The following is a 71797-nucleotide window of genomic DNA, read 5'->3' as shown; positions in this document are numbered from 1 at the left end:
CAATCGTCCATGACCAACCCCATGTCTGGGCAGATGGCAGGAAGGGTCAGCAAAAAAACAAAAACAAAAGCGAAACAAGAAACAAAAGAGGGAAACTTGACCCAGGGCCCTGCTGGGGACTTGGGACAGACAGAGGTCTCAGTTAGGACCTGCCCTGGGCAGACCTTCCCTAGGAAGTTGCATCAGAAAGCTCAAAAGAGAGAGAGGAGCTTGGTTGGAGGGGCTGTTTAATGAGGAATGCCAAAGGAATGGGATCATAGAACCTGGGGACAGAAAATCTCTGGAAGGATGAGAGTTACCTTCAAACACATGTGCTGCCATGTGGAATATGAAGTAGATGCCCTCAATGTGGCCTGAAGGAAGGATTTTCCAAGTCAAAGCTGTCCCAAGATGGAATGCGCTGTCTTGAGAGATAGTGAGCTTCCCATCCTTAGGGGTATACAACCAGGAGGTGAGAGAGGCATATTAGTGAAGTGCTCAGGCTTTGGCATCAGACAGATCTGGATTTGAATTGCAACTTGGGTGGTTCAGGGTAAAGGACTTCCCCTGTCTGAGCCTCAGTTTCCTCATCTGTAAAGTGGGGTCACAGTACCATCTAACCCACTGGATTATCAGGAGGCCTAAACGAAGTCAACCCCATCATTTATCTCGGATGATTAGCAGTGTGTCCCTGCCTCTCCTTGCTCTCCCCCAGTCCCTTCCTCCAGAGATGATCTCTGTCGAGTCACAATCTCCCCCCTGGCCTTCTTTGCACAGTGAGCTGTGACATTGAGGTGGCGTTCTGGGTTTCCTGCTTGCGCTGCCCACACGTGTGTGAGGATGGCTGACTCACCCTTCCATGGGCTGCTGGATGCACAGATTCAGTCTTTCAGAGGAGCAGAGACCCCTTTCCTGGAGTGATCTGGGCGCGCCTCCTCTATCCACTGCACAGGGCTGGCTAGTTGCCCTCTTAATGATCTTCCTTGGTCTCAAAAAAATGAAGTTTAATTTTAGGCAGAGAAAAAGAAAAAGCTCATAACGTGTGTGTTGTAAATGTTGCTCCAGGGCTCCCGGCAGAGTGCCCAGTCAGTTTGATCATTTCTTGGGCTTACTCAGAGGCTCCCTCTGTGAGTGATTGGCCACTTAGCCCTTGTTAATGGATCTAACTACCACAGACTTTAAGTGTTCTCTTGGAATTGATCTTTCCGTGAAAAGTATGCTTTGGAGATGTGAAATAACCATCACAGAGCCTTAAATGAGTTACACTTTATCAAACAAAGAAAAACAATGCACTTGAAACACGTGCTGCAAGGGAAAGGGAGGGCCGTCTCACATAAGAGGGGAGGGCGAGCGGCCACGTGTGGTGTGCCTCTGCACTCCTGTCTTGCAGCAAGTGCCTGCACTTGCGTTCTCCGGGGGCTGTTAGTTCCGGATCATTTTCTCTGCTGTGTGATGTGGCATTTCCTGCTGTTATTCTTACCCCAGCTCTGCTGTTCTCTGGGTCATTCTCCCACTGCTGGAGGTGAGGGGGTGATCGCTTTGCCTGGTGAAGGAAGGTGGAGAGGGGTCCCACACTCTCCTTTAATTACTCCCCCTCCTCTGCTTCCCCATCCTGGGCCCTATGTAGAGAAACGAGCTCCAGAGACCCTGGGCAAAAGGGGGTGCAGGGGCCCCAGTCTTCACCAGCGATTAGAGAAGGGAGACGAGGCCCCTACTCACCCATTCCCCACAGAAGGGGCCTGAGGAGGGGGCTCAGTTCATCTAAATGCCCAGTTGTCAAATGTTTACCGAGAGCCAGCCTGTGCCTGGCTCTGAGCTGGGACTGCAGATTCAGGAAGGGCTGGTGACCAGGGGACAGAGGAGGGGCACCCATGGGATCTGCTACAGTCTCTAAGAACAAAGTTGTGCATGGGTCACTCGGGTCTCAGAACCAGCAAACTCGACCCTCCCATGACCAACACAACACAGCCCCGCCCGAGACAAGGGCATCCCCACGCTACTGCCAGGTCATGTGGGTCCGTCATGGCCATGGCCCCCCTCAGCCCAACTCAACCCTGCAGGTGGAGAGTGGGCTCAGGTGCGGCTTCTGTGCCGTGACCTGGCCATCAGCTCTGCTCTGTGGTCGATGTGGGCTTACTGAACCCTATCCACATGGAGAATCAAGTGGGCAGATGAGAGTTGGAACCCAGTGGAGGGGTAGGGGCAGGGGCAAGGCTGGTGTGGTATGAAGGTCAGGAACACAGCTGAAGACAGAGGGGACAGCCATAGAAAACTAATGCCACATATTCTGGAGCATCAGAGCTGGATGACCTCGACATACGCCCCAGTGGGCGGCTTGACAGGCAGGGCCACAGCGGGGAGACCCGAGACCTGCTAGCATCTGAGCATCAAGGCGGTGCTGGGGTGGAAGGGGAGGGCCCAGCAGTGAGTGCAGGTGGCAGCTGTGACACAGAGTCACATGGGCCAGCTTTGTAGTGAGGAGGAGAGAGACCTCCCCCACGGAAGGGGCTGGGGTCTCAGGGTGGCCCACAGGGACTCTGGAAAGGGCTGCGGTGCCAGGCAGGAAAATTGGGTGGGCAGCAGCTGTATGTTGAAGGGTGAGGAGTGGGTCCAGAGAAGGGTGTTTGGTTTCAGGTGTAGCCAGGGCTCAGGGATCCCCTCTGGCGGCTGCATTCCCAGCCTGGGCTGCACAGTGAATTCCAGAGCCTGCCAGTGGCAGGAAGTGAGCTGCTCATAGACTTCCTGCAGTGACCTAGGTCTGGATCAGAGAGAGACGGAGATGGAGATGGAGCCCTGTTTATGGCTCATCTTCCTGAAGCTGGTGCGTTGGAGCCACGATCTCACTGAATCGTCCCAAACTTCCTCAGGGAGAAGAGGTGGAACTGTGCCGGGCAAGGCAGAGGCCCGGGGAGGAGGCCCAACAAGTCAGCGTGGGGGAGGATGACCTGGGGAGGGGAGGCTGAGCCTCCAGGGCTCCTGGGACCCGGACACACCTGCCCTGGGCTCTCGTTCAAGGCCAGCTCTAATGCAGGGGGGATGGGTGGGCCCTGAGAGCTACTGCTGCTGCTGCACAGCCCACACATTGAGCAGCAGGGGCTGAGAGAGGTCATCTTTTATTTCACAGCATTCATTTCACAAGCATTTCTTGAGGGCTCACTATGTTGGGGGTGCTGGGATACAGTGGGGTGCAAGACAGGCTTGGCTCTGCCCCATGGAGCTCATATTCTAGCTGAGTGCACAGACAGGAGCAAGCCAGTGGTCATACTGGTATGAGTATGTGTGTGTGCATGTGTGTGTGTATATATATACATCATATATATACATCATATATATATATACATCATATATATGATTTTAGGTTTTTGTTTTTCTTTCTTTTCTTTTTTTGCAGTTTATGGAGGGGAAACTGAGTTCTAGAAAGGGGAAGGAGGTATTTTTTCCCACTTTCCGGATGAGAAAGCTGGGACTCAGAGAGGTTAAGTAACTCGCCTGAATGACACAGACGGTGAGTGGCAGAGAAGAGCGCAGACCTGTGGGTGAGCACAGTGCTTCCCGGGCTCCGCTGCCACAAGGGCGGTTGTTACACCCCACTGTCCACCCCAGGTGATGCTACAGAGAGAGGCTTTATGTGAAGCGATTTCTCCTCACAACTGAACTCTTCTTTCCAGTGTGTGTGGGAAGGGGGACTAGGGAGGAGAAGGGGCAGGTCTAGTTAGGTGTGGATCTGAGGCTGGTCTTAGGGGTGCATCTTGCAGGGCCAAGGTCAGAGGACAGTTCCCATCCAGGGCAGGCCATGGCACTGGGCCTGGAGGGTTGCTCCACAGTGGGACCCAAGGGACAGCTGAGACCCAGGCCCAGGAAGGCTGAGTCCCTCAGTTAAGGCAGAGGGATGTATGTGGGGAGCAGTGCCTGGTTAGGGGCAGGGGTCCTGAGAGATGCCTGAACACCCCATTGTGTCCCTTGGTGTCCTCTGGAACTGGCAGTGCCCAGGCCAGGCTGGGTGTGGCTGGGTCTCCTAGCTAAAGGAGGCCATGGTGCCACCTCTCTCCTGCACTCTGGAGCTGCTATTGGCTGTCTGCTGATCCCCCGTCCCTGATCCACTCCATTCTTGGCTGTTAGCTCCAGCGCTCTGGATTTAGCCCTCTTCTCTGTGGAATGCTGGTGTCACCCTCCTCTGCCTGCACTATGCTGGTCCCAGCACCTGCGGGACAGGGAGATGCACCGTGTTAGGGCGGCTGTTCAGCCCTGACGGAGGCTAAGGCATGTTACTGCAGGGGTTGCAGCAGGCTCTCCCTTTGCATCCAGGGAGGCAGGACGCCTTCAATTATCAGCAGCAGGTCTTTCGTGTTTATCTCCTGGATTGAGTCTCTTCTTGAAGATAATAACTAAAGCAGGCACATTAAGGAAGTAACAGCCCTGGGGGCCTCTGAGCGGCACCAGGATGGGAGTACTGCGTAGACTAAGGATGAAGGGCTTGGCCACGCAGGAGATGCTGAGGAATGGAGGCCTCTGTGAGTCCAAAAGCTTCCTTCACTACAGGGAGAAGGGGGCCCCAGTCTGTGCTTTCCTCTGATAGGTGTTGAGGGGAAGGTGGTGGAGGGCAGGGGAGGGCGCCCTGGAGGAGTAGTCAGGCCCACAGAACTTCCAGTCCCGGCTCCACCACTTCCCTGCTGTGTGACTGTGGACAAGCCGCCTCCCCTCTCTGGGCCCTTTCCTCATCTGTAGCTGGGGACAGTGCTTCCATCAGCCCCTTCCTCCCAGGGTGGTTGTGGAGATGAGCCCTCCAAGTGGCACAAGTGGACACCAGGAGCATGTGGCAGTGAGTGCAGTGATTGGGGCAGGGGCTGGAGTCAGTCACCGACCTGGGATTTAGACCCCAGCTGTGAGCTCAGGAAAGTTCCTCAACTTCTCAATGTCTCAGCTCCCTCAGCTGAAAAATGGGTTACTACCAGTTCTTTCCTTAGTGAGTGGTCATGACAATGAGTGACGTGGTACAGCACTCCCACTACACACACACACACACACACAGACACACACAGCCCCGGCCAACAGGGGGTGGGCTCCCTGGTTTTCCCATGGGTGCAAACCCAGGGTTCATCCGTGCTCCTGCTCTCCGTAGACACTGGCCTGACCCCGGCTGCCGGTCCACAGAGCCCAGTCCCCCTCTGCTTTGCTCTCTTTGCTTTGCCTACTAAAATCGTTTACTCCCCTTTCTCGACAGTGGCCCATGGAAGGGAGGATGCTTGTGCCTGGAGTCTGGACTACATTTTCTGAAAGAAAGATTGTTATTCATGGTTGTGAGCAGTACAAGCCATTAGAGCTTTTTGACTGACTAACCCCAGTCTACAGCAGAGTTTTATGAAAAGATATATTCTGAATTGTAAAGATCTTTAGGAACACAATACTCCTAAATTATTGGAGAAGCAATGAATATCCATCATGTGCCTCCCGGGTGTTGAGCAGGCTAAGGTCTTTGCATATGTTAACGCACTTTCCACAGTGACCCAGTGAGATTGGTGGTGTTTAGTGTTATTTATTGTTTTTCTCCCCTGGCGTATATTTATTTCATTATTTAAATTAACATTTTTATTCTGAGATAACTGTAGAGTCCTATGAAGTTGTACGAGTGACACAGAGGTCATTCCCTGCTCTTCCCCACTAAGTACAACCATCAGCTCTGGAAGTAACACAGGAGACTTCCAGAGGAAACGAGGAATGTGAGTGGTTAAGGACCCCAGGACTGGAGGAACAATATAGTAGCGGGCATCTCGACCCCCTCACCCACTCAGGAGGCCCAGGCCCAGAGTTTCTCTCCTGCCCCCACCAGAAGGTGGCCCAAGTAGGCTTCTTCCTCCCCACTGGATTTAATGAAAGCTCCACCCATGACACCAGCAAGGAGGCACCCAGCACAGGAAGTGCTCCTCATCCCTGTGGGAGAATTTAAAAGTTTAATTTAAAAAAGAGAAAAGAAGGAAAACAGATTTTGTGTACCCTTGACCCAGTTTCCACCTATGGTAACATCTTTTAAAACTATAGGACAAATTACAGCCAGGATTCTGACCCTGGTACAACCCACTCATCTTACTTGGATTTCCAGTTTGTACTTGTATAGAGTGTGTGTGTGTGTGTGTGTGTGTGTGTGTGTGTGTGTGTGTGTGTGTATTTAGTGCTATACAATGTAACACCTGGGTTGGTTTGGTTATCCACCACTACAGTCAAGATTCAGAATAGTTCCATTATCAGTATACCCTCCTGTTGTGCCTTTAAAATCACCCCTCCCCACCCCCACTGCCCGCTTCTCCCCTATTCTAAGCCTTGGCAGCCTGTTCTCCATTTCAAACCCTGAGCAGACAAGGTATGGGAAAGGCAGTCCAGACCAGGGGAAGGTCACATGCAAGGTCTGGGACACAAAACGGCCCAGTTACTGGATGGTGAAGAGAAGGGACTGGATTCCCAGCCTCAAGGAGCTTTACAGAAAAGCTACCAACTTGGGAGCAAGGAAGAGAAATCAGTATGGGTACTGTACAGACGCGTGTCATTAGGGACTTCATCTCACTTTCACCATGTCCCTTGAGCCCTCGTCTTTGGCAATCCAGAGGCGAGGTTACTTGTATTCCTCTCACTACAGCAGCTGCACGGGCTTCTGTTTGTGGATCACTCCTTTCCCTACTCTGTCTATGTGGCTGCAACCATAGCTCAGCAGTGGGCCGTGGGACTAACGCTTAAACTAACCCGTGCAATATATCTTTCTAGCGCAGTCATCAGCTCAGAGAGGGCGATGATCCAGGGAACCACCGAGATCCAACGGACATTTATCAGGCCTCCTGTGGAAGACACTCTTGCTCTTCACCACCTGGAAGTTCATGGTCCACAGCTGTTGCCATCATCTTAGGTGCAGCCTAAGAATGAAGACAATGTGTGAAGGAGAAATGGAGAAAAGCCAGGTCTTGACAACATCACCAAGAGACCCCTTCAAGCCATTTCTGGAATCAACTCTTTCTGAAAGTTTCCTTTACATGAATCAATGGAGTCCCTTTGGCTTAAACCAGTTTGGGTTGAGTTTTCTGACACATGTAACAGAGAAGAAACTTAACTGGTTCACAGACCCACAAAAATCTGCAAAGCAGAAAAAGGGCTTTGCAGAAGGATGCAGGGGCCTCCTCAGATCCCAAGTGTAGAAAGTACAGCCAGGTGTCCTGGCGTCTAGAAGTCACCCAACAGTGACCCTCCCCATTTCTCTCTGGGTCTTCCTCTGTCTCCCCATGCTGGATCTGTGGCTAATCCATTTCTATTTCCCTTTGGTCTTCTTCCCCCTCACTGTAGACTGGCCTCTCTGCTCACTTCTGACCCACCATGGCCTTACCAAGATGGTGGCCTCTAACCCAGAGCCACGTGCTCTTCCATCTGGCTCTCCCACAGCTTTGTGACTGTCTCTATGTTCCAAATGGAGATTCTCTGGAGAGAAAATTGGATAATGTGGCCAGTGTGGGTCAGGTGTCCTTAATACTGTATCAGCTAAGGGTTGGTAGGTGGGTGAGGAGCAACTTAGCAGGGTTGTAGGCTAAGCAGGGAGGAATGGAGAAAATAAACAGGAGAAAACAATCAACATTTCTAAAAAGATGAGAATTGCAGTTTGTATTCTCTAGATAAGGAAAGCGAAGCTCAAAGAGGTTCAAGATCCTACAGCGAACAAGCTGCGGCATCATGACTTATATCTGAGGGTCAGCGGGACTCCAACCTCCGCCCCCTTGCCTTTTTTTCTCTTCTTCCCATCCACTCCTTTCACCTGCCACTTCCTGCGGGGCCAATCCAGGCAGGAAACGGGGAGAAACTCACCTCCCTGGAGGAGAGACCATGGGAGCAGCTTTCTGGGCCTACAGTGGTGAAGACCCACCTTTGGCCCCCCAGTAGAGGCCCGGACCTTGCACGTGACCTTCCTCTGGTCTGCAGATTCTCACAGGGCCATGCACCTGAAGCAGAGCTTTCCTTTCAGAGAAGGCCTGAGGAAGTCAGCACTCAAGAATCCACGCTTCATTATTCACACGGGTAAGAGTTTAATTAAAATTTCATGACAGTCATTGTGTTTTACCTAAGTGGCTAACTGATGGCCTTGCATTTCTGCCTGGGTTCAGCAGTCATACCACTGCAATCTTCATCTGAAACCTTTCCACCTCCATAAATCATTTTGGATAACAAGCCATTTTGTAATTGCCACAAAGTTCAAAGTGGAGCAGGCTTCTCTGCAGACCCAATGCCCCAGTGACGGTTGCTTGAACAAGTCCCTCTTGGGAGCAGGGCTGGGATTTCACCCAGTGGTCTGCCAGTCAGATAGTCACGACCTCCTGTTCCAGGAGACAATCTCAGATATTTGCCTGGTGGGATCAATGGGATGTTTTCAGGTAAACATTGGCCAGGAAGGATTTGAAAGGGAGATTCTAGGCGGTTGTCCCTGGAGGTTACTGGAAACCACATCTCCGCAGACAGGGGCAGTGGGAAGGAGGAAGGTATGGGTGTTCCCTTCTCCTCTGACCCTTCAGGTTCCTTAGGGGCAGGTGGGTGACCTTGGGGCAGTGGCTTCACCTCTCAATGCCTCAGTTTCCCCACCTGGAAGGCAGAGCAGATGAACCCTCCTGACAGGGTGGTTGTGAGGCCATGGGGGTGGGCCTGTGGGCAGCTCTCAGCATGGTTCCTGGCAGCAGGTGCTCAAATCGTCAGTGCCGGTGGCTCGAGTTGTGTGCACAGATGACTGGGGTGAGGTGTGACGTGGTGCCCTGGCTTCCAGCCCTCACCTGTCCCACTACTGACCATCTGAGAAGGCCTCGGGCACTCCGGAGCAGCAGGAGAGTGGGTCGACATTGAGATGGCCCAGAGGTGAGACTCAGAGATGCGGGCACTTCCTGCCCAAACAGGACTTTCCTGCCCAAACAGACAAGATAGTTGTGAGGCAGCCCCTGCCACTGCTGATAGGAAGGAACGCTCAGCATTTAGAGAGGCAGGGGCAAGTGAGCGATGATCAGAGGGTCAGGCCAGGTGTTACAGCAACAAAGCAGACAGAGCACTGTGTGGCTTCAGGCAGGCTGAGCTCCACTCACTATGGGGGCTGAGGGCAGGCCAGGAGGGTGGATCCTGATTAGGGATGAAGGGAGCATCCCTAAGATGGTAGACAAAGGACAGAGCCCGAGCTCAGAGCCCAGGTCAGGTCCTGGGAATGAGAGTGCAGCAGCTTCTGCAATTCCCTTCTGTATTTGCATTCACCATTGTAGGACTCACTGATGGAAGAACTGAGCAGACTTGCTGGTAACTGGAGATGTTCAGTGTGGTGTGGACTTTGGGAGACAGGAAGGATGCTATGGGAGGGGCTGCTTAGGACTGCCTCTATTGAGCATCATAAAGAAGGGAAGGAGAACCCATGGGGGTTCTTGGGGAGGACATAGATCTATCTTTGGAGAATGAGACAGCAGAGTTAAAGGAACTACTGGACTCAATTGGGAGATCTGGGTTCTGAGCCCAGCTCTGTCTCTAAACAACTGTGTGACCTGGGGCAAATCACTTGCCCTCTCTGTACTTAGTCTGCACATCTACAGAACAAAGTCACTTCTGAAACCCCTCCCCTGATTAGGCCTTGACTCCACAGGGTTCTGTGTGATGCCTGCTGTACCAACCCCCCACCCCACCCAATTCTCCTAAAATCTGCCTAGTGGCTTCCCAGCACAAACTGCCTTCTTCCAGAAGGCAAGTCAGCACCAGGAACCCACAGTGCTGACTTGGCAGTCCTCCAGGTCACTGTGTGATGCTGGGTCTGGTGGTGACAGGGCTGCTCGGTTCATTAGAGTCTAGGGCTAATGTGTCCTCACCCTTGGAGGTGCCATTACTGGGTAGTTTTGGCAGCCTTCTCTGTGGGAAAGGAGAAAATGGGGGAGAATGGGCAGGGAGAGATGAACTTCACACCTAGAGAGAAGAGGCAGACAGCAAAGTTTTGTGCTGGTCTCAGCTTGGAGACATAGGTGCTGGAGGGGAGACAGCCATAAGTCTCTTTTATGTAATAGGAAACTCGGCTCAGTCCAGCTTGAACTCAGAAGGGAGTTAATGGCTTTATGCCACTGAAAAGCTCAGGGATGGATGGCAGGGCCTTGTCACAGGGACTCAAATGATGAATCCCACCAGCACCTTCTCCATATTTTAAAAAATCTTTCCCTCATGTGAGGCCATATTCAGATCTCCCTTCTTGGTGGCCAGATGATTTCCATCCAGACTAGAGTCCAGCAGGTAAGAAAGATCTTTTCTTCCCAATAGTTGATCAAAGGTCCTAGCTGATTCCCCTTGGTTACACACTCAACCCCAAACCAATCTGGATGGCCAGAGAGAGGGATTATGGTGGTTGGCTTGATCCAATCAGGGATCATCCTGGAATCTGGGGGTAGGATTAACCCTGCTTAGGTTCAGGGATGGGCTGACAGTAGCAGGGGGGAAATTCTGGGCACAGCTTTCCTAGTAAAAGAGTGCAAAGGTACTTGGTGGTAAAAGCCCAGAGATATCCTCTTCTGGGCTCGGGGTGAAGGTCATGAGATGCAAATATTTTAAATAAAACCAAGAAGGAGAGGAGAAGAAAATCCTAATGTCCATGAAGCATGACTGATTTCATTTCATCTTACCAATAATCCAAAAAGATTGCAACTACTATTGACCTAAATCTAGAATCCTATATTTTAGTGCTGGAAGGACCTTCAAAAGCACCTGATCTGACACCCTCATGTTTATAAATAACACAAGAAAAATGCAGAGAGGTTAAATGACCATCTCAAGGCCACAACAGGTGAAATACCCAGGTCTTCCCAGAGAAAGCTCATCTCAGTAAGCATCCACCTGCTCAGAGCTGCTGTAGAATTACAGTGAACTCTCTGCAAGAAGAATCTCTCCCTTGCTCAAACCAGGCAGGGTAGCCTGTGCACCAGAGTCCACTTTGCCCTAGGCTCAGGGGAAAGGAGGTCCCTTACCATCTCTCTGGCTCCTCCTACCCCCTCCCCTGCATGAGCAGCTTCTATCTTAGTAGTTGCATCCAGCTGGACCCAGCCGGAGACCTCTCTCTGAAGATCTTGTGGCTCTTCACACCTCACATTCCTGATTGCACAGATGATCGCAGCCTCTGCCATTCCTACTTCACCTCCCTGTGGGTCTGTGAAATTAGAAAAGTTAATCCCAAGAGTATGAGAAATGATGAAGCTCTTCACAGTCATCTAGTCAAAACCTTGTATTTTACAGGAGGGAAGACTGTGGCCCAGAAGGAAAGTACATTGCAAGACAGGCAGAGTATCCCAGGTGGAAGGTCTCCTGGCTCCCACTCTACTACTCTCCCACCACACCACTGGCCTTGCAGGCTGCACCAGTCCTGAGCTGGACCAGTCCAGGCTGGACCAGTCCCTCGTGGCCCTTGGTGGAGACCATCAACTACTCTGATGCCTACTTACACACTGACCACATCTTCCCCTTGAACAGTGTTGCCCTTTGCAAGGTGTATCCACTCTCCTGTTTACACATGAGACAACTGAGGGGGTCACATCAGATATCAGGGCCAGTCCCCTGCATCCCAGGACAGAAGCTTTCAAAGAATTTGTGCTGCTTTATCCTCTTTTGATCCCTGATAGGCTGGCATCACTGGGACTGCTGCCTTAGTTATGGATGAGGGAATTGGGCTAAGAGAGGCCCAGCCACCTCGGCTCCAACACAGAGCTGGCCAGTAGTGAAGAGGGAGTGGGTCAGGTTTCCTGGAGTCCAGTCTGGTGCACTGTCTAACTCCCCAAAACCTCCCTCTCCCACTGCTACTTGTATACTCAGGAATGCTGTGCCCAGAATGATGGAAACCTGGCCAACAGAGGCCTACACAAATTAGGGATTTATTTTTCCTACTTCAAGGGACATCTGGCAGTGGCCATCAGTGAAGGCCCAGCAGCTCCAAGATGCCATCAGGGCCAGCCTCCTCTATTTCCCCTTCATGTCTTCCATATGTGTGGATGCCCTGAGGTCACAGCATGGTGGCTGCTCCTTCTCTGGGCCCCAAGTCCCCTGTCAGGAGGGGCAGCGACTGTTCTAGTGGAGTCCTGCAGGCTTTCCCAGAATGCCCTGCAGCAACCTCTGCCCCTCTCTCATTGGCTGGGAGCTGTGTCACATGACTGTCTAAGACTGGGACCGGGAATGGAGTGTTTTCCCATCTCATTGGCTGGAGCTGTGTCATATGACTACTGCAGAGGGAAATTGAATGTTTTTAAGTAAGGGAAATTGTGAGAGATAAAACAGGCGTTCTGTTAGTTAGTAAGAAAGCAGAAGAAAATAAATGTCAGTGGACAGACAACTTGCAGTCTCTGCACCAACACTTGCTGTCTTTTCATATTCGTTACCTCATTGGATCTACATGCGAGCTCATTGGCTGTGGTGAACAGGCAGTGAAATGCTGAGTGCCTGCCGGGGTCCCCAAAGGCAGGTGCTGGCTGAGCCAGGCTAGCCCCACAGCACCCAACAGCTTCCCCAAATCGGTGCCCCTGCTCCCTTTGTCTGCCTCTGTCTTCTCTCTGTCCCACTTCTCTGCCTCTCTAGTTCCCCAGAGCAGCGTGGGTCAGCTAGGACTTTTGATCCGAGAGAGGAGGGGTCAATGGTTCATCAGTTATGTTTCTGACAAAATGTTCAGCTTGAACTACTTTTAACAACAAGTCTGGTATCAAAAGTCCAATCCCAAACCAACCTCCCCTTACCCCTAGCATCACATCCCTGTCTCACATCCTTCTGGTGGGTTGTTCATTAGGGAAACCTTAGTGGAGGACATTTGGGTAGCATCTATCAAAATTCAAAATGCTGGGACCCTTTGTTTCATTAATTTATCTTTTAGTAGTTGATTTTTCTGAAATACTCATGAATATAAAGTTATATAAGGACCACCACTACAATGTTACTTGCAGTTGCAAGATTGGACACATCTAAATATCCATTGGTAGATGGCAAATTATGATTATCTAAAATATGGCACATCCATACTACTTTATACTAAGCAGTCATTAAAGTGGTTGGGTTTGGCCTCTATGACCTGACTTGGGAGAATGTCCCTGGTATGCATTTAAATAAAGCAGGTTGCTGGAGAATGTGAACAGTATGATAAAGATTACAATAATTTTGGTTTATACCTAGATAAATATCTGGAAAGATATGCACCTGTATTGGTTGATTCTCAGGAAAATTCCTAATGGGTTAAGATGCTCTGACCACATGAATTCTCCATCCTCTTGTCCAAGGCCATTTGTTTCTGAAATCCCTTCCCCTTTCACCTTATTATTAATGTTCCCTTCTCCCCTGGATCATTTCCATTAGTGTACGAACATACCGCTGATTCTCTAATCCTCCAAACAAAAACAAGTCAATACTGAATCTCTCCTGCTACTGTTGCTTTCTCTTGCAGTAAAACAAAGTTGTCATCATACTTGCTATGTCCAATTTCTCTCCTTCCAATGTTTTTTACTCCACTCTACCCAGATTTCACCCCTCACACTCTGCTACAAATGCTCTTGGCAAGGTCACTAACAACCTCAGCATTGGGTTAATAGTCAACTTTCAACTGCACTTGACCTATTGGTATTTGGCATAGTTGCTCATTCCTCCCCTCTGAAACTCTCTCTCCCCTCAGCACCTGGAACTCCACCATCTCTTGGTTTTTCTTCTATCTCCTTGTTGCTCCTCCTCCGTTTTCTTTGCTGGTTCATTCTTGCCTCCTAGCCCTGTAAACTTTGTGCTATCCCAGGGGTCCACCCTTGGTCTTCTTATCTTCACTCACTCCCTTGGGGATGTCACCAGATCCTGGGTCTTTACATCCTGTTCATATGCTCATGGCTCCCAAATTTACATCTCAGCCTTATCTCTCCCTGATTTCAAGCCTTTTACATCCAACTGCTCCTGCTCCCTCCCTTCCACCCTTCTTTCCCCCTTCCTTTTTTGCTTTCTTCTGTCTGTTTTATTGCTTCCTTCCTCTCTCTTCCCCTCTTCCTCCATTCCTCACTCCCTTTCTTTCTACAAAAGTAACATATTAATTACCCTTATAATTTTCTGTCTGACACACACACACGCACACACACACACGTCTGAGTGTGAAACAGCCTTATAAGTAAGAACTATTTACAATATGAAACAATTCCACACTTTACAAAAAGATTTGCCAAAGCCTTCCTTGAAATGTTGCACTCTCTAGGGGCCTACAAAAATGATTTTGATTTATAAACACATTTCTTTTATGCTCCTGTGAAAGTTGATTATATGGATTGGGCCATTCTTGTCATACCCAACTAAATCAGAGTCAAGAGGCCAGGGAAAGAAGCACTCAGGGCACATAGCGCTAGCTCCAAGAATTGAATTTTTCCCCAAGCCTAGCTAGTGAAACAGATCGCTGTAACCCTAAGATTGGTTTTATGCACTAACTGCTGAAATGACCTGCTGGCACTCTAAGACTACTTTTACCTACAGCCATTCATCAGTCTTTTACCTACAGCCACTCATCAGTCAGAGCTTGCCAGCTACCAAAAGCTTTTCTAGTGTCAATAAGCTTTTTTTCAAAACAGTAAGTAACATTTCTCTTTCTAATAAAACTCCCAAACTTCTCTTTGATTTTTAGACATACTGAAGACCACCTTGGTCTGTGTGTATGCCCTAAATTGCAATCTGTGATTTTCAAATAAAACGTTTAGGCCGGGTGTGGTGGCTCGTACTTGTAATCCCAGCACTTTGGGAGGCTGAGGCAGGCGGATCACTTGAGGTCACGAATTTGAGACCAGCCTGGCCAACATGGTGAAGCCCTGTTTTAGTAGACTAAATATATAAAAAATAGCCAGGCTTGGTGGTGCATGCCTGTAATCCCAGCTACTCAGGAGGCTGAGGTGGGAGAATCGCTTGAGCCCGGGAGGCAGAGGTTGTGGAGAGCCAAGATAGTGCCACTGCACTCCGGCCTGGGTGACAGCAAGACTCCATAGCAAAGAAACAAAAAAACAAAACAAACAAAAAACCCCCAAAGTTTAATATAGAGATTTGTCTATATTTTATTTTGACTTTGACATACTGGCTGTCAGGAGTGGGTTTCAAAGCAGACTCACCTTGGAGACATCAATGGCCCCTGGAACTATGGCGTGAGGTATCCATACTTGGGCCCCTTGAGCTCCTTGTCTTCCATGGGTCACCTGTTTACCGCTTGGTTAGTCTTTGTCAGATCAGACTTCCATTTTCTTTTTTCTTTTTTTTTTTTTTTTGAGATGGAGTCTCGCTCTGTCGCCCGGGCTGGAGTGCAGTGGTGCGATCTCGGCTCACTGCAAGCTCCGCCTCCCGGGTTTACGCCATTCTCCTGCCTCAGCCTCCCGAGTAGCTGGGACTACAGGCGCCCGCCACTTCGCCTGGCTAATTTTTTTGTATTTTTTTAGTAGAGACGGGGTTTCACCGTGTTAGCCAGGATGGTATCGATCTCCTGACCTCGTGATCCACCCGTCTCGGCCTCCCAAAGTGCTGGGATTACAGGCTTGAGCCACCGCGCCCGGCCCCAGACTTCCATTTTCTTTGGCTGAATTTGTTTTTATTTTGGAATTGGTTAGGAATGGTCTTCCTCCTCCTGGTTGTGAGGCCTGGTTAAAGGGATTTTTTCCTCCCATGGAAGATGGCTTACCATCCTTCTTGGTAGTTACTTACCTTATTTTCCAATTCATTTGGATACTTAGATTTAGTTTGTCTTTTGTGTATTCACCATTAAACGGAATCCCTTAGATACATTTATTTACAAATGGACTCTTAAAGTTCAAAGGCATGCCACGAGTGTTTCCTACTTCTGGGACTCTCGATGGTGGGTGACATGTTCAGACATCATGAAGATGATTCAAACAGTCTGTTTCTCTGAAAACTGAGCTAAAAGGTTGCAGCTATAAAATCATACAGTCTAGACAGGATGCATATCTCAACTGGTATGTCAAGACTACAAAACACATTCAGGACTCAAAGATTGCCTTACTGAAAAATACTGTCTCAATTCTAGCTGAGACTTTCTCTTTCCAAAGCCTTTCCCTCTCCATTCTACATCTCTTGCTCTTTCTCTTTCTCTAAGCTAAACTCTCTTTTTTCCAAAACTCCTCAACTATTCTGACATACTGATTATTTAAATAAAGATACATGAAAACCAGTAGACACAAAAGAAAATCACTTTGACCTCTGTGCTGTTTCTTAAAAGCAAAATGATGAAATTCCCATGTAAAGGAAATCTCTGTAGTAAAAGGAAGGCAACACTCTTATCAAGGATAAGGAATTGAGACCAAGAGAACACTCTGCAGATCTTGTTATAATTACTCTCATCTTTTGGGCCTCCTTGCATAATTCAGTCACGTTTTCACAGTTAACTATTCTTTGTCCAATCCAGTATATTGCTAAATGACTCAAATTGCTTAAATTAAAATTTGGTTCATAGCCATTATAAGGTTGCTTATTAGGAAAAAATGATCTTCGTTTGGGCTTAATTCATTTTGTCAGAAATATAATTTAGATCCAACTGTCTTTTATAAACTGGTGAGTTTTGTGTGTTTTTCTGTCTCATGACTAAAATGAAAGCTATAAAATTTTTGTGTGTATGTATAAATATATGTTTAGGCATGCTTAGGTATATGTACATGTATTATATGTGTGTCTACATGGTAAAATCTGGCATAGTTGGCCAGAAATCTTTTGAAGAATTCTATTCAGATTGGCTTAACTAAATGAGTGTTCATATAAAATATATAGTAACTAACTCAAATGCCTTTTAGCGTCCTTCTGAGGGGGAGATGATTGGTGGAGACTTCTCTTCCATCATCTTTCTCCACCCATAAAAGTACCCATATATTTAACTTTAAGGTTCGTACTTAGGTGAATATCAGATATTCATAGGCTATGAAAATGGTTAATAGAAAAATAACTTGAAATAATGAGTAGCTTTGTCTGATATCTCAGTTCTAATAAGTAGTCTGAATAAATTATTAAAAATAAATTAAGTCAATGTAAATGAGATAAATGTTTATAAACAGACTTTTTATATAATTTGAAATCTTAAAGTTATGTTAAATAATAGGTACTTATTAAGTGGGTCATTTCTAAAAATGAGATAAAAAATGGAAACAAATTGCTGAACATAAATGTGTTCTTGGTTTCTTAAATTTCATAAAAAGACTAAATATAGTTGGGTGCATTAATACCTATAAAATGATAAGAAAAACATAAAATGTGTTTTTTATTAAAAAGAAAAATATTTTGTCTAATTTGGGGGTTACTTAAAGGTTATTTCAAAATATGTATTTAACAAATAGAATTAAGATATAAAGTAAATCGTAAGTAGGAAAGAGAGATATAAAGAAAGTTATAGATTTAAAGATGTATTTTTGGTTTAAAAGGTTAAAAAGAGAAATAACTTTGTATAAAAACATTTTTTGATACACTTTTGTTCTAAAATAAAATGACTGATTTTTTAGAAAAAGTGCAAGACAAAGAAGAAAGCCTAAGCATGTCGTCAAAGGCCTGAGTGAGTCATGATAAAGTTTCTAAAGGATAAATTTATAAAATGAATTATGTGTGTGATCACAATGGCTATAATTAAAAGGGAATTATTTATAAATCTTCCTAAAAATTGAGCTTTGATATTTAAAATAAACTAATGTAAAACTAAAAATGTGGTCCCCTATATTTACACAACAAGATGTTCTTAAAAGATTGGCCTGTTTTTAGCAAAATGTCAAGAGGTTTTGATTTTTTTTTTCTTTTTTTTTTTGAGGTGGAGTTCATTCTTGTTGCCCAGGCTGGAGTGCAATGGCGTGATCTCGGCTCACTGCAACCTCCACCTCCCAAGTTCAAGTGATCTCCTGCCTCAGCCTCCCAAGTAGCTGGGATTACAGGTGCCCACCACCATGCCCAGCTAATTTTGTATTTTTAGTGGAGATCAGGTTTCACTATGTTGGTCAGACTGGTCTCAAACTCTTGACCTCAGGTGATCTACCCACCTTGGCCTCCCAAAGTGCTGGGATTACAGGCAGGGCCCCCCGTACCTGGCTTGAGGTTTTGATTTTTAATTAATTGTAGCTTTTTTTTTGTTTTACAGTCTTCATTTAATTTTCCTAGTTTCATGTTAAAAATGGTATCTTTTTCATTCAGAATGCAAATTTTGTTTCTTGAAGGAGAGTTTTCCTCTTGAAGCTTTTTAGTTTCTTATTTCAGAAGTTAAACTTTTGCTGTATCTCGCTGCATGTAATTTTCAGGTCATACATTATTGCCTTCTGTACTTTCTTCTCTTGAGAAGGCCTAGGATAATAACTTTCTCCTTCAACTTTTTCATCAGCTCCTATAATTTTTTCTGTGGTTCTAACACTGGTCTCATGGCCTGATGCTGAAATGTTTCTCTTAAAGGCCCAGAAAAACAATGTTTTTCTTCAGTGTAACTTAATTTTGTACTCTTGGCTTTTCTTGATGTGTCTGAATTGTTTCATAACACTGTGAATCTTTCCATCCTGTTGCTAAGAGCCACATATTCCCCTGCTTAAGGTACTAGTTTTCTTGTTTACATTCCTCTGTAATATAGTGTATACTCTTCATCTTACACACATATTCTTCCTGTGTCTCATGAAATTCAAGTACCTTTTCACCAGGTTAAACTTCCAGGTTGTCTAAATGGGCTTCCCATAAGGAGAAACAATCACACTGCAAAAGATTTTTCTTTACAGTTTCAGTAACTGGCCTGAAAAACAAAATATTTACATTTTATCAAGATAACTTTCAGTGTTATCTTTATTAGATTTTTGATCACTTAGGAAAACTGAGCTCTGAAAGAATTAAGGTTTTAAAAATTCTTGTAACTTTCTGTATTGATTTTTAAGCCTTCTGGGTATCACTCTGATTAAATGAATGACTATTATGTCAGTGAACTACGATCTTGTTTTGATCAAATGTTTGAGCCTTTGGACATCTTTGACAAACTTTCCCAGAATCAAATTCTAAATTAAATCTCTTTGACCTAGAATTAACTTTGGAATTTTCCAGTTGGGCCCCTGGAGAGCTTCAAGGAATGCATCTCTCATCTCATAGATATATTAAATGACTAGGCTTATTTGATAAATTGTATGGAAAACATTATCAAATGATGAGTGATGCTAGATTTTCTTTCAGTTACATTTATGGGTATGTTATTGATATAAATGTTCCAAAATTATATACAATTCTTCAAAATCTAATATGTCATCAGTTATAAATCTAGATATTGTGTTGTATGCCACAAAATAACTAAATTTTCTTGTCAATTTCTGATTACGATGAACTTCTATCAGATTTTTAACCATGACAATTCTAAGTTTTTGTCATCCATAGTTTATCATTTTAAATTCCTCTCTAAAGGCATTTACAATAAGATTTACAGAAGACTAACAAATACTCTTAAAATACAAGTTTATAATACCTTTAAGATCAATGGACTAAATGAAATGTTTTTCAAAGCTCTAATAAAAAACTGACGGGTTCATAAAACTACTAATCAAGATCAAGCAGAACAAAAATTAGTTACATGAGACTGATAAATACAATGTTTTTATGACTTTTATTTAAAACATTATTGGTTCTTAACTGTTCTGTTTTCTAGACTTAAGAAATTTTCTCCCTTAAGCTAACTATAGTTTACAGCAATTTGGTAAAGCATACTTTTGTAAACAAGTTGGAAACATTTGCTTTTTATCTCTACTGGATTCCTTCAGAATTTAGAATCTATTCATGAGTATTCTTATGGCAGTATGGTTATTTACACAAGTCCAGTAAAAATCTGCTCTCTCTTTATAGTAGGATACAATTGAAGACATTGATTATATTGCCAAGGCTTTGACTGAAATGTCATATTTTAAAATATGCATGTAATGCCTGACTTCAAGAGTTCTCAGCCTTAGAGTGAGTGAATAAAAATTGCGACTTCCTGGCATGCCCAGGAATCTTAAGACTATAGGTAAACTGTAGAGTCTGTCTTGGTTTGGCTTGCTAGGCTCAAGTGATTTTTAAAATCTGAGATTCCTTTGTCATCAGCATAGAGAAAAAAAATTGTTTTTCTCAAGAAAAGCTATAATATATATCAGTTACCAGCTTGTAGCTCTGTGTACCGTTTTCAAGTCTTCATTATTTTACTGTGGACTTGACTAAATTCTGAATTTTTCTAGATTCCTCCAACCTAACTTTCTTCCATAAAACGATTAAAAACAGGAACTACTTTGTTCCTGAAGCCTTGTAAGTTACAACAAATTTTTTTTTTTTTTTTTTTTTTTTTTTTTTGGGACAGAATCTTGCTCTATCACCCAGGTTGGAGTGCAGTAGTGAGATCTTGGCTCACTGCAACCTCTGCCTCCCGAGTTCAAGCGATTCTCCTACCTCAGCCTCCGAAGTAGCTGGGATTACAGGCATGTGCCACCATGCTGGGCTGATGTTTGTATTTTTTTTTTTTTTAGTAGAGACAGGGTTTCGCCATGTTGGTCAGGCTGGTCTTGAGCTCCTGACCTCAGGTGATCTGCCCGCCTCTGCCTCCCAATGTGCTGGGATTACAGGCTTGAGCCACCGCACCTGGCCTAAACTAAATTTTAAGGAACAAGTCTTGCGCTTGATGTATGGACCACATAAAGAATTCACTAAACCACCCATTGCCATAACCAGAGACATTCAAACTGTAAACTAAAATAGGAAGTTGATATTTTCATACTGTAGACAGCCTTTCCCAAGGTGGTGGAACAAGACTTCATATTATAATGAGACTCTTTTTTTTTTTTCTGAGCCAGAGTCTTGCTCTGTCACCACGCTGCAGTGCAGTGGTGTGATCTCGGCTCACTGCAACCACCGCCTCCTGGGTTCAAGTGATTCTCCTGTCTCAGCCTTCTGAGTAGCTGGGATTACAGGCACATGCCACCACACCCAAATAATTTTTATATTTTTAGTAGAGACGGAATTTCACCATGTTGGCCAGGCTGGTCTTGAACTCCTAACCTCGTGATTCACCTGCCTCGGCCTCCCAAAGTGCTGGTATTACTTACAGGCATGAGCCCCTGTGCCTGGCCTATAATGAGACTCTTAACCCCTCTTAATGCCTATCTTTTTCACTAGACAGAACCTGACACCGCCAACACCCAGCTGCAAATCCTTTAATCTACCTAGTGGGTAATTTTGACAGTATCCCTAACACAACTTCTTATTAAAATTGTGCTAGTAGTTGCTCTTATAGAGCTGGCAATCCCTGCTTTAATTCGACCCAGTCGTAAAATGATAACTCAACTACAACAGGTCTCATTCAGTTCCCTCATAGTCTTTTGATTTGTTTAGTTAGTTTCCCTTAGCCTTGGGCTCTTGGTTCAAAACCCTTATACAAACTAAACTTACTATATTGTCGCTAATTATTTTTTTCATGTCACAATCCTTAAGCTTTGTTCTTGTTGCCTGTTTAATCTTTGTAAAGCCAGTTCTCCCAACAGGATAATGTTAGCCCAATGCTTTAAGATGATTGCTAATACCCATGGAACTAATATAAGGAAACTCAATACTGGACCCCAGACAAGCCTGCCCTGAGAAAATTTTTCCTTCTGACCTTTTTGTTCCTCAAATGTAGCCTAGGTCCCTGACATAGATTCCTGTACCTTCTCCCCGATGTGGGACAGAAACTGGGACAGGACCATTCCAGTACAGTGGGACAATGAAGCTTGACTTCAAGATGCTTCAGTGATACTTCCAAATAAATATATTAATAAAAGGGGGAAATATGAAAGCTGATTATACAAATTTTTCTCATATCCAACTACATCAGAGTCAGGAGGCCAGGGGAATAAAGCACTTGGGGCACACAGCTCCAGTTCCCCAAAAATTGAATTTTCTGCAAGCCCAGCTGCTGAAACAAACTACTGTAACCCTTAGACAAGGTTTATTGTAGTAACTGCTGAAATGACCTGATGTGACTCTAAGATTCGTTTTACCTACCACCATCAGTCACCAATCAGAGCTCGACAGCTCCCAAAAGCTTCTCTAGTGCCAATGAACTTTCTTTCAAAACAATACATAACATTTCTTTTGTTTATTTACTTATTTATTTATTTTGAGATGGAGTTTTGCTCTTGTTGCCTGGGCTGGAATGCAGTGGTGTGATCTTGGCTCACTGCAACCTCTGCCTTCCAGTTTCAAGAGATTCTCCTCCCTCAGCCTCCCGAGTAGTTAGAATTACAGGCGCCCGCCACCACACCCAGCTAACTTTTGTATTTTTAGTAGAGATGAGGTTTCACCATGTTGGCCAGGCTCTTCTCGAACTCCTGACCTCATGATCTGCCTGCTGTGGTCTCCCAAAGTGCTGGGATTACAGGCATGAGACACCAGGCCTGGCCTCTTTCTTTTAGTTTTTTGAGACAGCGTCTAGCTCTGTCAGCCAGGCTGGAGTGCAGTGGTGCGATCACGGCTCACTGCAACCTCTGCCTCCCGGGCTCAAGCAATGCTCCTGCCTCAGCCTCCTGAGTAGCTGGGACTACATGGGAGCACCACCACACCCAGCTAATTTTTATATTTTTGTACAGACGGGGTTTCACCATGTTGCCCAGGCTGGTCTTGAACTCCTGGGCTCAAGTGGTCCGCCTGCTTTGGCCTGCCAAAGTGCTGGGATTACAGGCGTGAGCTGCTGTGCCTGGCACAGCAGCTTTTCTCTTTCTAATAAAACCTTCCACCTTCTCTTTCTTCTTTGGATGTACCACTCCAGTATGTGTGTATGCCTCAAATGGCAATTCTGTGATTCCCAAATGAAATGCTTAATTTAGAGATTCGTCCTTAGATTTCAGTTTGACTTTAGCACTCCAGTGCAACTCTAAAAAATGTGTTCATTTTCTGTTTCAAGTTTTGTCCAATTCAACCAGTATTTTCCTGTTACTACTAAAATCAGACACTGTGCTTGGCACTGTGGCACTGTGGGGGAGCAAAGATGATTGAGATATGTGTTCAGGCCGGCGCTGGTTCACGCCTGTAGTCCCAACATTTTGGGAGGCCAAGATGGGTGGATCACGAGGTCAGGAGTTCGAGACCAGCCAGGCCGACATGGTGAAACCCCGTCTCTACTAAAAAAATACAAAAAATTAGCCAGGTGGGGTGGTGGGCGCCTGTAATCCCAGCTACTCAGGAGGCTGAGGCAGGAGAATTGCTTGAACCTGGGAGGCAGAGGTTGCAGTGAGCTGACATCCCACTGTTGCACTCCAGCCTAAGCAACAAGTGCGAAACGCCATTTCCAACAAACAAACAAACAAACAAAAGGTATGTGTTCAAAAGGAAACTGACACTGTCAGCTCTCTCAGTGAGGAAGCTTTTAAGAAGAACTTACCTGGGGAGCTGATGCCACAGGCAATTTAGCAAGACTAAGCATAAGCAAATCGAACCAGCAGTTCAGAATGAAGAGTTGCTCCTGGTCTCCCGGGCTGGAGGGGTAGCCAGAAGGGACTCGACTATAGACAGAAGGGTAGCTGAGAGATGGGAAGGGGATTAGCTGCTCTACCTACTTCTATTATTACTGGGCGTATTCCACCAAAGTTCAGCTTTTTGAAAAACATTGGGTAACATATTGACAGGATGGTTTTTGAAGCTACCATGAAAAATCCATTAATAAAAACAAGTCCCAGGTACACCCAGAGAAGGCAGATGAGGAGCGAGCAGCACCTTTTCAGGGTTTTCAGGAACCCCACTAGGCACACGCCCTGTCCTATTTCACCCTTGAGTTGTCCTTTTTATTTTAAAACCTGCTCGTACCTCTGTTGTTTGGGGATTGTGAATCCCTGCGGCTGTGTGGCAGTGATAACTTTCCTTTTATTTGTTTGTTTACTTGCAAAACAATGGGTTTTGGTAGATGAGCTTTGAGTGCAGCTGAGATGGGGGAGAGTGAAGAGTCAGGAACCATTGGTCATGGAGGAGGGAACTTCGTCACTTTAGTACAAAGGCCCAGTGAGGCCAGACCCAGGGTGGAGGCAGGGATTATGCTGAGAGACGACCCAGAGAGATGGGCAAAGGCTGAACCATATCTGATTTGAAAGGCCAAATAACTGTGTTTTGAACTTAAGGGAAACTAGAGGCTTTTGAAGTATCTGTATATGGAAGGATGACGTGATGAGAACTGCTTTGCCAAAATCACAGTGGCTGATGAGTGGGGAATGCACTGGAGTGAGGGTGACCAGAGAGACTGCAGGCATATCGGCTATGACACAGTCATGCAGACGAGATGATGAGCTGGGTGTAGGAAAGTGGACACGGAAAAGCAGTAAAGCTGGCAGATTTAAAAGATATTTAGGAGATAGTATCATTGGGACTTGGTGAGAGGCTGGATGTTGGAGGTGAGGAAGAGGGAGGTATCAGGGTGACTCCTGAGTTTCCAACTTGGGTAACTGGGTGAGTGGATGGAGGGGCCATCCACAGACACAGTGATAACAGAAGACCAGGTGTAGAAGGGAATACCAAGTTCCATATTTGACAAATTAAGTTTGAGGTTCTTTGAGATGTGCGAGTGTGTGTTGAGGAAACTGATCTATCATCTCTGTAGTTTTGTCTTTTCCAGAATGTCATATATATGGAATCACAGAGGTGTAGCCTTTTCAGATAGGCCCCTTTCCCTTGGAAATACGTATTTAAAATTCGTCCATGTTTTTGCAAGGGTTGGCGGCTCATTTATTTTCATTGCTACATAATATCCCATTTTATGGATGTATCATAGTTTATTTACCTATTGAGGGACATCTTGGTTGCTTGCAGTTTGGGGCAATTATGAATAAAATTGCTACAAACATTTGTATGGATATTTTGTGAAGACATAAATTTTCAAATCAGTTGAGTAAATACCTAGGAGAATGGCTACTGAGCCTTATAGTAAGACTATGTTTAGCTTTGTGAGAAACTGCCAACCTGTCTTCTGAAGGGGCTGTACCATTCTGCGTTTCCACTGGTAATGAATGAGAGTTCCTGTTGCTTCACATCCCTGCCAGCAACAGGCATCATCAGTGCTTTTTGGCTTTTAGCTATTCTAATAGGTATGTAGTGTTAACTCACTGTTGTTTAAATTAGCAATTCCCTAATGACAAATTATGTTGAGCATTTCTTCAGGTGCTTAGTTGCTACCTTCTTTTTGTGAAGAGTCTGTTCAAATCTTTTGCTCATTTTTAAATTAGGTTGTTTGTTTTTCTATTATTGAATTTTAAGAGTTTTTCATATATTTTGGATACAAATCTTTTACCAGATATGTGTTTTGCAAGTGTGTTCTGTCAGTCTCTGCCTTATATTTTCATGTTTAAACTGTGTCTTTCTTACAGAAGAAGTTTTTAATTTTAATAAACTCCAACTTGTCAGTTTTCCTCCATGTATCATGCTTTTGATGTTGTAACTATAAACTTACTGCAAAATCCAAGGTCACCTAGGTTTTTTCCTACATTTTCTTCTAGGAATTTTATAGTTTTGCATTTTATATTTAGATTTGTCACCAATTTTGAATATATGTATGTGAAAGATGTAAGGTTTGTGCCTAGGTTCTTTGTTTTGTTTTGTTTTTGCATATGGAAATCCAATTGTTCAAGCACCCATTTTTAATTGCTTTTCTCCTTTGCAAAAAAATCAGTTGATTATATTTGTGTGGGTCTATTTCTGGGCTCTCTATTCTGGTCTTTCGATCTATGTGACTAGTTTTCACTGTTTCATTTACCGTAGCTTTATAGTTAGTCTTGATAATAGATTACGTGAGTCCTCAAATGTTGTTCTTTTTCAGTATTGTATTGGCTATTCTAGGTCCTTTGCTTTCTATATAAATTTTAAAATCAGTTTGTCAATATCTATGGAATATTTTAGTAGTATTTTGATTGTTATTGCATAGAGTCTATATATCAAGTTGGAAAAAATTGAATATCGAGTCTTTCAATCCATGAGCGTGGACTATCTCTTCTATTAGATCATTAAAACTTTCTTTTATCAATGTTTTGGAATTTTTAAATATACAGATCCCGTACGTATTTTGTTATATTTATAGCTAAATAGTTCATTTTTCAGTGCTATTATAAATAGTATTTAAAAAATACTTAACATTCTAATGTTTATTGATGGTATACAGGAAAGCAACTGATTTTTGTACATTGAACTTGTATCCTGTAACCTTGATATACTTACTTATCAATTCTAGGAGGTTTTTTTTTTTTTGCAGAATTTTAGGATTTTTCCGTAAACAATTATGCCATCAGTGAATAAAAACAGATATACCTTTCATTTATTTTTCTTGTTTGTTGTGCTAGTTAGGACTTCCAGTACAATGTTGAATAGAGTGGTGAGACAGGATGTCCTTACCTTATTCTTGACTTTAGTCTCACCATTAAATATGGTGTTAGCTGTGGATTTAGATGTTCTATATTGAGCTGAGGAAGTTTTCCTCTACTCCTAGTTTGCTGAGAATTTTTTTTTTTTTTCTGGTGATAATGAATGAGTACTGGATTTTGTCAAATTTTCTGCATCAATTGATATATGACTTCTTTAGCCTCTTGATATGGTAGATTACACTGGCTGATTTGCAAATATGGAACTATCCTTGCATACTTGGAATAAAGTCCACTTGATTGTCCTGTGTAATTCTTCTCATATACAGTTAGTTTGATTTGCTAATATTTTGTTGATGATTTTTTTGTCTATGATGTTCATAGGAGGTATTGATCTGACTTTTGTTATGTCTTCATCTAGTTTAGGTATTAGGATAATGTTGGCCTCATAGAATGAGTTAAATGTTCTCTCTGCCTCTATTTTCTGAAAGATTTCTGGAGAATTGGTAATATTTCTTTCTTAAATATTTGGTAGAGTTTATCAGTAAATATATCTGGGCCTGGTGTTTTCTTTTTTGGAAGGTCTTCAATTATTGATTCAATTTCTTTAATAGATATAGGGCTATTCAGGTTATCTGGCCTTCTATGAGTCTTGGTAGTTTGTATCTTTCAAGGAAATGGTACATTTCATCTAAGTTATTCAATTTGTGTATGCAGAGTTATTTCCTTCTTAGTCGCTTATTATCCTATTGATGTCCATGGGATTAATAGTGGTGATCATTCTTAAATTTCTGATATTGGTAATTTGTATATTCTCTCCTTTTTTTCTTTGCTAGGAGGAGGGAAAAAACTCCTTAAGTAATGAAACTACAAACTACAGGATCAGGTTTTAACAGTGTTTTGTAGTATTTGACTCTTTGACACATGACATATTTCAGGGACGTAATAATTGCATAATTTGATGGCATATTACATCTCAAAATGAGAAAAGTTTGGGTGCCACAATCACTTTTCTTAAGAAGTTTAGAATTTTAACTTTCAGCAAGTCATTTAACAAGTAACTGAGCATCTGCTTTATGCCAATCACTGTGCTGGGCCCTGGGATACGCTGGTGAGCAAAGTAGACATGGTTCCTATTTTCATGGGGACTGGGCTGACATTAATCAAATGATGTCTCAAATAAAGGAAAAGTTGCTGTTGTGTTAAGTTATATAAAGGAGAAAGGGGTGAGATCTATGATATCAATGAGTAGAGGAATTTGACCTAGCCCGGGAAATCAAGGAAGACTTACCCAGGGAGAGACAATTGAACTGAGGTCTGAGGACTGAGTAGAAGTTAGCTGGGCAGAAAGTGAGATGGGACTATGCCAATATGCGGTTCTGAAAGAAGGTCAGTGTGTTTGAGGGTGGAAATGAGGGGTGGGAATGTGGTGGAAGGTAAGGGTGAGGAGGAGTGGAGCCTTACCCTTGCTAGAGTTCCGCCATTATCCTATGAGCAGGGGAGTTTTGCCTTCATGCTAAGACTGATGCAAATCACTGAGGCTGCTTTCTATCTCCTGTCTCTTCTCAGAAGGAAGCAAAAGCTGGGACAGAAAGAGAAGATGGAGAACTTGTGTTTATTCCTTACCATTTTCCTCATTTAGCCATCTCTGTGGGGCATACTCATGTAGTATTTTTAAATAAATATTTTTATTAAGATATAATTAACAATAATGTTCACCTATTTATAAAGTACAGTTTTGGGGGGGATGATGAAGAAAGATTGGTTAATGGTACAAAAACCCAGTTAGATAGAAGGAAGAAGTTCTAGTGTTTGCTAGCACAGGAAGGTGACTATAGTTCACAACAATATATTGTATATTTTTAAATAGCTGGAAGAGAAGATTTGAAATATTCCCAACACAAAGAAATGATAAATGTTTGAGGTGATAGACATCCTAAATACCCTGATTTGATCTTTACACATTGTATGCATTATTAAAAGATTGCACAAACCCCATAAATATGTATAATTATTATGTAACAAAAAATTTAAAAAGAATGCAATTCGATGACTTTTTTTTTTTTTTCTTTGAGACAGAGTCTTGCTCTGTCACCCAGGCTGGAGTGCACTGGTGCAATCTTGGCTCACTGCAAGCTCCGCCTCCCGGGTGCACACCATTCTCCTGCCTCGGCCTCCTGAGTAGCTGGGACTACAGGTAGCCACCACCACGCCTGGCTAATTTTTTGTATTTTTAGTACAGATGGGGTTTCACTGTGTTAGTCAGGATGGTCTCGATCTCCTGACCTCGTGATCTGCCTGCCTTGGCCCCAAAGTGCTGGGATTACAGGCGTGAGCCACTGCGCCCGGTCAATTCAATGACTTTTAATAAACTTACAGAGTTGCACAACCACTATCACAGTCCAGCGGTGACCATTTCTATCACTCAACAAGTTCCCCTATGTTCATTTACAGTTCATCCCCACCCTCCACAACTCCCCAACATCCCAGGCATTCGCTGGTCTGATGTCTGTTTCTATAAATTTGCTTTTTAAATGTGTGGCATTTCATATAAAGAGAGTCCTCCTACATGTAGTCTTTTGCATCTGGACTGTTAGCATAAAATTTTAAAGGTGCATCCTCGGTAGTATGTATCAGTGGTTCATTCCTTTTTATTGCTGAGATATTTCATTGGATGAAAGTCACATTTGTGTATTCACTTACCAGTTGATGGACATTTGTGTTGATCCCACATTTTGGCTGTTATGAATAATGCTATGAATGTTTGAGTATGAATCTTTTTATGGCCATATATTTTCATTTCTCCTGGGGATATTCCTGGTCATGAAATTGCTGGGTCTAATGGTAAGTTTATATTTAGCTTTTTAAGAAACTGCCACACTATTTTCTCAAAGTGATTGTATCATTTTACATTCCTACATTTCCAACAGTAATATATGAGAGTGCCACATGGACACAAAGAGGGAAACAACAGACACTGTGGCCTACCTGAGGGTGGAGGGTGAGAGGAGGAGGAGGAACAGAAAAAATAACTATTGGGTACTGGACTTAGTACCTGGGTGATGAAATAATCTATGCAACCAACCCCTGTGACCTAAGTTTACCATATAACAAACTTGCCCATGCACCCCTGAACCTAAAATAAAACTTTAAAAAAATATAAAAAGTGATGTTAAAATGAGACCACATTTTCCAAATACAAAGAAAAATTATTTTGAAAAATTTGCCAATTTTTGAAGTCTGGTATCATCCACTTATAAAGAACAGAGTCACTGTTATGAAAAAAATGTATATAAGAGTTCCTGTTTCACCACATTCTTAACACTGGTGTTGTCAGTTTTTGAAAATTATAGACATCTTGTGGGTGTGTATTGGTATCTCATTGTGGTTTTAGTTTGCATTTACTAATTCATTAGTTAAGCATGTTTTTATGGGCTACTTAGCCATTCATATATTCTCTTTGGTGAAATGTCTACTCAAGTCTTTCAACCATTTTTAAATTTTTATTTTTGTCATCTTATTATATTATTGAGTTGTAAATATTTTTGATATATTCTGGAGACAAGTCCTTTACCAGATATATGGTTTACAAATACTTCCTCCCAGTGTGTGGCTTATCTTTTCATATTCTTAATGGTGCCCTTTGAAGCAAAAGGTTTAAATTGTGACAGAGTAATTTACTGATTTTTTTTCTTTTATAGATCATGGTTTTAGTGGCGTTTCTAAGAACTCTTTGCCTAACCCGAGGTCATCAAGATTTACCCCTTTGTTTTCTTCTAGAAGTTGTGTAGCTTTAGGTTTTACATTGAAGTCATTGATCCATTTTGAGTTAATTTTTGTGTCTGGGATAAAATGAGGGTTGATGGTCATGTGGCTTTCCAACTGCTTCAGCACCATTTGTTGAAAAAGTTATCCTTTCAAAGAATTGTCTTGGTATCTTTGTTGAAGATTAATTGACTATAAATTTAAGGGATTATTTTTGGACTCTCAATTACTTTCCTATAGATGGATTTGTATGCCTACCTTTCCTACAGATGGATTTGTATGCCTATCTTTATGCCAATGTTACACTGTCTTGATTAATGTGGTTTTATAGTAAGTTTTAAAATTGAATAGTATACGTCCTTTTACTTTATTCTGTAAAGTAAGACATGAGACCCCTTCTATGTTTACCTAGCTCCTACTTTATTCTTTTTCAAAATTGTTTGGTCTTGTGCTTATTTACTGTTTATTTACTGTGTAGGCCCCTGAACAAGGACATAGAGAGGCCCCAAAGGGCAGGGAGGAAAAAGGATGGGCAGAGGACAATGGTTGGGAAGGCCCCAAGAAGAAAGCATGCTGCTTCCCACAGCGGGAGTCCCAACTCCTTCCCTGGCAGCTGCTTCCTCGCCCAGTGTCCAGGCCGGTGTGGTTGTGTCTAGAGGGTTACTTTAGGGTCACCACCAGCAGCCATCACAGTAACAGTAGGTCACATCAGCCATAGATTACTAGGGGCTCAGAATAAATGCAGCAGTAACAGGCTCAGGGTTTCAAACATCCTCCTTGCCTTTAGTAGTATCCGTGGTCCTGAACTCTGTCTCCAAGACTCCATGACCTGGCCCCTGGCCACACTTATGAGTGCACTTCCTTATCTTTCCTCCTCACTCAGCTGCCTTGGCCACACCAGCCTAATTAATGTTCCTTAAACACATCTTGATGGGCCTCCCCCAAGGCACTTACAAATACTGGTCCCTCTCTCTGTTTTGCTCCATCCCTGGCCCCCTGTCTGGCTCAGTTGTGTGCTCATAGCAGTCTCTCATGAGACTGTTTGTTGTATGAGGCCAGGTCTATGTTGTCCTCAGCTGTGGCCCTGTGTCTAGCGTAGAGGAACCACCTGATAAACACTTGCTGAATGAGCGAATGAATGAATGAACGAATGAGACCTTTACTCCTTTTATGAGCTTATGAGATATGTCTTATCTTCATTTCATCATTGAAGAACTGAGACTCAGAGAGGTGAAGCCACTTACTCAGGGTCACATGGCAGATCAACAGCAGAGCTGGGACTTAAACCCAGAGATGGAAAGAAGTCCTGCAAGCATCATTCATGGGGAAACAGGGAGAAGGGACCCCAGACATTGGCCTCTCCATCCTCATCTCTGATCTCTTGCTCTACCCCTTAAACCACACCCCATTCTCCAGCCATCCTGACCATGTGATCCTCCTTGAAGAGACCAAAATGCTCCCAAGCCTCTGAGCTTTGCACGTGCTGTTCCCTCTACTTGGAGTGCTCTTCCCATTATGTCCCCTGACAACTCCTATTTGCCCTTCTTGCTGAGTTCAGTATCATGTCTGTGAGGCTTCCTTGACCTCCCTGGGCAGCTTCAGACAAGCCCTGCCCAGAGCTCCTCCACACCTCCCACTGCATCAGACTCACTTGTTCCTGTGTGCTCCTCACCCAGCAGGCAGAAGGCTCCTGGAAGACTGTGCTAAACAGTCTCAATAAATATTGCTGGTGTCTAAATGAATGAATGAATGAAAGAATAATGAATGAGTAAAGGCACTGGGCCATGGAACAGGGAAAGGGCCTCTGCAGCCACCTCCTATTCTCCGGAAGGGTGAACATCGAGGGTCACCAACCCCAAGGTGACTCACAAACAGGGACTTCAGGGATTAGAAATGACATGAAAAGGTTCTCTTTTCTTTTCTTTTCTTTTCTCTCCTTTCCTTCCTTCCTTCCTTGGTTTTTTATTTATTTATTTATTTTTGCTCTTGTTGCCCAGGCTGGAGTGCAGTGGTGTGATCTCAGCTCACTGTAGCCTTCACCTCCCTAGGTTCAAGTGGTTCTCCTTCTTCAGTCTCCTGAGTAGCTGGGATTACAGGCATGTACCACCATACCCGGCTAATTTTTGTATTTTTAATAGAGACGGGGTTTCACCATGTTGGTCAGGCTGGTCTCGACCTCCTGACCTCAGGTGATCCACCTGCCTCAGCCTCCCAAAGTGCTGGGGTTACAGGCGTGAGCCACCATGCCCAGCCACGAAAAGGTCTTTCATCTGTCTTGGCCAGTCAGCTTCTAAGAACTCTGACTTCTAACAGCAACAAGCAGGGTGGCCTGGCAGCCATAGGCATCGTGTGCTCAGCATGAGTTGGGCCCTGTGCAGGGATGTCCTGAGCACCCAATGGTGTGCCTGCTTATATCTTCATTTTATTTATCTTTTCATTGTGCTTAGTATTCTCCATACAAAAGAAATATATGCTCATTATCCAGGAGGCAGAGCTTGCAGTAAGCCAAGATCGCACCACAGCACTCCAGCCTGGGTGACAGAACGAGACTCCGTCTCAGAAAAAAAAAAAAAAGAAAGAAAGACAGAAATATATGATCATTAAAACAACTTCAAACAGCAGAGAAAGTGAGAGCCTCCATCATCTCACACCTTTATTCCCACTTTACAGATGAGAAAACAGAGGCTTGTGGCACTTTCTATATGACACAGCCTCACCCCTTAGGAGCACAAAGCTGGGCTCTTTGTTTGCCTAGTGTCACACCAGCAGTTCCATGACAAGGAGAGGGAGGAACCAAGCCCTGGGGAGGTCTCAGGAACTGGAAACAACTGGCTCACGTGTGAGGATTTGTCTTCTGAGTTGGCACCAGCAGGCCAGTCTTCACAGCGGATTCACAGAGGAGCCTGCTTCCCCACTCAGGGATGGCAGAGAAGAGCAATAATCTTCACAAAATCTAAATAGCATTGTCTCGAGTGAACTAGAGGGCAGAGTCTGTCCACAAATCTCAGGCTGATGAATTACCTGTGCAGGTGCGTCTGGCGCCAGTATCCTCGCTCAGGACCAGAAGCAGGGTAATTACTTCTCTGGCGGTGGTTATCTGGAGTGAGCTGGCCCATTTTTCTCTTTTATTGTTGTTGGATTTCAGGAAAATGTCAGCTGCAGTAGCCCACTCCCACCCCCTTATCTAAATATTGGATTTATTTGATGACTCCTCTAGGTCTGGTGACAGGGGCCAGAGTGGGCCCTGCAGTAAGAACTGGGTCCTTGAGCCCTGCCCAGAGGCTTCTCTCGGAGGGTGTGATGGGCAGGAGCCAGATAGCCAAAACTGTCCTTCCCATCAGTGGCCTCATAAGTGTCCCTTTCCTTCCCCTTCCCTGCTCTGTGGTCTGGCTTTGCCCAACTCAAGGCAGGGGGAATGGGTTGAGGTGTAGATTTTTCAGAGTTGGAAAATGTTGTCTTTTCTGAGCAGCCATTTACAAGGCTACAGTTTGAGGTTCAGTTTCTAAAGGAAGACAAGAGACTCTATTGAGATGGGCAGTGGCAGACCCACCTAGTCTACACCAGGAATGTAGATTAAGGGAGTATTTCTGGGAACTGAGGTGGGACTGGCAGTGGGAATGGGAAGGAGAAGGGCGCATTTTGCCCTTTTCACCATTCCTCCCACCCCTAAGACCTCCTTTCCCCTCCATCTTTCTCAACCTTGGCACTGACATGTGGTTCTTTCCTTGCCTTGATCTGGATCTCCCACAGTGCTCTCTTGAATCAAGTCTTAGCTCTGTGATCCCTCAAGCTGGCGAGACCATGGAATATTTAGATAATTAGTTAATGTTTAGATTGGCAGAGGCTTATCTATCTATGGTGACTACTGTTGGTCTCCTTGTTCATTCATTCATTCATTCATTCAATATTTATTGAATATTCACTCTGTGATGGTCACTGTGCTAGCTGCTGGAGATATAACAGAGAGCAGAATCAGATCCAGTTCCTGCCCTCTTGGAGCTTAGACTACAGTGGAAGCAGGCAATATCAGAAATAAATCATAAATGCATGCACAGTTAGAGCTGTCATAAGTGGTCAGGGAAAACTCTCTTGAAGAAGTGAGGAAGAGGAGTTTCTCAGGTAAAAGGAGGAAAAAAGCAATACAGGCAAAATTAATAGCATGTACAAAGGCTCTGGGGTGGCAGGTCAGCATGGCCAGGAGGCACGTGTGTTTGGAGCAGATAAAGTGAGGAGCAGTGGGGTAACATGAGACTGGGGCAAGCTTGGGCCCAGGAGACGTTCTGTTTCTCTAACCGGGGATGCAGGGAGCCTTTGAAGGCATTGGAGCAGGGAGATCCGGGCCCCGCAGTCAGGCAGTCTCCCAGATCCGACTCTACTTCTAGGGAATTGCCAAGGCCATTGCGATTCTTTGCTGTCCCTATGAAGGTGCATCTGTCATTGGGGTGCTGGGGTGATAGTGGCTTGGTTTCCTCAACCAATTTGTTTCCTGGGATCCCAAACGTCTGAATTTGTACAGATCACAGCCAGATCCACAGCAGCCTATGGGGCAGGAAAGAGAATCCAGAGAAAAGCATTGGCTGCCACAATGAATCCGACGCAAACCTTCACTGTCAAGGCCTGAGTACCGGACAGGCCATGGCTGCTAAAGCCCTTCCCTTGGCAGCAGCTGTGACCACATTTGTGGTTGGAAATGGTCCCCATTAGCCCTTACTGACCTCACTCTTGTCTAACAACTGAGTGTAAAATCTTCTCTATATTAAATTGGGCACTTTGAGCCTTGGCATAAAAAAGAAAGATCAATCCTTTCAGGGCACAAAGAGCTGAAGCACTTTCTCTTTTGGGAAACCACTCACCCCGATTCCAGGAAGGCCTGGGGTGGGTTCTCCAGGGAGCCCGGCAGACACTCTGCCTGCCTTACCTCTTCCCTGGGTTCCAGTGTGCCCTCCTGAGGGGAAGGGTGCACTTCAGCTGGCTTGGCCCGGGAAGACATTCAGCCGACCTCACCTGCTCCTGCAGTCAGTGGCCACGCTGATGTTCTATTAATGGTGGGTGTAGTGGAGACACCATTTTCTCCCTTTCCCCCTTTCCCCACTGACCCTGGAAATAGGAGCCTCCACCCTCTTGGGAGCGTTGTCCAGAAGTTTTTGCTCCAGTTCCCATCTCTCATTTGCACTTCTTTGAAGGAGGAGGAGAGACTCATCTGATAAGTGAATTCAATTGACATTGTCATTCTGTAACCCACACAATTAAATTGTATCTGATTTTCAGCAATATCTGTCCTGTGGCTATAAAAATAAAATGTTTTAGGGTTGTTATGGGATCCCTCTGGTTCTCAGATAATGATATGAGCTAAGAGTTTAAGGAATTGAGCTTTTCACTTCTTTCTGTGCATGATTCAGTGCATCCAGGAGCATCCATCACACACCCCAGTTCTTGAAATCGTCATTATTGCCATAGTGGCCCTGTGGAAGGGCCCCTCGTGCTCCGAGGCACTTGCTTCAGTTGGCACCTCATCACAATCAACCAGTGGTGAGATGATTCAGTTAATTGTGACCCACTCCCTGCTGAGAGTTACTAGCAGCCCGCTTCCCATTAGCAAGGAGCTAGCACTGTGCTCAAGTCCAGGGGTATGATCAAACCAATATCAAGATGCTGCCTTTGAAGGTCTGTCTCCTGGGAGCACTCTCGGCATCAGTTCTGTATCAGTAAGGATCCAATCAGGAGACAGAAGCCATGTCACAAATTTGAACAGAAAAAAAATTTAATATCTTTAAGAATTGTTAACTAGTAAACTACGAAGAGGATATAGAATATGAAGGATCTAGAAACAGCAAATACAGAAAGCGTCTGCTACCCCTAGGACTAAGGGTGAGTGAGCCGGGAAAGAAGGAGGAACTTAGAAGAGTTCTCTCCACCACTCCCCGCCAATGCTGAAATTCAGATTTCTTCAGAAGGTGTGACACGTCTTCTGCCACTGGCCAAGAGAGTTGCTTCAGGGCTCAGCTAGAGCTGGTCCAGGTGGTGGGGAGGCTTGCTGCGGGGTATGGTTAGAGGGTCTCTAGGACCAGTCTGGTGGAGGTGAGAAGCGTGGTGGCTGGAGCTTGGCTGTGTAGGTAGGCCCTTCAGTGTGCTTTCTGGGTGTCCTCCTGGGTGCTATCTGGAAGTCAGCACTCCTGAAGCAGGGATGAAAGCATGCTCCCCACTGCTACGTGCCTGCTGTTTCCTTCCAGAACCCTCCATTGACAAAGATTACCATCAAGCCAACTGGCAAAGGAAAAATGTTTACAGGATCTAGCTTTGCTAACCAAAAGAGAGCAAAGGAGGTTAGATTTGGAGTTGAGAGGCAACACATTGGTGCCAGGCACAACTGAGCATCACGGTGCGGGGAAAGGCTCACTATTCAGCATCAGACAACTTGGGTCCACTTCTGGGCCCTTCACTTTGCTAGCTGAGTTATCTCAGTCCAGTGACTTTCCATCTCTCAGCCTTAGTTTACTCATGTGCAGAGGATGGGTCTCATCAGAACTGTGCCAGAGGGTTAGGGAGGGGGTGTCCTGTGCAAAGCATGTTTTCAGAGCTGTGAAATGAGAAATGGGTAGGAGGTGGCAATAGTGTGGATTCAGAATCACGTTGATGTCTCTATTTTCTCCTGACTTTCTGCGTACTTCATCGATAATCTCTTCACAATCACATCAGTCCTGTAAATTATCATGGCCTTTGAATCTATAATCTCAGATTTCAAATATATAAAGCCACACCTCAAAGTGCCTTATATAGTAATGACATTCATCAGTACATGTGACGAGAATCCAGGGGTGAATGAGGTTTCAGGTTTGGTTGGTTCTGTAGCCCAAGGGTCATTCTAGGATTGTAGGAGAATGAAGAAAGGTTCCCTAGCACTATGTCAATAGGACCCAAGGGTGGGGAAGAGAGGAGAGGGCAACAACAGCTGGTGTTTATTGGGCATTCAATTTGGCATGGTCTTGGGTAGACCCTTTAGCTTCTGTGGGCATCAGTTTCCTTATTTGTACAATTGGATAACAACAACCCATGCCTCCCAGGATGTTAAGAGACTGAAAGAGATAATGAGACTGAATATTTCTGTATAGTGTCTGGCAGGCAGGGAGCGCTCTACAAATGTCAGTTTAGCAGAGTTGGTGCTATTGACATGGTTGGCGTTGTCTGAAAGCTGTTGGGTGGAGGATTCTACTTGTTCTGTGTTGTTCCCAGATGCAGAGCCCAGGCCTTCGAGAGGAACTTCCAGGAGGCACAGTCCAGCTCAGGAGAAGGGACTTTACCATCTGGTGAGCTGCCAGAACAGGGCAGGGATCGTTGCTTCTCCCCAGAGGTGGTGGAGCTGTGGCCAGGTGAGGCCTGGAGGGAGATGTTGTGGCGGAGACTTGGGCCCCGCTGGAGTGGGGGCCATCAGCCTGGTTGGGGAGTTTTGGGGGATGAAGCACGATTGGAGCAAACACCACAGTTGCAGCTTCTGATCTCACATGGGGCTGATTCACAAGCTCCTGTTTGGTTACATGAGTATTAAAATGGATACAACTGGACTCCTCACCCAGATGGCAGCCTGTGGCTCCCGGCCTCAGACCTTGGCAAAACCACCGGGTCATCACTTGCCAGCTAGGCTGTGAGAAATGAGACCTCTTCTCTCTATGTTTCCCCAGCTCCATGGGGTGAGGCTGGGGAGAGTCTGGTCTCCCCTGGAGAGTGTCTTGCAAACCAACCAGCTTTGTCAAACCCTAACCCCACCTCTTCCAAGTCACTTAACCTCTCTAAGCCTCAGTCTCCCTTCTTAAAAAATGGAAACGAGATCCACTTGGGTACTTTTGTGGGGCCTTAATGAGTTCCCAGATGTGAAGTGAACTCATTGACAGACGTGTTTTGAGTGCCAACTGCATGTCAGGCCCTGGGTTAAGCTATGTGCCTGGCACTTAGTAAATGCTCTTTAAATGTTACTTATCTTTATCTGTGATGGATTATTGAGATCCGTGGTTGGAGAGGAGCAGAGAACAGTGGGGTTGTGATATGATGGGAAGGCTCTGGGTTCAAATCTTTCTTCTGAAAAGCACCAGCTATGTGACATTAGGCAGGTTACTTAGCTCCTCTGAATGTAAATGGGATTAATGATAATACCTGATTCCTAGAGCAGATGTGAGACTCAGGAAGTTAAGGCTGTGAGGTACTTAGTGCAGCACTTGGCATACATTGAGTGCTGAGTACCTGTTGGCTATTGCTATCATTTTCATTATGAGAGGCATGTTAGCATGAATGTTAGGGTCTGGAGGTACTGACTCTGGAGCCAGAGGACCCATGTCAAAATCCCAGCTCACTAACTAGGTGACACTGGGCAAATACTTAACCAGCCCGAGCCTCAGTTTCCTTGTCTATGAAATGGGGACATAACGGTGCAGACCTCATAGGGTTGCCATGAGGTTGACTGAATCACTGTGTGCAAAGCACTCAGCACGGTGCCTGTCCCACAGCCCCAAAGACAGAGAGAGTAACAGGAAGGGATTTGGGGCTCTGAATTGCTGCACGGAGGATGCCTCCTGCTCGGCGATGTTGGAAGTGAGCACTGGGTCCTGAGGCCTCCCACAGGGCTGGGCACTCAGCAGAGAAGCAGGAAACGGTAATTGACACCTGCAGAAGGTGGACATTAGACAGCAGCCCAGGCCCCTGCAGTGCTGATAAAATCCTGTGTTCTCTTGTTTCCCTACTCAGCCACATGAAATACTCCATGGAGGGAGGCTGGGAAGGGAGGTTGGGCTGTGTCTGCTGGGGATCAGAGATGAAAAGCAGGTGTGGAGCCTATAAGTGACTTCCCCAGGGTCACTCAGCAAGTTGATGGCAAGTGGGGCTCCTGGCTCCTCTCAGCACCCCCCCCCATTTTCAGTGTGAGGCCCCCCTCTCCTCTGGCTGCGTCCCAGATTAGCCAAGATTGACAGAAGTAGGCTATAGTTACTGCCAGCATCACTGCACCTGGAGCTCGGCGTGCTCATCTCCATGGTCTCAGAGCTTCGGGCCACTTTTATTAGGAGATCTCCTTTCAGGAGTGATGTAAAACATGTCTTGAAAAGATGTGGGGTTTCCATTTTCTCCCTGTTTTACCCATCATAACACATTTCCATTTCAACTGAGTTGCTTTTCGAGTATCACATTTCAAAACCTGTAATGCTGAAAGCCAGCTGGAAACATTGTTTTCTGAGCTGCTGTCCTTCCTCAGCACCTTTCCCTCCCCTGCTCTCCCAGGGCAGTGCTCCTCTACTTTCTGCCCCGTGCGTGTTCTCTCTCCCACTGGCCACCTCCTACTTTTTCCAGACCTCGCACGGGCATTGCCTCCTCTGGGAAGACTAAGAAAGAAGTCCTAGCCCATGGAAAGATGGCCTTTAATCCACTTCTGTCTGACCCAAAGCCTGAACTCTTAACTACCTCCCTTTCCACCCTCCACCAGGACCCCAGAAGATGTAGTTGATGATGATGGTAGAAATGGCAGCAGTGTAGCTAATGAAGTGGAGATAATGATGATTATAAGTTGAATTGTGTCCCTGCCACCACCAAAAAATATATATTCAAGCCCTAACCCTCAGTACCTCGGAATGTGACCTTATTTGAAAATAGGGCCAGCCGGGCATGGTGGCTCACTCCTGTAATCCCAGCACTTTGGGAGGTCGAGGCGGGTGGATCACGAGGTCAGGGGATCGAAACCAGCCTGGTCAACGTGGTGAAACCCCGTCCCTACTAAAAAATACAAAAATTAGCTGGGCATGGTGGCACATGCCTGTAGTCCCAGCTATTTGGGAGGCTGAGGCAGGAGAATCACGTGAATCCAGGAGGCAGAGGTTGCAGTGAGCTGAGATCATGCCACTGCACTCAAGCCTGGCAACAGAGCAAGACTCCATCTCAAAAAAAAAAAGAAGAAAATGAGGGCTTTACAAAGGTAATCCAATTAAAATGAGATCATTAGTGTGGGACCTAATCCAACATGACTGAGGTTCTTATAAAAAGAAGAAATTTGGACACAGAGATGATACAGAGGGAAGATGATGTGAGGAGATGTGGGGAGAAGATGGCCAAGGAATGTCTGAGGTTACCACAAGCTTGCAGAGAGACCTGAACAGATCCTTCCCCAGCGTCTTCAGAGGGAGCGCGGTCCTGCCCACACCTTGATTTGGGACACTGGCCTTCTGATTCTGAGACAGAATACTTTTGTTGTTTTAAGCCACTAGTTTGTTGTACCTTATTGCAGCAGCCTAGGCAAACTGAAGGAGTGATGATGACCAAAAGGTGGTGACAGATGTAACGGATTGTGCAGACATGCAGCTGGGAAGGGGCTCCACAGGCCGGAACTATACTTCCCAGCTCCCCTTGCATCTGGGTGGGGCCACATGACCAGTTCTCACTGGTGGGTTGGGGGAAGCCATGTGTGTGTCTCTTTTGGGCCAAGGTCATTAAGAAGCAAGTGTACTTTCTCCACTCTCTCTTTTCCCTTTGCCAGGGAAAGCAGAAGGATTGGAGGCCTTAGAGGAGGGCAGAGCCATGAGCTATAGATAAAAGGAGCCTGGGTCCCTGAATCACTGCATGGAGCAAAGCCACCTGCTGGCCAGCAGTGTTGGAGGAGAGCATGGGGGTGGGAGAGGGTGGGGAAAGTGGAAGGCTTGATGGGGCAGGGATGGTGCAGTGAGTGTGTGCACGATGGGAAGATCTAACCCAGCCTGGGGATCAGGAAAGGCTTCCCAGAGAGGCTGATGCCTGTGCAAGGCCTTGAAAAAGAAAGTGCACTAGGCACAGGAAACAGCATGAGCGGAGGCCGGAGGAGAGAACCTGGTGCAATGGGAACCTTGAAATGGTCTGTGATAGGGAGAGGCAAGGTCAGAAAAGTAAATGGAAGATGGGTCATGCGTGGCCTGGGTGCCATGTGGGGGAGTTTGGGAATCACTCTGGGTGGCCATTAAATGCTTTTGAGCAGAAGAATCATCCGGTCGTATTTGTGCATATCAGGCTGCTGGTGTGGGCTGAATTGGGGATGGAGAGACTGAGAACAGTGTGGTCAGGATGGAGGCTGGCCCAGAGGACCAGGACAGAGGGCACGGTGCAGAACTAGAGCAGAAGGCTAGGGGAGTCAGGATTTAGAGTTTAGGTCTTGATGATTGATTTCAGGGGAGAGTAAGAGGAGAGAAGAAAGGAAGGGAGACACACAAGTTTTCGGCCTGGGGTGCTAGGCCATCTCTGAGATGCAGACACAGGAGGAGGAGGAGGAGCAGGACTTGGACAGCGTCTCTGGGCCTGAGTTTCCTCAATTACAGTTATGTGTCCAGAATTACACGGACATAGGTGATAGATAGGTCAATAGATGGATCAGTCGAAGGACACAGCAAGAGCGAATGCACAGTGGCAGGGGCTTTAGAATGAGGGGCAGTTTTTGCTTGTGGAACATCTATCTCCTCCCCTGGGGTGGGGGCAGTTGTGCCTGTCTTGTTCACCTCTGTATCCCTAACAACAGAGCCTGGCGCATAATAGACACTCAATTAATGTTTGTGGATGAATGGAAAAATGAATGAACAAATGAACTGCAGGTTGTTTGAATTGGCTGGAGCCCAGACAACTGGCAGGGACTCCCAGGATGATCAAATGGGGCCATATCTTCGGAGATCTTGAGTGCCGGGTGGGTTTATTTTTTATTCCATAGGTAATGGGTTTTGAACTGAGACAAGGCATGGTGAGAAGAGATGGCCAAGTCCAGCAGCACAGCTGGGTTGGTCACTTGGGAGCTGAGGAAAGGGATGTCATTGGTCCATGGCCCTTACTGGTCTTTGGTGATCAGAGCCTCCTGGAGTTCCCTGGTGGGTGACAATGAGGAAGAATGACAGTGGGTCTGCACTGCCGCTCCCCATGCTGCCAGGGGAAAGGAACTGCTTCTCCCCACTCCAGAGCCAGATTCTGTTCTCTGCTTCCCTTCAGGTTCCAAATGGGGCAGCGACTTACCTTCCTGTTTCCAGCAAAGTCAGTCACCCTGTGAAGAGCAGCTCCATCCATCTTACCTGGAGCCAACCAGCCTTCTATCCAATGTCCAGACTAGAACCCAGGGAGACAGGCTGCGTTCCTGACACCCGCTGGATCCCCAGTGAAGCCCTGGCCTCTGCCTGCCTTCTCCTTTTGAGGGAGGACAGGGTGGCAGGGTGCAGGCAGCTCACGTGCTTTCCATCCATGCTGGGCAGAGCCTGCTGGGGGCCCTTGCTGCAGCCAGGCCTGCTTCTATGGCCAGGCACTGGGGAGCATAGGCAGGGCCCTCCCTGGCTGCTTCCCTCTGGAGGCAACGATCACTGGCAAAGGATGCCAATGCAGGTGGACCCTTAGAGCCAGGCTGGGTGTCACAGCAAACTCCTGTGCTCGCCACTGTGCAACCAGTGCAAAGACAAGTGGCCAAGGAGAGATGAACAAGCATCTCACATGGGTCCCTCCTTTTGCTTCTCACTGCCCTGTCCCTGTCAGCTCCCTGTGGGCTCCTGCCCAGAACTCCTGCCCCCCAGGACCTGCCGTCATGCTGTTGCCATGTGATCTTTCTCAGATACAGCCCTGACTACATGAGCCCCTTGCTTAGGAACATTTGAGGGCTCTTCTCCTACCGAAGGGAGTCACTCAGCTTTGTGGTTGAGGTGGACCTTGATGAGGCTCACTGGCAGTCCTGCTTTGGGGCTGTGCAGTGCAGTGGTGAAGGCTCAAACTGTGAAGCCAGGTTCCCTTGGTCAAAACCTTGGCTTGGCTGTGGCTCTGAAGGAGTTACTTAGCCTCTCTGAGCCTCAGTTTCCTCAACTATAGACTGGAGACAGTAACATGGACTTCATAGAATTATGGGAATAAATGAGTTATGTATATAAAGTGCTTAGAGCAATGCCTGGAACGTAGAAAACTCTTGGTATGTGCTTATTCATGGGATCTGTTAGTTATTTCTCCTCCTCCTCCTCCTTTTCCTCCTCCTCCTCCTCCTCCTCCTCCCCCTTCTTCTCATCCTTCTTCTTGACTGAGGAGGACATTCTCCCTCTGAGAACAGCCCCTTATCCCCATGCACTTCCCACTTAGATGAGTCAATGCATTTCCTTTTAAGTTTAGTGAGGATGAGTTAAGTTTTCTGTCACTTGCAACCAGAGAACCCTGGCCTACACGAGCAGAATCTGCCTCCGCAGCTGTGCCCATCCTCTCCTGTTCCAGGGCTTGAAGCTTCTGCACCAGCCTCACTGACTGGCTCCTCAAACAGGTTCTATTCCTAACTCTGGGCCTTGGTTCTTGTAGTTCCTTCTGTCTGGAATGTCCCTCTCCCAAATTCTTGGTTTGCCCAAGTGCTGCATGCCCTTCAATGCACCAGTAAACCCATGAATGCTGCAAGCAGAGCACAGAGGAAAGAAATGGGCTTTGGAGTGAGAGAGGTATGAGTTTTATCCCTGCTCCATCCCCTACTTGCTGAAGGAGCACAGACTCATTACTTAACCTCCAGTTCATGCATCTGATATGTGCAGATGGTACCACCAAACCCCCAGAGTTCTTACATGAACTGAAGGTGATAATTCATGAGAAGAGCCTGGTGCGCAGTGGGTGTCTAATAATTGCTGGCTGATGCAGTCAGTTCTGGGCTGAGTTATGCCAGGTTTGGCCCCAGCAGTTCACCTCCAGAAGGGCAGGTGGGAACCCCAGGGAAATCTTACCCAGCAGCCTCGCTTTGGGAAAAAGAAATAGAAAATATTCTAATTCCAAAGAGTAAATGTCAGAGGCGTGGGAAGGCTTTTGAGGTTCTGAAAATAAACACAGTCACTGAAAGGAAGGAGGGAGAGAAAGGAGGGGGCGGAGGTGGAGGGCTGGAGTGAGAGGCAGAGAGGAGATGACAAGTATGGGAGAGGCAGAGAGACAGAAAGAGATAGAGAGACAGAGAGAGAGAGAGAGATGGAGAGAGAAAGAGAGACAAAGAGAGACAGAGAGAAAGAAAGAGAGAGGGAGAGACACTCCCTCTGTCCTGTCCTGGACTTCACTTAAGGCCCCTGACAAAGAAACCTCATCCCTGCTGAGTACACTGTGAATTTACTTGGTCGGGGCTTGCAGAGGGGCAGCCAGCAGGATGCATCCACATCGCGGATGTGCTTTGTTTCCCCCTTAAAATGTCTTTTGAAAAAAATCAAATGAGTTGGCAAAGTTTAAGAAGTGAGATTTTACATGCAAAAATCTAATTTCCTTTTCTCTTGAAAAACCAGGAGGTTTGGCCGTACTGGGTGTGGCCCGGACAGTGGGCTGGATCCGGCAGCATCTGCTTCCACAGGGAGCCTTGGGCTCTCTGGGTACACACGGCCCCCACCCCTGAGCGCCCCTGGCTCTGAGGCTGAGCACAGTGTGTGCCCTGCTGTGTTCCTTGTGCTCATCCAACGATCCTTGGACCCCAGGGGGATTCCAGGCAGCGACCTGGACTCAAGGAGCTAAAGCTAAGACCTGCTCAGCTCCGAGATTCTGTGACCGTCTCAGCTCAAATGGTGACAAAACAGTCTCCCTCCCCTTCACTTCCCGTCCCATTGTTCCACCAGGAACAGCAAGAGGAGCTGGGCCCGCTCACCCTAACGCCCCACCAGGCTTCACAGGAGCAGTGGCTGGTGGCGCCACTTCCCTGTCCTTGCCTGGCTCTAAGGCCCCTTTCCACCAGTGTTCTCTTCTCTGGATTCCCCTGTGAAGGTGGGAATGCCTAGTTTTCTGTGAAAGCTGAAAGCAGACAGTCCTCTCTACTCCCAGCCAGATCCCCAACTTCCTCACTTCTGAGGCCAACACTTGCCCCCTCCCTGTGACCCAGGTCCTAAGTGGAGCAGGAGCTAGTCCCCCAGCGCCTCATCTCCTCAGTCCCTTAGCTCCCAGTCCCTCAGTCCCCCAGCTTCCCGGCCCCTCAGTCCTTCAGTTCCCCAGCCTTCTGGCCCCTCAGTCCCTCAGTCCCTCAGTCCCTCAGCGTCCCAGCCACTCAGTCCCCCAACCTCCCAGTCCCTCAGTACCCCCAGCTCCCCAGCCCCTCTTCCCCTCAGCCCTCCAGACCCCCAGTTCCCCAGCCTCCCAGCCCCCCAGCCCCTCAGCCCTCCAGCTGCCCAGCTCCTCAGTCCTCCTCCTGTGAGACCTCCAGCCCCCCATCTCCTCATCCTTTCAGTCCTCCAGTCTCCCATCTCCTCATCCTTTCAGTCCTCCAGCCCCCCATCTCCTCATCCTTTCAGTCCTCCAGTCCCCCATCTCCTCATCCTTTCAGACCTCCAGCCCCCCCATCTCCTCATCCTTTCAGTCCTCCAGCCCCCCATCTCCTCATCCTTTCAGTCCTCCAGCCCCCCAGCTCCCTAGCCCCTCAGTCTCCTAGACCCCAGCCCCTCAGGCCCCCAGTCCCTCATTTCCACTGGCTCTCCAGCCTCCCGTCCTGTGTCATCTTGCCTCAGAGGCCCCAGGAGACATTGGAAACTGGGAACCAGAGCATGGACAGCCCAGCTGAAATTGAGAGGTTCCTATCACAACCTGGGCAGAGGGATGGGGACTCAAAGGGAACTGGGTGAACTGACTGCCCAGCATCATCCATTCCACATTTCAACTACATCCTGATGGTGCTGGAAAGACGCCCACAGCTGGAACTCTGACAGCATCATGGTGGGGGCAGGGTCAGGGGAACAGAGCAGAGTGGAGACCTCTGGTTATTAAACTTCTCAGAGCTTTGCTTTTCCTGGGCTCATTTTATTCTGTTTCTGTTTGGTGGGGATTATAGTCCTCATTTAATAGTTGGGAACATAGGGTACAGAGAAGTAAAGCCCCCTGCCCAAGTTCACCCAGTGAGTGACTGAGCAAAGCCAGATTCCACCCCAGGTGTGTCTCCCTGGGAAGCCCACGCTGTGTCTGGCTGCTTGTGGCTGCTTGTGGGCACCAGGACTCCTGCTGAGGACTTTGGAGCTGCTGAGCACAGTGGCCCTTCATTAGCCTTGTTCACTGCTGGGTCCCAGGGACTGTGCCTGGCACATAGTAGGCACTCAGCAACAGTTATGGAAAAAAAATCAACTAGAGGGATTTAAAAATGCATATGTGTATGTGTGCATGCCTGTTATGTAAAACTGACATGTTTATTTAGGTAAGTAAAAAATGTAGAAATAAATATCTTGAGGTGAGATTACAGGGCATTTCATTTTTGTTTCTGACAATTTAAAAAGTGTTTTTAGAGGGAAAAAATAGCAGAGATGACTATATTCCTCCAGTTCCAAGTGATGCGTTGAAAATAAGTCTAACCGTGTTATATCTTGGCTTAAAACCCTTTTGTGTCTCCTCATTGCTCTTGTATGAATGACAATATCCTGATGTACCTGCAGACCCTATGTGCCCCGGCCCTGCCCGACTCCCCTTCTTTCCTGAGGCTGGAGGGAAGCAGATGGGGAGGGAGGAGCTCAGGCCTCTGGTCCTAGTCCTGCCACCTCCTCCCGGCATCCTTCCCTGATTTACCTCTCCTCACCCCTGCCAGACCTACATGGAGTTCATCTCTTCTCTGCATCATTTCTGTGCCTTGTTCATTTCATGTTAAATTGTAATTCCTGATTTGTATTAGGACTTCTGCTGCTCTCTCCCTGCTAAGAGACAGGGTGGGGGCTGTGCCTGATTCATTTCTGTGTTCTCAGTCCTTGGTGATAGCTTGGTCCTTATTAAATGTTCTGAACTGGACAATTTGCTGCGGGCAATCCACTGCCCTTCTCTGGGCCCCAGTTTTCTCTTTTGTGAAAGGGGTGTGGGTGGGCCTTGAGAGCACATCTCTAAGGTCCCTCCCATTCCAGGACTGAGCCTCAGTTTCACCTCCTGTACAATGAGTTTTAATAACACCTGTCTCACTTGGCACTATGAGGGCACAGTGAAATGTGAGTAACATGCTCAGACTGGCAGGGCTGCAGGGTCCACGGGTCTACCTCACACTCCACGCACCTCCACCCTGAAACATTTGCTGCCATTTCCTGGAAGCTGCTTGGAGCCGTCACCGGTCTAAGCTTTTCAGCAGTATTTTACCGTTTTGTCCCCACAAGCCGCAGCAGGGCTGAGATAAAGGTCCTGGGTGATCTGTTTGAAATGCAAACCCCTCCAGTCCTCCCACTGTTTAAACCCCCCAGGGGCTCCTCCTGCTCCTAAAGCAAAGATCCAGACCTCCAGTGCTGCTTTCAAGCCCCTGTGAGGCCCAGCTCCTGCCCCTTCCCCTCCCACCCCACCCACACCTATCCAGGTGTGGAAACTGAGGCTCTGAGAGGTGATGAGACTCTCCTGAGGCCACTCCATCTGTGGATGGCAGAGCCAGACTCAAACCCAGGCCTGTCGGGATCTGTCCCTGGGGCTTGGCCAGCCCTGGCGATTGGTGCCCGTCCAGTGGGCCTCTTAACAGCTGGCAAAGACACTTCTTCCCAGTATCTGAGCCACATGTGGCTCACCATGGTAAAATTTGCCCAGCAAAGGACACTGATTGACCTGAGTGCCACAGCGAGCAGCCTCATCCACAAGACCGCCCACCCTCCATTCACCTCCTGCAGGCCCACCCTGCACTCTGGCCCATCCTGGTTGGCTCCCCTGACTTCTCATCTATTGATTTAGAAAGGAGCCTGTGGGGGATACAAGAGGCTCTGATCTGTGGCTCTGTGTTTGCTGAGGACACTGGAGCCTTTGAAGGGGATTAGAAATTCATTACCACTGTGATTTGGGTCCCAGCCTGAGGCCCGTGTGGACATTCCCTGGGCTCCTTATTAAAGAGTGAATAGGTTGGCTTTGGAGGGTCTGAGGATGGTGCAGCCAGTGTGCCTCTTCTGCCCATTGCTGGATCTTTAGGGATGTCTAGTTATGAGAATGCTGATACCACTGAGCATCAGGGTCTGAGGACCCCTGGCTGGGCTACCCTGCAGGTGTAAATAGCCCCCAGAATCCAATTCCCCCAGCAAGCAGGGGTCCCAGAAGGGAGCCGGTTTGCAGGGGGAGCTCATGAATTTGGGCTTGTGCATATCCAGTTTGGATGCCTTTGAGACTCCACACATGATGCGTGGTTGGGGGCTGGGTCTTGCTCTGCGATGGGGCTGAGAAGCCCTGAGGGAGTCCATAGGAGAAAGGCCCCACCTGCCCTCAGGGGCTCACAAATGGGGGCTCCATGGACCACCACAGTTAAAGGTTATTGTTGAGCAGAATGGACACTCCTACCCTGATGGGAGTGCAGGGCAGAGGTCAAGGTCAGCTCTGCAGGGTCACCTCTGGGCTGAGTCCTAGAGGATGTACCAGATTCACCAGGCAGAGACCGGGGAGAACATGGAGGGCTGAGGCGCTGTGCAGAGGCCAAGGACAGAGGTGCGGGTGCCCTGCAGTCAGGGAGGCATTCTGGACCTCTGCGGCAATGGTGTCTGCGAAGGGGAAGCAGCATGGGAGGTCGGGAGCCACGAGACTCAGAGCAGGAGGATCCTTGAGTGCTGGGTGTGGGTTTTACATGTCACCTGTGGGTCACAGGGATTCATCGGCTTGTTTCTTTTTCGGCAGGAGGATGGGCTCAGGGCAGTTGCCTTTTGAGAAGGCACCCGGGGACAAGTGAACTGGGACGGAGGTTCTGGCAGCAAAGAGGTCATTTAAGTGGCCTTTTTTGTGGCATAGGGGACAGATGAGAGCAGGGCAGCTGCACAGGGATTGTGAGAAGTGGGGGCACACGGGGCTCTTTCCATGTATCTAATAACACCTGCACTCCCTCACCTGAATTACGAACCAGGTGGAGGAAAGACCCACAAGTCAGGCACATGGAACACAAAATATCTCCTTTATTTCTGCTGAAGCTGAGTTGGAGAATGTGGTCAAGATTTGCTGGCCAATGGATCTGCTGCTGCCCGGGCCCTGCTTTAAATGCACTCACCTGGTCAAAGCAGGCCTAGACCTCAAGGGCCAACCGAGCATGTGAGCAGACCAAGCACAGCTGAGTGCTGGATGAAATGGCAGAAGTTCAAGGAGAGAGGCCAGTAAAGTAGGAAGGCAGGAGAAGTTTGACTCTAAGAACACTGAACAGAGACTGTAAGTACTGCTGGGCATTGGCCATTTGCACCTGATCCTGGCCCAGCACTCATGGATCCATATGGGAGTGTTGTGGAGAGTGGGTGACCGGCAAGAGGGTTTTTGATGGGTGAGTAAGAGTTCTCCAGGTGGAAGCATTGTGGTACCTCCCTGGACAGAAGCATGAAGGACAGGGGCAGGTTTGGGAAAGGGTGAACATATCCCTGTGTCCCTGAGTGCTTGGGCAGAGGGAAGGATGTACTGAGTGTCTGTTGTTGCTTTAACAAACCATCACAAACTTAACTGCTCAAAAACGGCACACATTCATTATCTCTATAGTCCTGGGGGCCATAAGTCTGGTGCAGATATCACAGGGCTAGAATAAGGAAATGGCAGGGCTGCATTCCCTCCTGGAGGCTCTGGGGGAGGGTCTGTCTCTTTGTTCATTTGGGATGTTAAAGAAATTCAGTTCCTTAGGATCCTGAGGTCCCATTTCCTTGCTGACTGCCAGCTGAATGTGTTCCCAGATCCCAGAGGCCACCCACGTTCCTTGGCTCATGTCCCCTGTCTTCTGCCGTCAAATCCAGTGATGGTAGGTTGACTCCCTCTCACACTCTGAGTCTCTCCTCTGTGTTCTCCCATCTTATCTCTCTGCCTCCTTCTTCTGCTTTTAAGAGTTTATGTGATTAGAATGGGCCTACCTCATTCACTCAAATTAGATTGAGACAGTCTCCCATCTCACAGTTCATGACCTTAATCACATCTGAAAAGTCCCTTTTGCCATATAAGATAACTGTCTTAGTCCATTTTGCATTGCTTTGAAGGAATATTCGAGGCTGAGAAATGTATAGAAAAAAGAGGTTTATTTGGCTCACGGTTCTGAGGGTGTACAAGCATAGTCTCAGCCTCTGCTTCTGGTGAGGGCTTCAATCATTGTGGAAGGGGAAAGGGAGCCAGCATCACATGGTAAAAGGAAGGAAGCAAGAGAGAGAAGAGGAGGTGCCAGGCCTTTTTTTTTTTTTTTTTTTTTTTTTTTTTGAGATAGAGTCTTGCTCCGTCACCCAGGCTGGAGTGCAGTGGTGTGATCTCAGCTCACTGCAATCTCTGTCTCCTCGGTTCAAGTGATTCTCCTGCCTCAGCCTCCTGAGTAGCTGGGATTACAGGTGCACACCACCATGCCTGGCTAATTTTTGTGTTTTTAGTAGAGGAGGGGTTTCACCATGTTGGTCAGGCTGGTCTTGAACTCCTGACCTCATGATTCACCCACCTCTGCCTCCCAAAGTGCTGGGATTACAGGCTTGAGCCACCACACCCAGCCCAGGCTCTTTCACCAAGCCAGTCAAAAGGAATCTGTCCCCATGACCCGAACACCTCCCACTGGGCCCCACCCCCAACACTGGGGACCAAATTTCAACATGAGATTTGGAGGGGACAAATATCCAAACTATATCAATAACATAGTCATAGGTTCTGGAGATTAGCATGTGGATATCTTTGGGAGGTCATTATTCCTCCTGTCAGGGGAGGAAAAAAAGCAACATTTATTGAGCATCTATTAAGTGCCAAGGACCAAGCAAATTGTTTAGCATCCATCATCTCATATTGTCCTCACACCTGCTCTGCAAGGCAAGTAGTATTATCCCCACTTTACAGACAAGAAAACTGAGGCTCAGAGGGGCTAGTGAAGGATAAACAGTGCATAAGGATTAGAGGTATGATTTGAACCCAGCTCTTCTGTCTCAAAGCCTGTGCCTTCTCCATAAAATCTCGACACCACTTTTCTACAAAGCAGGGCAGATGGGCTGGAGCCAGTTGTGAGGCTCAGCGTGCCATCTCTGTCAACTGCCTGTCACTCGAGGACACGCCTGTCCCCTGCAAGAGATGCCCAAGGCTGGTGGTCCTTCCTTGGGAAACAGTAGATGCTGGGGTGTGGGACCAAGCAAACAGGTAACTGCTGAAACAGACACTGTCACACTTGACTAATGGATGCCATTAGGTGGAGTGACTGTTTTCTGCCCTAGAGTGAATTGCATGGACCCGCTTAAATAGTGGGGGTTTGATATCAGCAGATATTTATGGAGCAGGCCTCAAGGTGGGCTTTGGTAATAATAATACCTGCTCCACATGGTTTGTGGGTGGACTTAAAAAAATGAGTTGAAACTGCTCATCTCCATGTCAGACACAGTAGAATCTCAATAAATTACATATTTTTTTCTCCTTGTTCTGTAACATTTTCTTTTCTATCTTAGAACCTGTCACCTTCTACATGAGAAGTGGCCATTTTTCCCTCTTAAAGTGATTTGGGAATTTTCTGTGAAAGATGCTGGTTTGATACAAGACAACGTAGATTTTGTCTTCTACTCTGACTGCTGATAAGTTGGAATAGAGAAGGGATCCGAAACTCATTTTATGGGGTCTGTCTCCCCTCCTGCATGGGATTTCTCACCCAGTTTAGTGGGTGCCTATTAAGCCTGCTCATTTATGGACACACACAGAACAGGCCCGTCATCACCTGGCAGGCTGGAGCCTTCTCGTTTACGCTTCTGCACTTTATATGCTGATAACGTGGTTTTAATACATTTACAAACATTTGAGTATCTCCTGCAGTCATTTATTTTTCAGTTATTTTTAGGGAAAAATACATTGTCTTTACGCTCTAATAAAATCACTGTTCTGCAGCCTTGCACATGCTGAGGAGGTGTGAGCAGGAGCCGAAGAGGCTTTGCCCTGAGGGAGTCAGCACTCCTGTTCCGGTGCTGGTGGGGCAGATACCTGGCCATGGAGCTTCGGGAATGTCCCTTCCCCTCCCCAGGCCTTAGTACCTTCTACGTCATTTCTGGCATTCATAGTCTGAATGTTCCAGGAGTGTGAGCCAGGTGAATGGGAGCTAAAGGACCTCATTTATTAAACAAGTAAGCACCTACTATGTGCCAGGCACAAGGCTGTATCCTAGGGAAACAGACCTGGCCTCTGACCTCAGAGAATATACATCCTGGAGCTGAGACTATAATATAGAGAACGTAAGCTCCAGGCAGGCAGGGAATTTTGTTCATTGTGTTCACTGCTGCCCCTCCTCTGGCTGCAATCCGGCCTCAGCAGGGGAGCATGGCCTGAATCCCTCCGTGGAGATGGGGACACAGGGTATGCCACACTAAGCACTGCCTTCCCTTTAGGGCTGTTGACACTACTGGGTACCCTGCTTCACCTCACACAGCTGGAGGCTGACCACATCCTTCAGAGCTTTATGGACACTTTTAATCCCTGTAATCCACGTGCGGAGAGGGCAGGTTCCCAACCCGTTGTGTATGCAGCACGCATCGCCCTGAGAGGCCCATCCTGGCCCCGTCAATCAATACACCTGCAACACTGGTGACTCCTGCCTCAGATCAATGCTGATTACAAAGTTGAGCGGGAGGATCGTGATTTCTTTTTCCTTCCTCTCACATCCTTTCTGGTAACCAACCATCTCTCTTGCAAATTAATGTCTTGCCTCATGCCCACTCCTTGGGCCCTGGGAGGCTGGTGGGCTGTCTTGCAGTGTGGACCTTGGTGTCTTGTTGCTGGCTTCACACCTGGACTGAGCCCTGGGCGTAGTACTTCACATGCAGGATGTCGCCCCCTCCCTGCAGCAGCCTGGTGAGATGGGCTTTGTGGGGTTCCAGGGGGACTGAGTCACATACTCAAGAATGCATGACCAGGAAGTGGCAAAGCCTCCATTTGAGCCTCAGCCTAACTGATTAAAAATAGTAACAATGAACACTTGTGGAGCCCTTCCAGGGACTGAGGAGGTGGACCTGAGCAGGAGGGGCTCTCTGAGCTGGTTCCTGGAGAACCGTAAAGAGCTGGCCTGTGGGGACAAGAAAGGAAAGGCCACTCTGTTGGGTGGACAGCTGGGGCAGCTGCAGGTCGGTGTCTGCAGTCAGAGGGCAAAGGGCTGGAGAGGTGGGGCCTCAACCTGTGGGGCCTGGAATGCCAAGCCAGGACGATTGGACTTGGGAGCCAGAGCACTGGGGGGGGGGGTTCCACAAAGTCCTTCTCTATGGTTGGCTGGCACCTCACTCATATCCGCCCCTTTTCTTTTGTTCCAGTTCTTTCTTCATGAAACATATTTGTGTGTCTCCCCAGGGACAGCTAGAGACACAGCTGCAGATGGCGTCACAGGACAGGGCGCTGGGTCCTTCCCTATCCTCAGGAGGCCCTTAATGACACCCTGCAGGTCATCAATAAAAATGGGTCAGCTTTAATCTCTGCAGCTTCACAAAATGGTTATCTGCTGTGATCCAGCTAGGAGCCAGGGCCCTGTTGAGCACCTGGTATGGGCCTTGTTTCATCTTCACGGCATCCCCGATATTTCTGATGTTTCTGATATTATCCCCATGATACAGGTGAGAAAATTGAGGCACAGAGGGGTTTGCCAACAGTTACATGACAAGAAAGTGGCAGAGTCAGGTCTTGAACCTTGGCCTGGTGTATGCTCCCATGTCTGTGTTCTTTACAGCTACACAGCATCTCTTCTCTATCACTTGTTGTTATTCTCTGTATGTTTCTTTCTTTCTTTCTGTTTGTCTTTCTCTCTCTCTTTCTTTCTCTTCTTTCTTTCCCTTCCTGCCTTCCTCACTGCTGCCCCCATCCCTGACCCACTGGAGTAGCATCAGAGGGGCAGTTGCCCTTAGTTCAACAGCCAATCATGGAGGGCGTCTAGCTGGAGGCCTTCCCCATGCTGAGCACTGGACCAGTCAGGATAGGTGAGGTGGCTATGCTTCAGGAACAAACACTCTCAAAGCACAGTAGCTTAAAACACCCAGATATTTATTTCTTGTGAATCCTACAAATCTATTGAGGGCGGGGTGGAGTAGCTGTGCTCAACATGTCCACCCAGGGACCCTGGGTGATAGAGCAGCTCTCATACCAGGGGAGAGGAGAACTCCGATGGGTTTGGTACCAGCCATTAGACACTTAACAGGGAAGTGACACACAGTGTTTCCACCTGCACAACTCATTGCCCAGAACTAGCCACAAGGTCTCACTTTCTCTCTCTACAGGGGGATGGCAGGAGACTTCCAGCATGGTCCCTGAAGCGGGCTGATGTGAAAATATTTGGTGAAATATATGACCACCTCGGGCACCATGGAGGTGTGAATGGTGGTGACTCTGCCCCCGCCTCCCTCCTCATACCCCCCCCAACTCTGTCTGCACCCAGGGGACTTCCAGTTTCAGCAGGGTGACCATGGCTGATTTTCTTCCCATTTAATCCTGGTGGCCTTGGTGGGTATGATTATCCCAAGGGACTGGGAGTCAGCAGTTAAATGGTGATGACAGAGCTTGAAGTTGCTGAACTGGGATTTGAATCCAGGTCTGTCTGGCTCAAAGCTTCCCTGAACCACGGTGCCCCTCAAAACATCAGAAAACGGGATGCAACAGCAGTGAGGCTGGGTGAGATGCAGTGAGGCAGTCAGTCAACATAGCACTGCCATCCAGGGAACTGGGGAGGGTCTCAGGAGGGGCCGTGCCCTGACAGTGGACAGAATATGAAGGCTGGAGGGAGGGAAAGGCCGGCAGGTGCCCAGGCAGAGGAGAGGGGGCCCCAGGAAATGAAGGAGCTGTGAGCAGATGGCCTGGCTGGGTAGATGTGGGAGGAAGAGGAGACGAGGAAGGGAGGGGGAGGAGAAAGAGGATGAGGAGGAGGAGGAGGAGGAGCAGCAGCAGGAGAGGGAAAGGATGGGCTGAGATAGAAGTGGATTTGGGTGTCAGACAGACCTGAGTTTGAAACCCAAAGCTGCCATTTCCCAGCAGATTTAATATCTGTTGAAATCCTCCTTGTTTGTTTAAAGGAAACCACCCCTCATAAAGTTGATGTGACGTTTACATAAGATCAGGCAACGAAAATACTTGGTGGAGTGTCTGATGTTCAGGGACACTCAGTAAGAAACATCAACACCAGCCTCCAGATAGAGAACGTTCCCTTTGTGACAGGCCCTCTGCCAATAGGATTGCATCAATCAAGTCACCAAAATCCTCAGAACAACCCCCTGATAAGGTTCCATTGTTGTGCCCATTTTACAGATGAGGAATATTGAGGTCAGAGAGGCTGATGCCCGTGTCACTCAGCTGGTCAGTAGATGGCCCTTACTTTTCATTTTGGGCCTCAGAGCCTGACAGCCAAGCTCTGGGTGAAGGAAGCGTGTACAGACCCCAACACCATGACCACCCCCGCCGCCCCACCACTATCCCTCCATTCCTGCACTCTGCCAAATCCCGATCCTATCCCCAAATAGCTTCATTTCCCCAGAGAGGGAGCCATTTCATTACAAAGGTCCCTCTCCACAAAGACAGAACACGGAAGCCAATTAAAGCCCTTCAGCCCAGCATCACTTTTGTAATCGATGCTCTGTGATTGTGAACCGGGTGTCTGTCGGCAGCTGTCTAATTTTAGCTGGGTCTTTGCAGGCTTCTCACCAGGCTCACCCGCCCCTGTGGATGGGCAGAGAGGTTCCAAGAAGCATCATCGATCTTTTGACTAAAGTGTCCTCATGAAATACAAATCTGTCGTTTCTCAAAGAGCCGTCTGTCGTGGTGGCACAGAAGAGATGCCACCGGGAGAGCAAGAATCATAATTTCATGTAAAACCCATCTTGCATGGTCCCCCACAACCCACCTCTTCCTTGTCTTGGCCTCCCAGCTCAGTCCTGGGAAATCGATGCCTTTTACTGTTTCAACTTTGGCACAGAGCGATGGGGGGAAAGCTGTCAATAGGTGTTGAAGACATTCCCAGTTGTGAGCAAGCTCCCTGTTAGGGGGCCTGGTCTTTGGCAGTGAGTTGGCACTGCCAACATGTTTACTTGCATGGGGGAGATTCAGTGCCCCTGTCCGTGGGCACTCTGCTCAGTGTAAGTGGCTAAGGAGGCAGCAGGGGTGAAGGGTTTTCAGGGCATCAGGAGTCCCTGGAAATGTAAAAAAAAAAAAATCCATGGGGCAAAAGTGGGTAGAACAAGTAAATGGTGTCTTCGTCTCGCAACCAGAGAGTGGGGACTTTAGAAAAGGAGGGAGTGAGAATAGCAACTACCACTTGGGGACAGATGTTATGGTAGGACCGGGTCATCAGATGTGACTTGGGAGAAGATCCTGGGGTTCCAACTATTTCATCATGGAAGTGGGACCTCTAAGACCCAGGAAAGGAAGGGCAACCTTTTCCACGATAACCCCACAAATCAGTAGCAGGAGGAGAGAGACAGACATCCCCAGTTAGATTTTCAGCTTCTTAAGAGGAATTGTCCCTGTGCACAGAACATCGCGGAAAGAATATGCTTTCTCTCAGCCAGCACTGAGTGTGCCCAACAGTCTAGATGAGGGGTCAGCAAACCATAGCCCGTGGGCCATATCTGGCTCCACAGTCTGATTTTGTAAATAAAGTTTTATTGAAACAGACACATTCATTTACCTACTAAGTGTCTAAAGCTGTTTTCACACTGCAACTGCAAAGTTGAGTTGTTTCAACAGAGATGGTATAAGACACAAAGCCTAAAATATTTACATTTTATAATTAAATATTTCAATTAAATATTAATTATTATAATCAAATATTTACAACTGTATAATGTAATTAAATATTTACAATTAATTACAATTAAATATTTAAATCTGGCCCTTTATGGAAAACATTTGCTAACCTCTTGTCTAGGTCCCTGAAGGGATCTTACACATAATGTACACAATGGTTTTATGTACATTTTAGTGTTATTATTGAAGTCAGAAACTTATTTTCAAGTGGATCTGACATGGATTCCCCAAAATCTAAAATTACAGCAGCAAAACTTTTCAGATTGCGGCGGAGACGGGGCTGAGCCTGCCCATTCCTGGCCTCCTCTCAGCCTGCTCTGGTCCCCAAGTAGAGGTACTGGATGAAATATAGGACACCTGGTTATGTTTGAATTCTAGATAAACAGTAATTTTTAAGTATAAGTATGTCCCAAATATTGCACGGGGCATACTTACACTAAAAAATTATTCATTGTTTAGCTGAAAGTCAAGTGTAACTGAGAATCTATCCATCTTATATTTTTATTTGCTTAATCTGGCAACTCAATTTTTGAGCCACCTCAGAGGAAGAGCCTAGGTGAAAATAATTAGCCTCTGGAATAGATTTCAAACTCAGCCTGACATTTCAAGTCCGGTCTTGGCCAAACTCTGCAGCCTCATCACCTGCCCTGACATTCCCCGACTCCTCCCTGTATTAGTCTGTTCTCACATTGCTGTAAAGACATAGCCATGACTGGGTAATTTATAAAGGAAAGAAATTTAATTGACCCACAGTTCTGCATGGCTGGGGAGGCCTCAGGAAACTTACAATCATGGTGGAAGGAGAAGGGGAAGCAAAGACCTTCTGCACATGGTGCAGGAAAGAGAAGTGCAAGCAGGGGAAATGCCAGACGCTTATAAAACCATCAGATCTCATAGGAACTCACTCACTATCATGAGAACAGCATGAGGGAGAATGTCCCATGATCCAATCACCTCCCACAGAGAAGCAGGTCTCTCCCTCAACACCTGGGGATTTATAATTCAAGATGAGATTTGGGTGGGGACACAAAGCCTAACCATATTACCCCCCATCCTTCACTCTCCAGCTCCACGGAGCTCCTTCTTGCTTCCTTCCACACCTCCATGCCCTTCTTTGCCTAGGCTGTTCCCCTGCCCAGATGCCTCCACAGACCCTGACCCCCAAGCTCAGCCTTTCTGCTTGGCCAGTTCTGCAGAATCACCTCTCATGAGGTGTCCATCTATAGATTCAGCAGGTGCAGGTAAACAGAAGCCAGGAAACCACAGATTCAGAGCTCCTGGCTTACAGTCATTGTGGAGCAGGGATTCATGGAGAGGAGTGTTGGCAAGATCATGGGCATCTTTAAGCTACTAGTCAGATCTCTCTTTTCTTTTTCCTGAACACATGGAGTTGAAATGACAAATTATCCTGTGTCTACACAGGGTGGTGAGCCCTTTAAGGGCAGCCACGGTATCTTTTTCAACTAATCTCTGTGGCTCCTCTTGCAATCCTGTGAAAGACAGGAAGGGAAAAGCAGTATGAGAGGGAGGCCCAGCAGGAGCAAAGGCACCATGTTGAGGGTGAGCCCCGCAGACCCTGGGAACAGGGCAAAGCAGAGGAGGAATGAGAATAACAGGAGGGAGGGCGAGGCCCTGCAGAGAGAGCTGGGCTTAGCTTGGGGCCCACGTGCACGCGGGTTGTGGCTGCTTCCCTGAGCCTCTGTTTTCTCACCCATAAAATGAGGATCATGATTGCCACTTCACAGTGTTATTGTGGAGATGAAGTAGGAGAATGTATTAGGTTGAATGATAGAAAGTTTTTGCTATTTCAACCTACATTTTCAGCCTACGAAATTGGCAATTTCACAATGATTACCCTAACATACAGAGTGTTAATTCCTTGCATGGTACCTGGCACATAGTAGTTGCTCAACTAATGAAAGCTCTTGTTATGAAGGGTGACTACAGTGGGCCCTGCCTGTGAGCCAGGGTAAGTTTCCAGAGAATCCCAAAGCCAGAGCAACGAAAACGCCAGGAGGAGGCTGGCATCCCTCTGCAGCCCTGACCGGCCCTTCTAGAGATGGGCTGTGCTTTTGAATAGTTAAGAGTCATGGCTTCTCTGCATCAGAGGCTCCTGTCCCTGCTTTAACCTTCCCCTGCTAACCCGCCAAGAGCCTGACATTGTCTCAAGTGGCACTAAAAAGTTTGTGACCCAGGCTTGTGGCCTGAAGGATTTCCAAGATGTCACCACCAGGCAGGTGCTGGTGGCATCTCAGAGCAAGTCCTGATGGGCTTCTGCCTTCTCTCCAGAGGATTCCTTCCTGCTCCTTTCCAGAAGCTCAGAGCCTTTCACTGGCAACCCCAGGCCAGGTTCATGTGGGAACTGGATTTCTGGAAAGCAGACCTTGGCAAGGGCTCTCGAGAACATGTGAATTCCCCCAGTGACTGAGCTCCCACGGCTGCCTCTGAGGAGTGGGAAGAGGAGCAGGCAGGAACAGGATGGGGACGGGAGAGGAGGTGATGGGTCCCATGAGGGTCTGGCTACTCCCATTCTCCAGGTGACTATTAAATGGGGCAAAATTATCCCTAATCCCCTTTATCTCCATTAAGTGTTTCTAGGAAAGACTGACTTGATATTTTGGGGTGGGAGGGAAGAAAAGTGAGAGACAATAATTTTCAATAGAAACTACAGGATGAAGAAATCTCAGTGATCTCAGCTTTGGGTGCTTTTTTTTTTTTTTTTTTTTTTTTGAGACAGTCTTACTCTGTTGCCCAGGCCATAGTGCAGTGGTGCCATCTTGGCTCACTGCAAACTTTGCCTTCCAGGTTCAAGCGATTCTCCTGCCTCAGTCTCCCAAGTAGCTGGGATTACAGGCAGCTGCCACCATGCCCAGCTAATTTTTGTATTTTTAGTAGAGACTTGGTTTCACCATGTTGGCCAGGCTGGTCTTGAATTCTCCAATTTCTGACCTCAGGTGATGTGCCTGCCTCCGCCTCGCCTCCGAAGGTGCTGGGATTACAGGTGTGAGTCATCGCACCCAGCCTAGCTTTGAGTGCTTTTTAATGTCTCTAAATGGAGCCAAGTGAGGTGAGAAGGCAGGTCTGACACCCAGCCCTCCTGCAGAAGGTGCTCCAGGGTCCCCCCGGTGTCCCTGCTCTGGGTGACGGACTGGAGGCAGGGAATCTGGGCCCTAGTGTCGTCCTCTGGAAAATGGGGATAACAGTAGCACTCACCCCCTTGGGTTGCTGTTTAAAGTGTTTACCACACTGTTTAACCCACTCAAGACATTTTGGCTACTCCTACTATTATTTTATTATTATTTTTCCTACAGTGCCTCCAGAAAAGTTGTGCCAATTCTTGTGACAGATGGAAGATTCTAAAAGCACCTCCAGAGTGCGTTAGACACAGATATGAGATCAAGTGAGCTGGCTTCTTGTTCTTCTTGTCATCTCTGACAGCACGCAAGATCTTACTGATCTAACTCTCCGAGTCTTGGTATTTTCATCTGGGAAATGTGCTTAGGATCTTATGCAATGACTGACATCTCTTTTAGGTGACGAATTTGTGAATACAGATGTCCAGAAAGCAAGGCACTCCTTAAAGTTTATTTAAGAAGTTTACTTAAAATAGAACAGACAGACCTTTTGCGATCTTTCAAATGACCAGGAAAACTTGTTGGATGAAGTGAAGAGAAATCTCATGCCTGCTTCACGATGTATTGTGAGTTATTTTTTGTCTGCTATACTTTCTACATATCCATTTGTTAGTTTAATACACATTTATTGGAAAGTGCCATGGGCAAGGTTGGGTTTTGGGGAGACAGAAATTCATTGTTTTGGGCAGTGGGAATGCAATTATGAAAAAGGTAGACAAGGACTCTGCCCTAAAGGAGCTCACATTCTGGAGGGGGAGGTGGGATATAAGTAAATACATCAATGAATAGTGTGATTTCAGACCATGATGAGGGCTACTAAGCCAATAGCTGCAGATGATGTATAGGATTGAGGCCTGATGGACAGGAGGAGGGAAATGTGTGATAGGATGATCAGGGAGGGCTTCTCAGAGTAGGTGATGTCTGAATTCAGCCTTGAACAATGAGGAGCCAGCCATAAGGCTGCTGTGGGGGAAGAGAGTTTCAGGCAGAGGAACAGCACATGCAAAGGGCTGGAGGTGGACACTAGCTGAATGTGAGCTCAGAACTCAGAAAAGACGGGTGTGGCTGGAGCACAGTAAGGTGGGGAGAGCAGTAGGAGATGAAGTCAGAGGTAGAACTGTGAGGATTAAAAGTGCTCAGCCCAGTTTCCAGCACATAGTAGCTCCTTTTTAACGGTTACTTATTATTACCTATGATCACAGTGCTGACACCTCACTTGGGTACAGGAAACATAGGTGGGATTAGAGAGAGGAGAACAGTTTTGAGGATCTTGAGGGTCTTTCTGGACCCATGAATTTGTGAAGAAGAGGCTTGCAAACACTTTGCTCGTTTTAGTAGGGTAAATACTTTCAGTTCTAGTCTTGTTTATATTATTAATTGGTTTAGCAAAACAATTCTTTCCATAGCAAATGCAAAGGTGCCCAGAATTATGATCAGTTTTCATTAGTGAGATTTTATTGTACTTCCAAAGACAGATCTAAGTTTCCCTGTGAAAATGTAAAGATTAATTCAAGACTCAGAACTCATTTTTTTCTTTTTTTTTTTGGTTTTGGAAGTATCTGACAGTATTCTAATATGAGCAAAATTGTAAATTCAGCAGGATTTCACTCTTATATGCTTGGAAACTTCTCTCATCCCAGCCCCCTCTGCCTCCCAGGATGCCAGTCTCCTAGGGCTCTTCTGCCTACCCAGGGTCCCCCAGGTTGGCCCTGTGTTTCCCAAGGCTAGTCTTTTCCGTGACTTACAGGACTGGAACCAGCATTAAAGGCCAGGGAGCCCATTTCACAGATTAGGAAAGCAAGGTCAGAGAGGGAAAGAAACTACTCTTAGGAAGCCTATCAGGAATACAATCTGGGACAAGCACATCTCCTCAAGGCTTGTTAAACCACAGCACATGGAGCGCAGCTGCTGTTGCCAGATACACAAAAGATCAGTTCTGCCAAAAACTGCAATTCATTCATTAATGGATTCATTCTAAAGACATTCATTGAGCTGACAGGGTGCCAGGAAATGTGCAAGACACTAGTGAAACAGAAGAGAATAAGATTAAATCTCTGTTCTCAAGGGCAGGCAGTGGGGGTAGCTGGGCAGGGGGGCTGTGAATCGAGGGAGACCAAGCACAGTAAACCAGTGGGCAGGATCGAAGGTTTACCAGAGGAGGTGACACCCAAGACTGTGATGACTTTGCTGCGCAGGTGGTAGAAGTCACCCAAGGCAGAGGGAACCCCTGGGAAAGACCTGCGGTGGAGTGAGTGCGCAACACTGAGGACCCTGCAAATATTCAGATGAGTCAGGCTGAGTGCAGTAGGGGTGTGACTGGAAGGAGCTGGATAGGTAGCCTGGGGCCAGATCACGAAGGCCTTTGAATGCCCGCCAAGGGCCCAGTAACACTCCCTCCTCTCTTCTGTAAAGAGCCCTTCATTGCTTTCCTGTTTGCTCCTTCATACTCTACCTAATTTTGGTTGGGTTGCCAATCCACTACCTCCCTTCCTGCATAAGTGAGCATGTGACCCGGAAGTGACCAATCACAAGATCCCATCCAAGTGGCTGCTGCGATTGGTGCAGGGGCAGGTACGTGGCTCAAGCCAGAACAAGGAGAGCCCTTCTGGGGCCTCATGGTGGTCAGGGGTATGTATGGGTTATGAATGGATGCTGGGTGGGGAAAACCCTCTCCTTCCTATGGGTCCACTGGCTGGGTGGCTGTCAGCTTGATACTGTCTTGGGCGTGGCCTCTCCACCCATCTGACCATTTGGAAGACAGTATGAGCTGGGCTTTTGACCTTGTATTATGTAAACAGGCTTCATACCCAGGTCTGAGTGCAGAGCCGTGCTCTGATCATGAATTGTCTAATTGCATGCAGGGCTCACCAGAAGCCAGTGCCCCCACACCCGCCTCCCCTGGCTGCCTCCAGCCCTTTCCACCCCAGCCCTCTGCCTTCCTGACTCATCTTTAAGTAAAGGCTTTTCTTCACCTCCGCAGCAGCGCTCCGAAGCTCTGCTTTGCTGGAGGAACTGGGACACCTCCATCCATAGTGTTCTCAGGAAGCCCAGACGTCTCAATTATTCATTAGGCTGACTTCTCCATCAAAGGGTCTAAAGTTCTAGAAAACTTTCTCCAGTCGCCTGCTGTGAGAGTCGCAGGGTCCTACTGGTTTAGTGAGCCAGGAAGAGAAATGAGCCTGTTGCTCCCAAAGGGAGGAATGGCTGCTTGATCTAAAATAGGAGGGGAAGAAGGTTGACCTGGTTTGTGCTGGTTTTTTTTTGGCGGGGGGGGGATGGCCTTCTAGGACTGTACCCCAGGGGGTTGGGCCAGGATTCAATGCAAGAGCGGGGGACCTCTGGGTGCTGCTGGCAGTTGTGGTAGCTGGGCAGGGTGGAGGGGAATGACTGGAGGAGAATGGAAATCCTGCCCTGGCCTGTGTCCATCTGTGCACAGCCCCACGTGAGGGACCCTGGACCACTAAGGTTCAGTCTCCCCCACTAGTTCTGGTCTCTGTGAACTCCAGGACTTCATGACACCCCAGATCTATTTTTAACAAGCTTATTAACTTTAAAAAGTTTATTTGCATTCAATTTTCACTCAACTAAAGCCAACAGCCTTTGCAAGCTTGCCTTATGGAAACTGAAAGCTGGAAGGGGCCTTAGAAATCACAAGATCTAACCTCTTTAGAGGTTCCCCATGTCTCAGGAGAGGGTTCCCTCTATCGCACAGGACTTGAGATCTGTCACATGCTAGCCCCAGGACGCTTCCAGCCCCACTCTGGCCACAGTAGACATTCCCCCAACATGTTATGAGCCTGCACTGCTGTGGGCCTTGGCTCCTGTGTTACCCCATCTGGAATACACTGAAGACACTTTCCCTGTCCCACCTGGTCCAATTCTAAGCATCCATCATGAGATCGGGCCTCCTTCCTGGAACCTTCCCGATCCCACCAGGCAAAACTAACTGCTCTGTCTTTCATCTCCCACTGAGGTCTCAGCTCAAATGTTCCCTTCTCACAAAGACCTTCGTTGACCCAGCATCTGATGGGCACTGCCCTTTCCCCACCCCAAGAGCGTGACCCAGTTTTGATTTCTTCACTGTACCTGTCCCTACCTGGAATAGTCTTGCAGATGCGTTGTTTATCTGTCTCTTTCTACCTCTCCACTTCATGGTGTCAGCTCTTGGGGTGCAGGGACATTGTCTGTTGACTGCTGCAGCCCAGGCCCCACACAGGGCTGCATACGGTAGAACCACAGTGAACCTTGGTGGGGTGAATAAACCTGAAGTTGAGCCTCCTCCAGATCCCAGGTTCTGTGCCTCCACTGTTTCTGAATTGTTGCTGCTCTGGAGCAGAACACTGTCCCTCACCTTGGCTGCCTGTACTGGCCATGCTGCTCTCTGGGGCAGCACGAGGAGCTCAGAGCCCCAGGCTGGACCCAGCCAGGTCACTCCCCTGTGATGCTTTATGGTTCCTCTCTGGGGTCCTGAGATCAGCCACATTTTGAGAGTTTGGAGAAGGAGCATTAAGGCCAGCCAGCTGGATAAATCACATTTTTAAAAAATGGGCCAAACATGGATTTACACAATAGCCTGTGACAAACACAGATTCAGGGGATGATCTGGCAGGAAACATCCACTTTTCCAAAGGGCACCACAGCCCTGGTAGAAATAATGAGGGCTTTTTTAGGATTGTAATTAGTCCTAGGTGCTGACAGGCCAAAGATCCGATCACTGCCGTCACTCAGCACTCACTTGTGCACCCAGCAGGCTCTATTCTTGGGTCTCCAGGTAAGCGTCCTGCTCCCAGGGGTGGCTGGCATGTCCAGTGTACGTCCTCGTGGTTCCTGATGCCCTCCTGCCCATGCACAGTCTTGGAGGGAATAGGGCGCAGGAGGCTCCTGTGAGTGCAGGGCCGGGGACGCAGCAGGTCCTTGGCCAACGGTGTGTCTTTTCTTCTGCTATAGTTCTAGGGCAGGGGAGGCTTCAGGGTCTCCTGAATATATCCAACAGGCTCATGAGGCTGGGGATGCAGTGATTAGTGATCGGGACTATGAGGCTGTTGCTCAGCAGAGAAATAAGGGCCCCTACTGTACAAGCTGTAAAGGCTGTGGTGGCTGCCCACCTGAAGCCTTGATGGTCCTGATGGGGGAATAGAGGCCTATGGGAATGCTGAAGGCTGAATGACGTGAGTGTTGGATTCTGGGAGGATTGTCAGTGCCGAGCTCTCTGCAGGAGGGATGGACTCACTCATGTGGTGCAGCTGCAGAGGGCCAGGCACAGCCTTGGCCTTGGCATCTGTATTAGGCTGTCCTTGCATTGCTACAAAGAAATACCCGAGGCTGGGTAATTTACAAGAAAAGGTTTAACTGGCTCACGGTTCTACAGGCTGAACAGGAAGCACAGTGCCAGTACCTCCTTCTAGGGAAGCCTCTGGAAGCTTGCAATCATGGTGGAAGGCAAAGAGGGAGCAGGCAGGTCACATGGCAAAAGCAGGAACAAGAGGTAGAGCGTCTGGGGCAGGGGCCGCATACTTTTAAATGACTGGAATCTCCTGCGAACTCAGAGAGAGAGAGAGCTCACTTATCACAAAGGGGGCGGCCCAAGCCGTTCATGAGGCACCTGCCCCCATGATCCAAACACCTCCCACCAGGCCCCACCTCCAACAGTAGGGATTACATTTCAACGTGAGATATGGGTGGGGGCAAATACCAAACTATATCAGTATCTCACTCAGGGCTCACAACAGCCCTGTGAGGTAAGTGTTAGCCCATTTCCCAGATGAGAAGTGAGGCTCACAGAGGCTAAGCGACTGGCCCAGCATCCCACAGCGAATCCCTCCTCCACACAAAACTGGTCAACCTGGAAAAGACACCCAAACTTCCTGGCTTGCACACCAGCCAGAGATGCCCCAACCCCACCACTCCAGGGCTGGAGTGTGAACGGGGCTGCAGGGCAGGGCATGGGACCTTGGTTAGGTTCTGCTCACCGGGAGATGACCGAGGACCAGTGGTGTCTGTCTCCTGTACCATGCCGCGACTTCCTGCAAGTCAAAGGGAGACTGAAGCAATTATATGGACAGCAAGGGTGAAGATTATGGCTCTGGGCCAGTGCCTGAGTGGCTCACAGAGCTGTGGGACTGATGGGCTTCATGACATTCCTGCTCAAGGCAGCTCTGCCCCAGGCCCAGAGCAGCTGCTGGCTCCACTCATGCCCCACTCCATCCATCCTTCTTGAATCCTAGAGGGCCCACTGCCCCGAGGAGCCCTCCCTCCACACTGAGCTCCCCTAACCCTGCCTCAGCCTTCGGGGGATCTTGGTTCTGTACCCACCAGTTCCTCTTCACTGGGGGAATTCAGTACCCTGGACAAGATCCTCAGGGGCCAAAGGTTCAGGAGCTGAAGCTACTATCTGAAGGACGCTTCTGGCCTGGGTCCTCTATCTACTGCCTCCACCTTGGACCAAACTTCACTGTATCTGCCTAGACCCTGCAATCGTCCCCAAGATGTCCCGTGTCTATTCTTATCCCCTCTTCCCATCCATTTCCATAGCAGCCAGGAGGTTCTTCATAAAAGTTGAAGCAGAGAAGTCCCTCCCCAGCTTAAACTCTCTAGAGGCTTCCCCATTGCACTTCAAATGAAATCTGAATGCTCGGCAAGGAGTATCCACTATCAGTCAGGGTCTTAGCAGGGAGCAGACGACCAAGGACCAATGGGAGAGGGTGATTGAAGGGAAGGTAGTGGAGGGCAATTCACCAAGGTGTGGCAGGGATACAGGAAGGCAGCAGGGGATGGTGAGGCCACTGGCGGACGACAACAGTTGGGGGCTGTTTCCATCCCAGTCCAGAAGGAAGCTGTTACCAGACCTCGGAGAGAGCTGCAGCCTCAGAAGAGGGGTCACTGGATGGAGCTGGGGCCTCAGGAGAGAAAGAGAGCCTTTGCAGCTGTAGTTAAGAGGGAGGGAGCCAGGGAATAAACACCCAATGTCTTTCTACTCCTGTTCCTTGGTCTCCTCTGGTGCTTCCAGAACACACAGAAGCTGGGGCACAAGAGGGCACAGGAGCCCTATTGATGCCATCCATTCAGATCCGTCTCCTGGCAGGAGGCTGAGGTTGGGTCTGGAGGGTACTCGGAGGATGGCAGCACATGTAGCCCCAAGGTCCACCCGATCTGTCCCTGCCTGTCCCTCTGACCTTGTCTCCTGCCCTCTGCTCTCACTTACTGTTTCCACTACACTGACCTCTGCTCAGTAATATGGTTTGGGTGTGTGATCCCACCTCCCACCCATATCTCACATCGAATTGTAATCCTCAGTGTTGGAGGTGGGGCCTGGTGGGAGGTGATTGGATCATGAGGGTAGTTCTCATGAATGGTTTAGTACCATCCCCTTTGGTACTGAGTGAGTTCTCACAAGATCTGGTTGTTTGAAAGTGTGTAGCACCTCCCGCCTTGCCCTCTCTTTCTCCTGCCCTGGCCGTGTAAGATATGCCCACTTCCCCTTTACCTTCCACCATGATTGTAAGTTTCCTGAGGCCTCCCCAGAAGCAGAAGCCTCCATGCTTCCTGTACAGCCTGTGGAACCGTGAGCCAACTAAACCTCTTTTCTTTATAAATTACCCAACCTCAAGTACTTTTTATTTTATTATTTTTATTATTTTTTTGAGACAGTGTCTTACTCTGTCTCCCAGGCTGGAGTGCAGTGGCACAATCTCGGCTCACTGCAACCTCTGCCTCCTGGGTACAAGCGATTCTCCCACCTCAGCCTCCCGAGCAGCTGGGAGTACAGGCGTGCACCATCACGCCCGGCTAATTTTTTGTCTTAGTAGAGATGGGGTTTCACCATGTTGGCCAGGCTGGTCTTGAACTCCTGACCTCAAGTGATCCACCCGCCTCGGCCTCCCAAAGTGTTGGGAATACAGGCGTGAGCCACTGCGCCTGGCCTCAAGTACTTTTTTATAGCAATGTGAGAACTGACTCATACACTCAGTTTCTCAATTACGCAGAATGCATTTCTGCGTCAGGGTCTTTGCACCTGCTCTTTCCTCTCCCTGGGAGGCTCTTCTTCCTCATCCTCTCATGGCATTGAGATCTCAGCACAAATGTCATCTCCTCCTAGGGGCTCTCCAGACACCCATCCAGCTCTGTCCCCGCATCCTCCACCATCACTTCTGTTGCATTGTGTCCCTTCATTTGCACATAGCACACATCTCTATCTGACGTTTGTGGTTTACTTCTTGACCAGCTGGTGCATCAGCACCAAGAGATTAAGACCAAGTCTCTTTTGTTCCCTGTCATATCCTCATCATTGAGGGCAGTATCTACATCCACAAAGTGATTAAGGAATGCTTGTTAAACGACTGTCTAATAACCAGGTGAGAGGGTAATGGGTAAGAGCACAGACCCTGCTGTTGGGACGTAATCTGGGTTTGAAGCCCAGCTCTATCACTTTCTTAGCTGTGTGACTTTGGTCAAGTCACTCAGCCTCTCTGAATGACTCAGTTTCTTCATCTGTTAAATGGGAATGATCAGATAACACTCCCCTCCGGGTTGTTGTGCAGACTGAATGAATAAACATTTGGCACTGTACCTTGCCTGTAGTGGCAGGTGGTAGGGGAGTATTTGCTATTTTCCTTATTGTTGTCTCCCTGATTTTGGCATCTGCGCTGCTACCTTGCTCCTCCTCTTGAGACCCCAGGCTATCTAGGGCTGAGGGCTCAGCCTCTCCCAATTTCCCATAGCTGTCTTTAAGCTGTGCAGGATTCCTGAGCAGGACCTAAGAAGCCCTCCAGGCTCTGACCACTCTCCCAGCCTCGCACAGTGTCCTCCTGCCTCCTTCCCTGAGTGGCAACTCCAAGATCTTCCTTCAGCTCCTCAGACAAGCCCTGCCTCCCCAACCTCAGAAGACAACATGCATGCTGCTCCTCCTGCCCCCAACAGCTTTCCTCTCCTCTCTCCCTCATCTCTCAGTCTCAGGTCAAATATCACCTCCCCTGCCATCACCCGGGCTGGGTCAAGCCTGTCATCCATCTTGGGCGCCTGCCCATCTCCTTGGCAACACCCCTTCAGGCAGCCATTAACTTTGTTGTTAGCTAGTAAATATTTCCCTCCCCGGTGGGAAAATATTCCCTGGGTTCTATGCTAGGTGTAGTGGGTCTTTGGGCAGCTGTTACCTGACCTGGGCCTGGCATCTGACCCCAGGTTACCCTGACCCTTTCACCCAAGACTCATTCATTCACTTCTCTCTCTAACTCTATCCCTCCCTCCCTTTTTTTCTCCCACCCCTCAAAGCATTTACGGAGCTAATCCTTTTTTTAGGCCCTGTGCTAGGCATTTTAGCTCTAAGATGCTGCTCCAGACCTGGGCTCCCGGCCTCCTAGTGGGTGTCAGGGGGGCACACATCACAGAGTGACAAGTGTGTGAGAGGGATGAGGAGATGCAGGGGAGAGCAGAGGAGGCCTTAACCCAGCCTGCTAGGTGTCTTGAGTGGGTAGTCAGAGAAGGCTTCCCAGAGGAGTTATTTTGAAAGAGTTTTGAAAGATACATGAGTTTCCTAGGAGCTGAGGAAACAACATCTCAGGCAGAGGGAGCAACATTTGTGGAAGACCAGAGCATTTCTGAAACTTCAGCAGCAGACGGGAGGGAGGGTGGCAACAGATGAAGCTAAAGATGTGGTGTGTTAGGTCCGGTGTGCCTGCAAGCTCTCCCCAACCCCGAATGCATGCCTTCTGGGATGTGATATTTCGGTTCTTCTGATCAAGAGGCTGAATCTATTTCTCCACACCTTGAATCTGGGCTTGACTTGATGACTTGTTTTGGGCAAGATGACAATAACATAATACAATCAGGGACTTGAAAGATGCTTGTGCGTGGGGCCAGCCTATGACTGACACCAGTGGCCAGGCTGGCCTGCTCAAGGATTTGAGACCATGTGGAGAGGTGCCCCAGTTGAGGCCATCCAGCTCCAGCTGAGCCAGCCCTGGACTTGTGGGTCAGCTAGGCATAACCCACAGAATCATTCGAAATACACGTGTTTCTGTGTGTGTGTTTTCCCAGAAACTCCCCATTGGAGAGGGAATGAGTTTTTATTTGTAAATAAAATATGCATAACATAAATTGACCACCTTAACCACTTTTAAGTACAGTATAGAGGTCAGTGGTATTAAGTACATTCATAATGTGCAACCACCACATGCATCTCCCTAACACTTCTCATCTTGTGAATCTGAAACTCTATACCCATTAAACACTAACTCCCTATCCCCTCCTCCATCACCTGCTCAGCCCCTGGCAACTGCCTCTCTACTTTCTGTTTCTATGATTTTGCCTATTCTAAGTATCTCATATAAGTAGAATTATACAGTATTTGTCCTTTTATGATTGACTTATTTCACTTAACATAATGCCCTCAAGTTTTATCCATGTAGCATGTGCCAGAATTTCCTTTATTTTTAAGGCTGGATCATATTATGTTGTATGTATGTATCACATTTTGCTTATCCATTCATTTTTCTTTTTATAACACTGTTTTTTTCTGTTTATTTAAAAAACTACAGGATATATATATATCCCGTATATATATGTGTATACACACACACACACACACACACACACACACACACACACACAAAACATATTTATCTGTATGTGTTTAAGCAACATCCTATTGATGTTTATGTTTTTCTGGATATTTTTCTTTCCATTCATTTTTCAATGGTCACTTGAGTTGCTTCTGCTTTTAGCAATTATGAATAATGCCTCTATAAACATGCGTAAATAAGTATCCTTTCCAAACTCTGCTTTCAATTCTTTTGCATATGTGCCCAGAAGTGGAATTTCAGGGTCATTTGGTAATTGTGTTTTTAAATTTTTGGGGAACTACCACACTGTCTTCCAGAGTGGCTACACCATTTTACATTCCCACCAACAGTGCACAAGAGTTCTGATTTCTGTACATCCTTGCCACACTTGTTATTTATTTAATTTTTAAAAATCGTTGCCATCCTAATGAATCTCAGGTGGTATCTCATTGTGATTTTGATCTGCATTTCCCTAATGATTAGTGATGTTGAGCATCTTTTTATTTGCTTATTGGCAATTTGAATATTTTTTGAGAAGTCTCTATTTAAGTAATTTGCCCATTTTTGAATCCAGTTTTTGTTGTTGTTGTATTTTAGGAGTTCTCTATATATTCTGGATATTAATCCCTTATAAAATATATGATTTGCAAATATTTTCCCCCATTCTACAGGTTGCTTTTTCCTCTGTTGACAATATCTTTTAATGCAGAAAAATTTTAAATTTTTATGAAGTTTAATCTATTTCTTTGTATATTGCTTGTGCCTTTGCTGTCATATCCAAGAAATCATTGTCAAAACTGATGTCACGAAGATTTTGCCGTATGTTTTTTTCTAAGAGTTATATTGTTTTGAGTCTTATATTTAGGTCTTTAATCTGTTTTAAGTTAATTTATGTATATGGTGTTAAGTATGGGTCCAACTTCATTCTTTTCCATGCGGATATCCAGTTTTTCTAGCACCATGTGTTGAAGACTGTTCTTCGCCATTGAATGGTCTTGGTACCCTTGTCAAAAATCATTTGACCATGTGTGTGAGGGTTTATTTCTGAGCTCTCCATTCTACTCTGTAGTCTATATTTCTCTCTTTATGCCATTACTATACTGTTTTGATTACTGTAGTTTTGTAGTACATTTGTAGTCTTCCAAATTTGTTCTTTTACAAGATTGTTTTAGCTATTGGGGTCCTTTAAGATTCTGTATGAATTTTAGGATGAGTTTTTCTATTCTGAAAAACACATCATTGGAATTCTGATATGAGTTGCATTGAATATGTAGATTGTTTTGGGTAGTATTGACATCTTAACAATGCTAAGTCTTCTTATCCACGAACATGGAATGTTTCTCCTTATATCAAACTTCTTTCAGCATTGTTTTGCAGTTTTCATTGTACAAGTCTTTTACCTCATTGGTTAATTCCTAAGTATATTTTT

General features: G+C 47.0%; 1 long non-coding RNA gene across 2 annotated transcripts; it reads left to right on the top strand.

Annotated features, from left to right (window-relative positions):
• Positions 1 to 35700: 35700 nt before the first annotated feature.
• LOC105494586 (uncharacterized) lies at positions 35701 to 53464 on the top strand. Of its 2 annotated transcripts, none has more exons than XR_011609396.1 (3): positions 35701 to 35948; positions 37311 to 37447; positions 53247 to 53464. It is a non-coding gene; the product is annotated as an uncharacterized lncRNA (long non-coding RNA). The 2 variants fall into 2 exon arrangements; XR_011609397.1 differs by lacking the exon at positions 53247 to 53464 and adding an exon at positions 51371 to 51661.
• Positions 53465 to 71797: the final 18333 nt, after the last annotated feature.

Source organism: Macaca nemestrina, chromosome 1, assembly GCF_043159975.1.
Source record: "Macaca nemestrina isolate mMacNem1 chromosome 1, mMacNem.hap1, whole genome shotgun sequence".
Lineage (NCBI taxonomy): Eukaryota > Metazoa > Chordata > Mammalia > Primates > Cercopithecidae > Macaca > Macaca nemestrina.
The sequence above is the reverse complement of the archived record's forward strand: the minus strand, read 5'-3'. Positions and strand labels throughout refer to the sequence as shown.